This window comes from Orbicella franksi, chromosome 15, assembly GCF_964199315.1.
Source record: "Orbicella franksi chromosome 15, jaOrbFran1.1, whole genome shotgun sequence".
Classification (NCBI taxonomy): Eukaryota; Metazoa; Cnidaria; class Anthozoa; order Scleractinia; family Merulinidae; genus Orbicella; species Orbicella franksi.
Window position 1 is genome coordinate 6,139,696 of NC_138159.1, and position 70,319 is coordinate 6,210,014.

General features: G+C 38.7%; 7 protein-coding genes across 11 annotated transcripts in view; 5 read left to right on the top strand and 2 right to left on the bottom strand.

Annotated features, from left to right (window-relative positions):
• Positions 1-1,039: 1,039 nt before the first annotated feature.
• LOC145469802 (D-aminoacyl-tRNA deacylase-like) lies at positions 1,040-8,895 on the top strand. Its single transcript, XM_081453613.1, has 6 exons — positions 1,040-1,627; positions 3,592-3,682; positions 4,595-4,694; positions 5,836-5,968; positions 6,390-6,490; positions 8,570-8,895. Exons 1-6 carry the CDS (start codon positions 1,585-1,587, stop codon positions 8,723-8,725), a joined length of 624 nt encoding a protein of 207 aa, XP_081309739.1. The 5' UTR covers positions 1,040-1,584; the 3' UTR covers positions 8,726-8,895.
• Positions 8,896-9,946: 1,051 nt separating this feature from the next.
• On the top strand, positions 9,947-24,644 carry LOC145469741 (REST corepressor 1-like). 3 transcript variants are annotated; one of them, XM_081453528.1, is made up of 17 exons: positions 9,947-10,221; positions 11,192-11,230; positions 11,723-11,782; positions 15,007-15,093; positions 15,583-15,635; positions 15,796-15,874; positions 16,756-16,838; positions 17,361-17,482; positions 17,850-17,907; positions 18,010-18,066; positions 18,978-19,090; positions 20,024-20,171; positions 21,248-21,427; positions 21,779-21,836; positions 22,411-22,680; positions 22,982-23,145; positions 24,149-24,644. In XM_081453528.1, exons 1-17 carry the CDS (start codon positions 10,212-10,214, stop codon positions 24,317-24,319), a joined length of 1,752 nt encoding a protein of 583 aa, XP_081309654.1. In that variant the 5' UTR covers positions 9,947-10,211; the 3' UTR covers positions 24,320-24,644. The 3 variants fall into 3 exon arrangements, with proteins under 3 accessions (XP_081309654.1, XP_081309651.1, XP_081309653.1); XM_081453525.1 differs by lacking the exons at positions 9,947-10,221; positions 11,192-11,230 and adding an exon at positions 11,244-11,615; XM_081453527.1 differs by lacking the exons at positions 9,947-10,221; positions 11,192-11,230 and adding an exon at positions 11,245-11,615 and having other exon boundaries at positions 20,084-20,171.
• A 601-nt stretch (positions 24,645-25,245) lies between these two features.
• On the bottom strand, positions 25,246-31,725 carry LOC145469725 (von Willebrand factor A domain-containing protein 7-like). The gene is made up of 5 exons (XM_081453510.1): positions 31,177-31,725; positions 30,193-30,320; positions 28,731-29,037; positions 27,398-28,213; positions 25,246-26,553 (listed from the first exon to the last, which is right to left on the bottom strand). The coding sequence occupies exons 1-5, from the start codon at positions 31,394-31,396 to the stop codon at positions 25,937-25,939; spliced, it is 2,088 nt and encodes a 695-aa protein (XP_081309636.1). The 5' UTR covers positions 31,397-31,725; the 3' UTR covers positions 25,246-25,936.
• Positions 31,726-33,024: 1,299 nt separating this feature from the next.
• LOC145469757 (endoplasmic reticulum lectin 1-like) lies at positions 33,025-48,938 on the top strand. Of its 3 annotated transcripts, none has more exons than XM_081453553.1 (17): positions 33,025-33,490; positions 35,817-35,918; positions 36,936-37,013; positions 38,023-38,100; positions 38,684-38,750; positions 39,854-39,906; positions 40,663-40,803; positions 41,121-41,203; positions 42,211-42,267; positions 42,857-42,923; positions 43,847-43,963; positions 44,572-44,637; positions 44,738-44,785; positions 45,123-45,166; positions 45,994-46,071; positions 46,948-47,023; positions 47,451-48,938. In XM_081453553.1, exons 1-17 carry the CDS (start codon positions 33,353-33,355, stop codon positions 47,523-47,525), a joined length of 1,368 nt encoding a protein of 455 aa, XP_081309679.1. In that variant the 5' UTR covers positions 33,025-33,352; the 3' UTR covers positions 47,526-48,938. The 3 variants fall into 3 exon arrangements, with proteins under 3 accessions (XP_081309679.1, XP_081309680.1, XP_081309681.1); XM_081453554.1 differs by having other exon boundaries at positions 39,857-39,906; XM_081453555.1 differs by having other exon boundaries at positions 33,025-33,481.
• A 96-nt stretch (positions 48,939-49,034) lies between these two features.
• On the top strand, positions 49,035-53,226 carry LOC145469751 (uncharacterized). The gene has a single exon (XM_081453545.1). It carries the CDS (start codon positions 51,455-51,457, stop codon positions 53,075-53,077), a length of 1,623 nt encoding a protein of 540 aa, XP_081309671.1. The 5' UTR covers positions 49,035-51,454; the 3' UTR covers positions 53,078-53,226.
• A 966-nt stretch (positions 53,227-54,192) lies between these two features.
• Positions 54,193-60,255, bottom strand: LOC145469776 (trace amine-associated receptor 365-like). Its single transcript, XM_081453582.1, has 2 exons — positions 60,056-60,255; positions 54,193-57,275 (listed from the first exon to the last, which is right to left on the bottom strand). Exon 2 carries the CDS (start codon positions 57,056-57,058, stop codon positions 56,024-56,026), a length of 1,035 nt encoding a protein of 344 aa, XP_081309708.1. The 5' UTR covers positions 57,059-57,275; positions 60,056-60,255; the 3' UTR covers positions 54,193-56,023.
• Positions 60,256-64,690: 4,435 nt separating this feature from the next.
• LOC145469752 (uncharacterized) overlaps positions 64,691-70,319 on the top strand; it is a 12,115-nt gene continuing 6,486 nt past the window's right edge. Inside the window, exons 1-2 of the mRNA XM_081453546.1 lie at positions 64,691-65,611; positions 65,726-70,319. The exon at positions 65,726-70,319 is cut by the window's right edge and continues 6,486 nt beyond it. Coding sequence (XP_081309672.1) covers positions 67,076-68,698 — 1,623 coding nt within the window. The 5' untranslated portion in view covers positions 64,691-65,611; positions 65,726-67,075 and the 3' untranslated portion in view covers positions 68,699-70,319. The remainder of the gene's footprint in view (positions 65,612-65,725) is intronic.

Consider the following 70,319-nt stretch of genomic DNA (forward strand, 5'->3'; position numbering starts at 1 on the left):
ATTTAAATGGCCGGCAAAAGTGCTGAAGACACACTTCACGATTTTTCTAAAAATCCTTGCGATTAAAACGACCAATAAATAGTCAACTTTGAATTTTTGAAACTAATAACATTTATTTCAGGACTGTGTTTATCAACATTTACAAGTAACACGTCATTTAGCCGTCTTTTTCGCCATCCTTGTTGATTAGAATCCCGCTAATTTTCACGCGGGCACGCACGATAGATGCCAAATGCCCCAGAATCTACCGTGTCTTTGTAAATTGGACAGAAGTAAAAATTACAGTACTATCTTGATTATTACTGGTGTGTACAGAATCAAAATTGTTTGTTTTGCAAGTCTCAAGAATTGACAATCAACGTCGCCAATAAGAAATTTCAGTTAGCGAATAATATTATCCAGGGAGGCGCCACCGTTTGATGGCCGCTTTAGTTATATTTATTGTACTTCATTTTCGATCATTCGTTCGAATTTATTGCGTAGCATATTTAAATGGTTTTTTGTTGTTCTATCATACAAGTCGATGAAGGTGTCCGAATTTCGAAGAAGTGGCAAGTTATTGACGAAACTGACGTACAAAAACTGACGATTTAGTGAAATAGCAAGCTCACGAATTACGAAATAATATTTCAGCGCACCTCTGCTCTTTATTTCAATTCAGTCCGAATTCAGAATCAAGGATCCCAAATTGTCCACACTTTAATCCCTGAGACAAAAGCCGTTTGCTGCGTCGCTAAAGCTCTTCAAGTGTCACCTGTTCACTGCTGCATGGGCGAAGTTTTAATTCGTCCTTTATCAAACGCAAAGTTTTCTTTAGACGTTTCTGTGGTCGATCTTTCTACAACTTGAACCAGGAAAGTCCTCCATTTCAACTTCTTGTGAAACTGTCTATCGATATCTTACGATTGCCTTTAGTTTTCGTCGATGCACGTTTTCTTCCATCGAGACTGGCGACTTGTTTGCATAAGGAGGCCTTTGTGTCGAAGTAATTTGTTTCGGAGAGGCTTTGCTACGGGATAGAGTTTCTAAAGCCAGAAATAATTCAATTTCCCTACGATCGGCCTTCAAAGTAAGCCGTGCTCATAAGAAAAGACTTAGTACATCAAGGAACCAGGCGTCAACAGTTGTTGCAGTTGCGTCAAGATTTATCCACCTGTAAAAATTCACCATAGTTCAACGCTTTGTGTTCGTAAAGCGGCGACTTTTTAATAACCTCGCCTCCCTCCTCGAAGTCCAGCAACCGACTTGACCGTCGAAGTTCACAACTGCGAGACAAAGTAACTCAAAAGGAAACAGAACGCAGAGACATGGTACCAAAGAGCGATAGCCCCAACAAATAACCCAAACGCCATCTTTCGCGAACGACAACAATGTAAGCCTTCTGAGCAAATAAGATTTTTTTTGAGTGAAAATGCCGAGTGGAAGACTGGGAATATATTTCTCTGCGCATGCTTATGAATGCCGCTGAGCTGAAGCGGTAATGTTTTCATCTGATCTGTCGATCTGATATTTTTAGATCTTTCCTACGATCCTTTTATTTTTTTAACTTTCTTACACCATATCAACAGATAGCCATTGGTCCCGATGAGAGCAATTATCCAGCGTGTTACACAGGCAAGTGTTTCCGGTAAGGTTTTCTTTATCAGATAATTTGCAGCCGGCTAGAAGCTGTGACTGAGGTGCATTGTGCATGCATGCAAGCTTATTTGCTTGTAAGATAATTCCCGTTTATTAGGGCATTTTCTTCAATTAAGAATGGTCGTCGTTTGATCAGCAGTTTACCTACCATCCCAGTACTAGTAATGCCGCTTTCCGACTCACAGATGACTTTAAAATTACCATTTATTTCCCTGCTTGATGCACAGCTTTCTCAGACAGCTTGTAAAGTCATTTAGAAAACACGGTTGTAAGGAAGCACCTGCCACAAGCTGTACTTCTATTATGTTGTTCCCGATAAAAATAGTTATACTCCTCAACTCCCACAGAGGATTTTTTTTTAGTTTGAAGCACCTTTCCCGCAAATCCCTCGGGAAATTTCAGTTCCTTGAAAATGTTTGAGACCCCATTGGCCCCTCCCCCCCCCCCCCTTCCTCGACCCCTTGGAATTTACAAGAAATTACCTACTTGGGTGGGTATGAATATTTTCTGGAACCACAAATTTTAACAATTAGATTACCACCTTGAGATTTTCTTTAATGTGATAATGATAAGGCCTTCAGTCTCATCATCCACTAAAACACTTTAGTAGAATATTGTACTAGTATACATGTACTAATGCAGATGCTGCAATCTGATTGGCTGAGCTGCTCATACACCATCAGCCATTAGAGTGTAGTGGTTGAAAGTTGTCTACGAAATGGCGACGTTTTTTTTGTTTTCCTGATGTTTTGGAAGAACATTTATATGCAAAAAGATAATTATTAATTTCCTGAGAAAACTAAAAGAAGGTCATTAACGGTGTTTGACTTTAAAAACTTGAAATTATTTAAAAAACGAGTGCACGTTCATAAACAACGGCAAATCTCCAATGACAATTCAGTTCTTGAAACTTTGTTGATGCATGAAGTTTAATAATATGTAGAAAAATAAGTGGAAACTGTAATTTGCGTTTATTTCAGTTAGAACTATACGAAAACAATTAGATTATTAAGCAAATTTTGCTCTCGATTTCTATGAGGTGATAGCTGATGTCTCAGGCTGAAGGCTGAATCTACTATCACCTCATGGAAATCGTGAGTTCAAAATCTAATTGTTAGTTAGTGGAATTCTACTAGTACATGTATGATAGAAACACAGATCTAGCACAAACTGTCAACTACCGTATATGATCGTACAAGCAAAGACAATTTACATTTTTATTATCAAAATAAACTTTGCCAAGTGACATTTCCTTTCTTTTTCTCAATGTGTTTTCTAAAACAAATTGAAAACATTTTCTCTGTGTTTCTATCAAGTTTTATATAATAAACAAATTGGATACTGTTCAACAAATAGCTGTTAAAAATAAAAACACTAACAATTTGAACAGAAATGGAAAAACTTTATTTAACGGCAGAAACTCAAAAAAGCAGAGGAAACACTCACCTGCAACTTATTTTCCTCAGAACGTCCACTTTTTACTGTGATACAATAAAAACTAAATTGGTTTATTATATAAAACTTGATAGAAACATGGAGTACATGTTTTCAATAAACTCGAGTTTGTAGCTATATAATTTAGTTAGTTAATTATTAGTAGGCGAAGAGCCACCCTGTGGAAGTACTACTTATATGTATAAAATCATCATTATTGTTATTATTAATTATTGTTATTGTTATTATTACTATTATTATTATTATTATTATTATTATTTTATCAATTTAAATTATAAAAACTCAGTCAGAGGTACTAAGGGTTTGTGTTGAACAAAGATATGTAGTGTAATAGTATCATAAGTAAGGGTTCACTGCTTATTCACGTCTTTGTTTACAATATTTGTAATTTATTTAATGGGAAACATTTGTACTGCTGAATCACAAACTGACTTAAGTTAATGATTATTTTTTTATTTCTTTTATTTCTTTTATTTACGTATTTACAATATTTTGTAGTTGATGGTGAAGTAATCAGCAGCATTGGTAAAGGACTTTGTGTTTTACTGGGAATTTCAAAACACGACACTCCTAAGGACATTGAATATATGTGAGTTTAATCCTTCTGTTGCAATATTTGTGCATAATGTACTTTTTTCAATGAAGCATGCATACTACCTCTCTTTGGATAACTGCCCCCTCTTTCTTAAAATAATTAAATTTGAAAAAAGCAGTTCCAGAAGGGCGTGTTGAAAACACAAAATGGTGAAATGGGGAAATGACACCAAGGTTAGCCTAAATAGTGCTCAGGTTAGCCTAAATATCACTGACGTAACAGTGGTAAAGGTAAGGAAAGTCTGCATACGAGCCAAATGGTTCATCAGGCCGAAGCTTATCCAGTTTCAGTAGCATGAACTGACCAGAAGTATTTCCATTCCCCCCTTGGATGGGATGCTAGTCCATCGCAGGGTTACCCCCCACCATTAATTTTGCCAGTACCCATTGATACACCTGGGTGGAGAGAGGCACTGTGAGAGTAAAGTTTCTTGCCCAAGAACACAATACAATGTCCCCTGCCAGGGCACAAACCTGGACTGCTTGCTCCAGAGTCGAACATACCAACAGTGTTTAGCTCTCAGTAATAGTAAGGGCAACTCTTGCAGGCACTGATATCCCACACTGACTCTTACTCATAGTGCCATTTTGCTATTTCATGTTTTAAACATGCCTGTTGCAGAAAATGTTGACACCCATCTCATGCCTTGGTGTAAGAGCCTCCTTCCAATCCTTTTGAAAATTCCAGTTCAACTTCACACTTTCCTTTAAAAACGTCAGCTTAAATTGCATCCCAATGCTTGGAATTTCCAGTGACTTATCCTAGGTCGGAATGGGTATTTTCCATAGCGACACAACAGGACCCACCCTTCTCTCCCTAACAGCCAGCCAGAAAGAATGTAAGAAGTTGGAGATATTCTACAGATATTCTATTCTCTCATAAATGGCACGATTTTGTTTTGTGAAGGGTGCGAAAAATCTTAAACTTAAGAGTGTTTGATGATGATGGACAACGATGGAAGAAGTCTGTTGTGGATAAAAATCTTGAAGTATTGTGTGTGAGCCAGGTAAGAATAAATGAACTCATTAATTTTTATTTTTTTCTATTGCCTTTTGAAATAATGCATGTAAAGCCATGCATTAAGCAGTTTTAGGTTGTTAGTGTCCCAGTAGTCACTGGGTTGTATTGATGGAAGCTTATAACCAGGGTTCTCAGTAGTTTTTGCATTACAATTTAGTGGCAAAGGGAATCTAACAAACAGTCAAAAAACCTACAAAATGGCTACATGACCCTGGTATTTCCAAGTGAGAATACACACCTCAATGTACTTTTGTCATGACGGAATGTAGAAATCAGCTTGTTACTGCTTGTTACCGAGAACCATTTTATAATCCTGGCAAGTTTCAGTCCTTGAGATTGAAAGAGAGCAAACAAACCAAGTGTGGTCACATGAAAGTCAGGAGTCAGGGATGGTGGGGCTTGCCCCACTACCCCCTGCTTCATGGATTGTTTTGGTCTAGCCCCAATTTTTGCATGGCCAGAAAGTGCAAAAAGCTCTGTTCTTATAGGAATGTTAACTTAACTATGCAGATTATTCAAAACACTAATTACATCTTTAATATGGCCACCACTCCTTGTTTAAGACTGTGCTGCTGATTATTTACCAACCAAGCAGAGCTGCTTTTAAAACGTCACATTTCTTCTGTTCAGTTAGTTATTTGACAGTTCAAGCGCACCACGCTTGGTATTTTTATTCATCGATTATTTTTATCTCTTAATCGTATGCACTGAGACCTTCACTCGTACATTCACTAGATAATGAACTCACATAACGTATCTTATTTGAATTTGAGAATGATGGCATGGAGCCGTCGAAACGTCACTCTTCAATATCGCTGCTTTTTATTCTTAATTGTTTATCGAAAACCTTAGTTATTACAGTTAGTTATTGTGTTTAAAACTTCACAATAACACAATTACATCCTGTGATTTAGGGGAGGTGCTAAGCTTAAAATTTACTATGCTGACAGCTTGTCAGTTGTCCAAAAAGACAACAAAGCAAAACAAAACAGAAAACAAGCAAAGAACAAACATAAAACGGAAATTTGATAAAACTGATAAGCAAATCAACCGTGTCTTTGTAAAAATTCAGACCAAGTTATTGTTATAATTAACGCTGTTTTTTCTGTCAATTTGTTTTGGTCTAGTTCACACTACAAGCGGTTCTTAAAGGTAATAAGCCAGACTATCATCTTGCTATGGGAGGTGAACAAAGTGAGGCTTTTTATCAAGACTTTCTGAACCATATGAGGACAGTGTACAGAACTGATGCAATTAAAGGTAATGCCAATTGATGTATGGAACTGTTAGCCAATGAACTTGCAATCTCTTTATAAATTATCCAATCATTTTGAGTCTGTACGTGACGCGTCTCCTAGTGGCGGGAAAGTTTCGGATGCCCGGTGCAAGCAAAAGGAACGTTGTATAGAATATTAACCAATCGAGGAACGACGGCCCGCTTAATCGTCCAATCGCAGTGACCTTTGGCGTCACGGGTCCTGAACTGGCGGGAAAGTTTGGGATGTTTTATGATTGAGAAACATTAATACAAAATGTCACCCAATCAACGTGCAGTGTCGCCTCTAAATTGTCCAATCACAGTAAACTTGACGGGAAAACTCACAGCGTCCCATAAATGTGACGCGACCTCGCCCTTTAAAGCGCTCTCGTCGAGTAAATAAATGTTCTCCTCTCTTTTTAGATGGGAAATTTGGAGCATACATGCAGGTTCACATTCAAAATGATGGTCCTGTGACGATATCACTAGAATCACCACCGCCAAAACCGGCTCAGGAAAAACAGGTAATTGACCTAACCTAACATTTATTCACCACAACGAATTTTTTCTGAAGATGAAGTACGAAAACAAAATCAATAATCGTGAACTCCCTTATGCCATTTTCCCGCGCTGTCTGAAACGTTATACCCGTCGTTATAAATTTTTGTATGCTGGTCAAATAATTGAAAATTATTAAGAAGCGAGGTTGACTAACGATAGAGATGATTGGATTGGATTATAAGATGGGTCACTGATAAACTTTAAAACGCGAGGCTTTGTTTTCAAGTGTGGTTCAAATTTCTTTGAAAATTGGCAAAGTTTTGTTACGAATCGAAATTTCTCAACATCAAACGTTACGTATACTTCTTTTGTGTGGAAACTTTCCTGCTCAAGAGACCACTGAAAAACGTTATCCCTTGTTGAAAGATTTTTTACATGGGAAGGGAAAAAAATTCAGGAGAACCTTAACTCAGGTGTTCCTACTATTTTGTGAGAACTACAACCAGCTTTAAAGGCTAACGGACCATGTGTTGTGAAATTAAGTCCACTAAGTTTTGCGCTTGTATTTAGTTTTCTTAGGCTTGGGTTCGATACTAATCTACTTTCAGAACTTTTTTCTCCGATCTTCCATGCGCACTAAAACGGCATTTTCGACCACCGAAAACGGAACCTTCAAAAACGCCCCTTCGAGTAGATAAATTTGAAAACGCAAACCAGATAATTTTGTTTGGACGGCCAATACTGAACTATTGGAAGCATTGGCGTCACAAAGTCGAAATGAGCGCAGGCTCAACTAATGTGCGCATGCTTTAGTTCAAGTTTATAGCAACAATAAACTGATGTTGATGAGACCCAAGAGGCAATATCTCAAAGACAGACACACACACCGGGCCTTGTAACACTTTATTTCAGAGACACGTAAACACCGCGATCCTTATGTCACGCTCATGGGTAAAATCTCAGCAACTTAGGGAACATGCTACTAAGGCTCGACCTCAAAGTGCAACTCCAGTAGACAACAATCGGACTCTTTAGCTGTTACAACATATCTTCACTTCCTGAGTAAAGGCCATTGTTACCTACATCTGTAAAAGACGGCGTGTCAATGGTTCCAGTCATTTCCTTCACGTGTGCACCTCCTGCCCCATTCCCCCTAGACTGCAAAACAGTCGTTTTCGGACGTTTTCGGAAAGGCGCGAAGCGCCGTAAGCGCGATCCTCGCGTGTGAAGCGCGCGAGCCTCACACGCCCTATGGGCGTCGTTTAGCGTCTCTCCCCATTCTCCCTCGCCGTTTTTACACTCGTTCCAGACCTTTCGTTCGAATATTGACCGTCGCTTGCGATCGCAAAAAATACGACTGTTTTGCAGTCTACATTCCCCCAGTGAAAGCATACTCTCCTCGCGGGACTTCATTCTTCTTGTTTGTACCGATCCTCCGCTACATAAGTATTTCTGAAGCCGTTTTTGTGTTGACGGAGTCTAAATCGGAGTAAAAAAGTCGCCTTTTCAAATTTATCTGGATTGGTGTGTGCAGAAAGAATTGTATTCCCTTTCGGAGGAAAGACGCCGTTTTTCATATTTATGTGAAAGAGTGTGGACTCACGGTGATTGGTTTAGTTTGTTAGTGCATAAATCGAAGGGTTTTCATTTGAATGGAGAAGACAATCTGGAATTGCTTTGGTTGCTTCGCTGTGATTGGTTTAAAAACTTGCGCCTCTTGCTCAACCAATCACTCCCGTTTTCCCGCCCTTGGCACTGGTCACGTGCATTTACTTCGTGTTCTGATTGGCGTATGCACTTGTTTACTTTTGGGATTGGAATAAGTGATTTCCGAGATCGCTTGTGACTCTGTTTCAAACCGAGTCCTCGTGCAAAGCCTGTCACATGAAAAAAAAAAAGAAACAAAAAAAAAAAGAAAGAAAGAAAGAAAGAAAATGAACCTGTAGGCGTAACACTTCCATATGAATGTTTCGCACGCAGACTCGTTTTGGCACAGGGGCAAAAGGCAACTCGGAAGTGGCCTATTGCTTTGGATTTTGTTCAGACACTTAATTGAAAATTTTGAGCGAATTTTTAGCTGCTTTGTTCCCTTTCTGTTTCAGGGGAAAGGAAATTCAGGAGTTAAAGCTGTAAAAGATGACAAAGGTGCTTCAAACAGTTCAGCAGATTATGAAAATCACAGTTCTGCTAACTGTGTTGATCAACAAATTGACTCTTTCGATAAACTGAACTTAGAAGAAAAACAAGGAAGTCATTGAAACTAGTAAAAGATCAATTCCAAGCTGCAGTTCCTACATGTATCTCAGTTATTTAATTTGCAGCTGATAGATAGCTCTTTTATTTGTACCGTGCATTTTTGGACACAGCATCTACGGTAGAATTGTGAATATTTTCTATACTTAAGTATAATAATAAAAACAATTTAATTTTGTTTTTGTTGGTTTTTTCTCTCTCGATGATTCAAACTTCTAAGTTTCTTACTGTTCAATAGCAAAATATTAACTCATTTTCCTGAGTGTTATAATTATTTAGTCCCACGTAGGCCATCTAAGCGCTTCAAAAGTGTGGTCGTGGTAACATCACTACTCACTAGTAACTTTGTCTAAAATATACAAATTGATTGATTGATTGACTGACCGCCTGCCTGCCTGCCTGTTTGATCGATCAATCGATCGGTACGTCGATCGATTGTTGAAGCAGGGCAAAGAATGTGTAACTGAAAGTCCCTTTGTTTCTCCTCTTACTTTGTCTTGTCGCTACCGGAAGCGAATTTGAGTCACTTTTGTTTGTCCGTGAATATCCAAAGTCATCAGTTTTACACAACTCTTTCACATTCGTTTCAACTCCTCTCAGGTAGTATGGGAAAGCAAAATAAAGTGACGTTAACTTCTCAGCTGCCAGCTGCGTCTATTTTTTCTCCTTTCGGCTTGTGATCGTTTCATATCACTGTTTCTAACGCCAACGTCATAAGACCTTTAGACCTTGTCGAACGCGACTTATCGCGTGACAACCTCGCGTGATTCCCCCCTTGTCTCGCGAAGGAAACAAATCACGTGGTAAACTTGAACCTCGCACAAATGAAGGCATAATTAACCTGATAGGTTTTTACTTAACCAAGACCATTTAAATCTACAGTCAACTTCAATATCATTCAGGTGAAAACCCGGGGTCAAAGTCAAGATTGAAGCTATAGGATGAAACACATCGATGAAACAGCGCATAACAATCACTGTGCCTCTGCCGGTTTCTACTCTTTCATCCCATTTCAGTCTCAAATTTCACTTCTCGTTGAGAGAGAAAGATGTGGCCTTTATATAATGGTACCACTTGTCAGTGATATTGACTATACCGATACAATAGTCGGTATCTCCGCAGATGCGCGTAATTAATCGCAAATTACAACTCGTAGAGATCGCTTCCGTCTCGAAAACCTGCCTGTTACATCGCAAAGATCACCAAATTGGCGACATAGTCCGCCAATCAGCGCTTTCACATGCAAATCCCACACGTGATATTGTTCATGCTTGACTGGTTTTGAATACCACGGCAAATTAACATACATACAGACATGTGGAGGAAAATGCATGACTTTATAAATACAATTTGAGAGCGTTGGTTACCTGTTAGGCTAGAGTCTCCGGTGGAGTTTGAAAACTAGAAAATTAGTAATCGGCGACACGGAGGTAGGGATTCTTTATCCCAAGTTACAGGATTGTGAGATAAGCAGAGTTTTGTGCCGGAGATATGAAAGGTGGTAAGTAAATATAACCTTTGTTAAATTGTATGTGCTCCAATCCAATGGCTTTTTACACATCAATTATTCTGCTTGCACTTATAATACAACGCTCAGTTCATATTAAATCCTCTTCCCTTGCCGTTCGCCTTCAAATGCCGTCTTCGCCCGTTAAAACGTTGGTTGGTTAAACTTCATCAGGCAAGTGTTTTAAAATTTTCAAGCGTGACTCGGAAACTTCATATTTGAAGTCTGTCGCGCGGCCCAGCACGAATCAAATTCTTGAATTTCAAATTAAAACAAAGACTTTATACTCTAAGGCCCTAAATTGAACTTCCAAGGTGTACAATTGCTCCCGTACAACAGATAGCGCCAAAGAATAATATTTCACGGTGCTGGTCAATTTTTCCCTCTCATTTCCGGTAAGGTTTCTATTTTCACTGACAAGCTGGGATTATGTTTTTCAGTTATGACAGAACCTGCATTTTATTAGGTTCCTTAAAATTCCACCAATGGACATTTGATTTCTTTTAGCAGTTTAGAATCTTTTTATGGCTTTACTCTTGTGGGAAGACATCCAGAAACATGAATTATTTACGACTGTATATATTTTCGTAAATTTCTCTGTACTTCCAACACCAAGCATTATATTTTGTCATGTCGGGTTGAAATTGCAAATTTGCGCGATCTCTTTCTGCGAGGAGAGAAAAAAATGAATGAAATTAGCCGCAAGATGCCGTGTCTGACAGACGAGCGAATTAAAAACCATGTGGTTCATTAAACTTTACGCGCCTGGCAACTGGTTATTTGACCGGAGAGATTTAGACAAGAGATGATCTCATGTTTATAAGCGGATGGGCTAGTATTAGTCAACATTATATTAAATTACAGGAAAATCATTGAAAACGCGGTTAATTAAACTTTTGTTGTTGTTATCGCGTTTTTTTGTCTCTGCATATCAGATGATTTTACTTTGTTTTCTTTCGAATAGATAAGAAAGAAAATGGGAACGGGCATTATTACTACAAAGGTAACGCATTCCTATATAATTTATTCGTGCTGTAAAACAAATACATTATCATATGTTAGTGTGACTGTTTGGTCACGTGATCTTGTCCTGTTTGCTCTGGCTTCGCGTCGCCGTTCATCTCGGGAAAGTGGGAAATTCGCTTAATTTTTTCTTTTTATTTTCCATGCGCTTCGTCTTTTGAGACGCCAAGTGTCTTAAAAAACTCTCTTTTGCGTATTTACGGGATTACAAAGCGTTTAGGTGATTTAAATGGCGTCAGAAGCGAGAACTTCGATCATGGCTCACACAAGAGTGGATGGGAAGAAAGAGGGGTTGGAAGAAATGGAGAGTGACAACACTCAACACGTGTCCAAGATCGATAGCGATAGCGACGCGGAACACCATGGTTAGAGCTTGAATACCATAATTTTCTCCTTAGGGGAAATCAAATTTAATTCAGGAAGCGGTATAGTGAAAGGTATTGATGTTAAAACGTTCTCAATTCATTCACAGAGCCGGGTATGCGAGTTGGACACGATTTCCAAGCGGCCATCCCAGAGCTTGTTTCAGAGAGTAAGTTCATGTTTATGTTAAGGGTTTTTAATGATTATTCGTATTCTTTCCTCTAAAGCTAAGATAAGTGATTAAATTAAGCCCTTGTCAAGCTGGGACTTGTTAAAGTGTATGTTGGCGTAAGAGTTGACGGTGAGTTCGCGTACGTCATTATGTAAGAACTTTTAGTTCGCCGGCCGGTTTCGCTCGCTCGCGTCAAGTCAAGGTTAACTTCGTTAATCGTTATTACTTTTAAAGTTGTGCCATTGTTTTAAAGGAAACTTTTCCAACACAATCTGCAAAGATTACCTTTTTCAGTTACTCTCTAATTAAACGGCAAGCTAAAACGTTGAGAGCCACAAACTTTTGTTGTCATTTTGAATATTCGTGTCAATCTGGCAGACCAAAAGAAGAAAGTTAAACAACAATAGTTAATTTTTTCATTTATTTGCCCTCATTGAAGATTTTTCAGAAGGCCTAAACCTGCAGTTATCATTTTATTCACATGCTTCCTGAAAATAGTGATTTTAACTGAAAATCTGGGTTGAGCTTGTTTTGGTTTTCTAGAAGCAGAAAGTGAATAGATGGGAATTGCAGTTTTGGGAAGGGCTTGCCAAAGCTAAGACCTGACTTGAAAATTTCTTTTAGTGATTTTGTGTTATAGAAAAACTAACTTTTGATCACTCTTTTCAATGTTACTGTAGTTCAGTTGTTCTGCGACATTGAGATATATATATTTTTTGTAACCTTGGCTCTATTATTCGCATTCAAATGTTTCTTAAGTTAGTAAATTATTTATTCCTGGCTTATGCAAGTCTGCCATTTAAGTGCAGCTGGTTGTAGAATGGTTGTTGCATTGAGCTTTATGTGATGTAAGTCTTTGATTACTTTAAATCCTGGGATTTCTTCGACATCAATGGATTTCTTTTCATGTATTCACCATCAATTAAAATATTTATCTACATGTATGCCAAAATTTAGTTGTGTCTTGGACCATAAGTAGTTTTACCTTACACGGTATGGAAAGGTTGGATTACCGTAAATCTTCGAATTAGTGCCCGGGCGCTAATTTCAAATTTAGGATGAGACGGGGCGCTTATTCGAGGAGGGCGCGTATTTAATTTTTCCCAAATCATGGCCTGACATTGATCATTTTTTTTAATACATCATCTGTGCGTAAACACCAACATAAGCTGTTTATTACTGACATAAAAAGCTGATTCTAAAGTTTAAATCATGGCACTGTTAGTACTTAGCATGTTCAACAAGTTCACAAACTGAAACAATGTACAAATCTAATACTACATGACGAAAACTATACATCCTTTGTTGTCTCATTACTCGTCCACAAAATGGGGGGAGGGGAGGGGGGCGCTTATTTGAGGGGGGGGGCTTGTTTTAAATTTTGTTGGATAGAAGGGGTGCTTATTCGAGGGGGGGGGGCACTAATTTGAGGATTTACGGTACGGGTGAATTCTAAAAGGGCAAAGGTTTAATCTGTCAGTCTACCTAACCTACACAATTTTCAAGAGTTTGCAAAACTTTCAAAAGAAAGACATGTTCATTTAGCCTACTGTACAATGTCGTTTTGTATAGCATTTAAGTTCAGTAGGATCCAATTTTTGTCCAATGTCGGCAAATGAAACTAAAAGAAAAAACACAATGGGAAAAGCTTTTAAACACCGGTAAACTCCGAACGCTTCAGAGTACGAAAAATTTTCAATAAGTCTTCGAATTGTTTTAATGTACACTGATTGCTGCAATTTAAAATTGAAAGCGAAATTACAGGTACAACACAAAAAATACTTTTACTGTAAAGCGGTAAGCCGGTTTAAGGAAACTGGTCTATTCTATTGGAAAAGTTTGATGACAAGAAGTAAGAAGGCGAAAGACTAAACTGTATCGCAGTGCAGTCCAATATGGTAAATGTTTCATTTTCATTATTTCGTGTCTGTCAAGCCTCAGTTCGTCAGTCACTGGCGCCCTTGTTGTTTCTCAAGAAAAGAGAAAACACGAAGGGAAAAGCTTTTGAACACTGGTAAACTCCAAATGCTTCGGAGTACGAAGTATTTTTAATGAATCTTCGAATTGTTTTAAAGTACACTGATTGCTGTAATTTAAAATTGAAAGCGAAATTATGTGTTTATGTTCTGTTATCTCAGTGAATCCTAGCACGCCCGTCAGTCGCTTGCGCCGCTTGTTGAAACTACATGTATAACGCAAAAAGTGCTTTTACTGCAAAGCAGTAAGCCGGTTAAAGGAAACTGGTCTATTCTATTGGAAACGTTTGATGACCAGAAGTAAGAAGGCGAAAGACTAAACCGTATCGCAGTGCAGTGCAGTACGGTAAATGTTACATGGTAAATGTTTAGTTTTTATTACACGCAATTTTAATATTTTGTTCTCATTACATGCACTTAATGAGTTCCAGTTGAACGACTGCGTGTAATTTTACACGCAATATCACGTCTACTGCGTGAAATTACCTGCGTGCAATTACACGCATTTTCATGCATTTGCGTGTAATGTGCGTGTAGTACATGCGCTTTACGTGCGTGTAATGCTGCAGTCCCTTTGACCGGTACCGTATGGGGGTTTCTTTGGCAAATTAAATTATAATGTCAGAAACAAATACTATCAAGTTCTCTTCACTGTTCGAGAGGGATTGTTTCTTGAGCTCTGGGAAATGATCTGCAGAGTGCATGTATTACAAGTAAAAGAGTATATAATGACAAAGTACATGTGTATTATAGACTCGAGTAAAAAGTCTTTTGGAAACAAATATCTCGATGTTATTGCATGGTGCTTTTTAGTCATGTACTTTTTTTGGTCCGTTGATCATGTGACAGTTCTATATTGCACTGTATACCATTTGTATGCCCATTTAATGTGAGACCAAGTTCTTTAATAACTAGAGCTTCCTTAACCTTGTGTTTCAATTGGGAAGACAGGGATTGAGCCCATCACCATTGTACATATATAATTATATAGCTCAATAAAATCATCACACATCCTCATACATGTTGGTGATGTGATTGATAAAGCAATATAATAATAATAATAATGCTCAACTGATGAAGATATTGATGATAATGCTGAAATATTTCATTTCCAACAAATTTTTCCTTGGAGTTTACATGTATATATTTTGTATTATTTTGTCATGTTTCTGGGCTAGAAATTAATCTTTTCAGTAAATAACAACTTAAGTATAATTGTTGATGTTTTTTGTGTTTTCCTTTTAGATAAAGATGAGGCTAAACATGACCCGAATCTTAGACATAATGCACTTCTTGTTTGGGCTCCTGTGGATGAAATCCCTAATGCAAAATGTAAGTAATCATTATTATTATTTATTGTATGACTTATGTTTGTAGCCGATATAATGCGCCCTCTGATTGGCTAATACTACATGTAGGACATTATTCTCCTGTAATGCCCATGGGCAGATTACGGACCAGCAAAAACCAAGCAAAAAGCCATATAATAATAAACCATACTATTAACCTTGAACGTTCGGTCTTTACGGAAAAATCTCAAACCTCTGCCTCTCCGTATTGACCTTGCATGGTCAATATGGCAAGGTCTTGGTCTGAGATTTTCCTGTTAAGACCTCACTCTTGGTTAATAAGTAGATAGTAGTATTAGATTAGTATTAGATAGTATTCCTACACTTAACCCAGTTGGTAGGGGTGGCCAAGCAACAATACCACTTTTTCTGACATGGACAAAACAAGAATTCAACAGGTAAACATTGTTAGTAGGATTGTACAAACACTGTTCACATTTTTTGTTTTTATTATTTTCTGGTATATATTTAGTGGATGATTATGTGCTGGTTGCTAAGGACAAGCATGGATACAATGTGGAACAGGTATGGAGCAACTTGAAAAGTTTAAATTTGAATTTGGAAAATTGTGTTTTTAAACTGGTTTGATTCTATTTGCCTTGTCACAATCAACTTAAATATTAATGTGATTACTAGTCATCCCTTCAAAATATTAATTATTCTTTGTATTTCTTTCTGTTTGGAGGCACTTGGAATGCTGTTCTGGCATAAACATAATCTGGACAAGTCATTAACTGATTTAGCGAACTTTACACCATTCCCAGGTAAATATTATAATTATGTTATATTTCTAAGTAGGATTTTCATATTTCTACATCCCTGGTGATTATTGTAATGTGAAGTGTACATACATGTACATATGCATAATCTGTTTTGCTCTGATCCAGAACTCAACTTTATACATGTACATGTTCTTGATGTACAGTGTGTCTGCAACACTGTGGAATTGTGTCTGTCGATTGGAAGTTATCATGTGTAATTTATCCATGAGGTTATGATCACACTATTTAACAGCTAGATTGGTCCATAAGAACAAATGAGATGTATGGTTTTCTGATCTTAACTACATGTACATGTACAGTATAGATTTTGACAATCTTATTTCTCTTTTTCCTCCTCAGTTTTAGTTTTGATTGAGAAGATACACAAACTGTCTCAAACACTCCAGACAGTTTGACCACATCTCCAAACCCCAAGTACAGAGTTGAAAATACATGTATGATGCAAAGCAGAGTATTTTAAACAAATTTTGAGGTGTTTGGAATTGTGGTCAAATGCTGTCTTGAGTGTTTGATACATCTTGTCAATCCAAATCAAAACTAAGGAGAAAATGGTGATATAAAATCGTAAAACTCTGTGCTAATTAAGATCAGATATCCAAACACGGTCACAGTCATGATTTCTTATGTTGAAACTCTTTAAATTATTAATGAGTTTGAGAAATACATGCACATGTGCTACAAGAAAAGTGAACATGAACTCTTCAGGGTGATTATTGTCTTTTGTTCACGTGTGCCAGATTCCACAATTACATGTAACATGATGAAATTAGTGTAATGTATATTGCAATCCAGTATGGTGAAGGAGGAAAGGTAACCAATTAATAATCACTTGTTGACTTTGTTTTCTAATTACCCTACCCCAGATGAGTGGAGCATGGAGGATAAGATCCTGTTTGAACAAGCATACAGTTCTCACGGGAAAAGCTTCAAGCGGATCCAACAAACAGTGAGTAAAACAATGTTATGTTCAGCTTGAGAAAATTGCAATGAACAAATGTATAACTCAGTTGAAACATTGAGAAGGGTCAAACTGGAAGTGCCTTATAATGCTCTGTTTCACAGTTGGAAAAAATGTCTCAAAAAATGATGATACAGTGTATTTATTTACAAACCTCTCAAAAGACTTCACAATAATTATAATTGTAAAGTTTGAAATCCGCTCTATCATCATTTCTCTGTTTGTTAAAAGTGTTGCAGTAATTTTTTGGCTGCAGTGTTGGATCATGTTCATTAGGAACAAAGTTGCGGAATTTATCCCACCATGGTGAATTTGTGGTGGGATGGATTACATTTTGCTGTGTCCTAAATTGGGTTAATACTTGCGGGTAACAACATGCAGAGTAGCTGGCAAAGTCATTACCATGACTTCTTGGACGGCTTTCTCAATATCTGTAAACAATTATATTTACTGATTGACAAAATTAACTGAAAGTTGTATTGGTTTTTGTTTTTGTTCTATATCTTTTAGTTGCCAGACAAGTCAGTGGCTTCCCTGGTTAAGTATTACTATTCGTGGAAAAAAACAAGAAGCCGAACTAGTTTGATTGATCGGCAAGCAAAGAAAATGGCTGTACAAAAGGAGCCCGTCAAGTAAGTCAATCTGATCAGCTCTTGATATCCCCTTCAAATAGTTATCATGAACTGTGTCTGGTTTTCTGAGCTGTATATCAGACTCTGCTATTCCGTCATACTCTTGAATTCTGTAAGACAACCTTGGAAAGTTTCATTCACTCCGACACCAGATGCATGTTGACTGCAAATGTATGGCAATGTCTAGCACATTGACACTGCACTTTATTACTGTTCAACATGTAAGTGAAAAAAAAAATGCAAATGTGCCCAGCATGCACATGTGTGGTGAAATGTTCTCTATAAATTTGATAAGCAGTTTTATTCAATTATAACAAAGTTATGTAGAATGCAGTAATATTGACTGCCTCTGTTGTTTTTGGCACAGTGATCCTGAGAGTGATAATAGTGATTCAAGTGACAGTGACTTTGAACCAGAAAAAGAGGTATGACTACCATTTAAAAATTGTACAGGTGTATTACTGGGATTCTATTCAACAGTATACCCTTTTAATAAATATGTTCCATATCAATTTTTGTATATTTAGCAATCAAGACAAACAAATGGACAGAGCAAACCAAAGATGATAACCAAGCCACCCTCTGTAAGTACATCACATCATGTGTAAACTAAACATAAACGTAAATGTTCATTCACTTCAAATAATGCTTTTGTACCCTACCAAACAACAGCATTTTCCATGAGTTTTGGGTGTTGAGACTGCAAACCTTGGTTGCGGACACCTCCCAAAAGCAGACTCCTAGTTAAGGTCCCAGCTACTGTTAGTACTACTTTATATATACTGCATATTAAGAAGTCCCCTTTGTCCCTGTTGAGGCAGAAAGCCGTAACTAAACCACACCAACAGTCTTGATCCTTTGCCACCTTCTGAGCCTTTCCCCTTGTACACATGTACAATTGTATGCAGAACCCATCTCCTTCAGTTCCATTTCCATTTTTTCCATCATGTTGTCTTTGGCCTCCCTGGCTTTCTTTGTTCTGGTGGTGTCCTTCTTAAGGTTTTTGTGTGGTAAATATTTGTTCCTGAGACATACTTTAAACATGTGGCTGAACTATCAATCTGAGCTTATGATTCTGTATTTTTATTACAACACTAAGAGAGCTAAACATAGTAGGCCTGGACACATGGTGCAATAATTATTCCATGCAGTATTGCTCACAATGGTTGAACCGAATCATGTGTCCAGCCATGAAATTGCTGCATGTAATACTGCATGTAATATTGCAGGAGTACAATCTCATTCTACTTCTACAATGTTGCGAGCAACAATCTTAGGGGTGGAAACACAAGTGATAAATGTTGTGCCAAATATTGCATGAATTGTCGCACCCTGTCAGTGGGCCTTAAGACTGCATTAATCTTTTCCTTGCCCTCTCTGAAAACCTCCTCAAAGTGAACACTTGTAAGTTGCTATGTGAGTCATTTGTCTGTGAAATATTAATGACTGGCACTATCTTATTGTATTGTGATCACGTACATGTGATCTTACACAGGGAACACCAACAGCTGGCATTACTGGCCCTTGTGTTAACTGTCGCACACAGAGCTCTCAACTTCATGCAACTCAGAAGGGGAACATGTGCAGTGCATGTTATCAGTTCTTAAGGTATAGGATAAAGGATATTGTTATATAAACACCAATGGAATACTAGGTGAGCTTTTGCCCAAAACATGTAATCTTCACGAGTGAAAAGATCATTGTTGCTATGGTTGGATAATAAATTGCACCTTTTGCAGCAAAAGTGAGTTGGTTTAGTATTTTATTGGTGTTTATATAATAAATAGAACATTACATGGCCCATGGCTTGGAGATATGAAATTTCTCTTCTCATGTTGAAAATATTTCTCTTGTTTGCTGGGCTCACCCAGCAAATATTTTTTAACACTTGCAGAGAAATCTTGTTCTTCTCGCAGCCAAGTACAGTAGTATATATTTTATATTTCTACATATTTTTGTTAGCTTAGAACATAGAGAAGGAAACAGTGATTCTTATCTTTAAGCCACTGTGTGATTTTCTTTTCTTATGTAGACTAATGAATAGCTTGACATTTTCACTCACTATTTGCACTTGTAAGCAATCATGAGGATATTAACATCCTTTCCTGGGAGGATATGGATTTAATACGTCACTTCCACAAAGGTTATGGATGTAATTTTGTATTAATTTTACAAGAGGTGTATTTTCCAGTAAAACACTCCTGTCCGAACATGTATATTAAAGGTTGTTAAAATTATTATTATCTCAGAAATCACATTGAAGCATTCTTACAAGTCCCTGGCAATAATTTGTTACAATTTTTAACCATCTTTATGTTGGTTTTTGTCGGATCTGACAGCAAGTTAGTGCAAAGGTCAATTTCCTTTATGCCAATATCTGTATCTAAATTGAAACTTTAGAATGCCCAGGCTGGCTTGGAAAACAAGCAAACAAATTTCCAAAACATTTATCCAATAACAAGTTTGCTTGTATGTGTGTTTAATGTACTAACTTTACTAACCCAAACTGACAGTGTGAAATAATCTTTTGCTCTATATTAGTCAAAAAGCACATCACAATTCAATGGAGGTACCAACTTTGAGTCTGGCCTCATTTTACAGGAGAACTGGAACTCTGCGACCGAGGCACGAAGGACGAGAAACAAGAACTGGACACCGTGGAAATAAAGTCAAAAGAAAAGCACCAAAGGTTTGTCTATTTTCAGACATACATGTATATGAGAGCCAAGTCAGTATCTGAAAGCCCCAACAATCAGTGAAAATCATTTTGAACATATTTTGTTCTCACAATAACAAGTTTGGTTGTATGTGTGTTTAATGTACTAACTTTGCTAACTTTACTGGACTAAAATGAGGCCGAATAAATTTTATTTGTGAGCAAAAAGATGGTAAAATCTGCCTCGAGTTTTACATGACCATACTGTGCTCTGACTGGTTTAGCAATAACAGCAAATGTGTCAAACTGTAGCCATTATATATATGAAGACTGTAATCTTTGTGATAATGTGCTATTTTATGTGTAAGAATGCATGTATAAAAATGTACATGAATGAATCTCAACATGTACTTGTACATGTATAAGTATGTTGTAATTTATGCATCCTCAGTTACTTGTGAGATGTCAGGCTCAACGGTTAGGGTGCGTATGCATTAAAAGCGGTTCTTCTGAGTTTAAATGCTCTTCTTGTGCTGTTAAAGCAATCTTGTCTAAGAGATTTTATGCCTGAATTTCCAGGAAGTTTGGGAAATGCTCACTACTACATGTACCTTAGTACAGTTGTAATTCAAAGAGTACAAATTACTGTAAATGCTGAAATGTACTTGTATAGAACTGTCTTTGAGAGTTACTTGTTTAGTACAGTTTATGCAGCAAAAACACATTGTACAGGCTCAAAACTAGCATCGTAAAACCCATGTTTCTCTCTTCCAAAGTAAATTGGCAAAATGAAGTTCTTTCTTTGGATTAGGGATAATGTAGATCACGTCTTGGGATGTGAGTAGTAGTTACAGTAGAAGGCTAATGTGAGGAAATGACTTGTCCAGCTAAGAGTTCCTGTCTGGTTAATTCATGAATTTTCTACAATGTACAATGTAACCCAAATTTTCCACCTGTAATCATTATCATTCCACTGGCTGGTAATCTAAAATTCACTGTCAAGTTTAAATGTAGCGTGTAATAATATTGTTTTTAGTACATGCATTAATTATAATGTTAGACACATACATGTAACACTGTCTATGCTCTGGTCTTCTTGTCCCTGGTAGGGAATGGTTTTGTCTCAAGAGTATCTTGTCTCTGTGTCTGGTACCCATGGTGATAGCCATGTGCGTCCATTGGAGATGGAAATAGTAAACCTCAAGCGGCAAATCCAGGCTAATAAACAGTCAATAAGTCAACACAAGTACCAGCTGGAGAGTGGAGTTGAAACCTTGAGACCAGGAGATGTAAGTGCAGTTAAGACTTGAGGAAATGTTACAACCTGACTATAGTTTCCATGTAAAAATCTGGGAACAATTTCCTTTCATGCATTGTGATTCAATCACTGTTCAAAACACCATTTTCGTATAAAATTATTGGGACGCCATGTTCCTTTCCATGTTTTCCTTTATAAGCCACTACGTGAAAAGAAAGGAAAATGACTCGATTATTTCGATTCAGTTAAGGTAAATGTATGTGCTTGCGCTATCATTACATCAGCTGCTCGATCCTGGCTGCATTTAGCGCCACGGGCTCCTTACATCGTCTTGGTGTCCTCTAATAGATAAACTAAAGGTTCGTTTGTTGTGCTTTTTCAGCAAAATATCAAGAACAACGCCAGGTGGTCAAATGAAGAGTTGCTATTGGCAGTCCAGTGTAAGTACCTTGAAAATGAAGCCTTTCAGGGTCAAGACGTTGCAAACGGGTCACGCAGACATGTGATTACAATAACAGAACTTATCATCCAATCTCACCCTAACTTGAATTGTAATGTGTTTTAACCTTTGGGAAAATGGACGGTACATGTTAGGTTAAGTCTGCATCAGACCAGTGGCCCATACAGCTAGAGCTTATCCCAGTTTCTGAAGCATGAAGCGGCTAGGAGTGTACATGTATCTACCCCCTGGATTGAATGTAGTCCATCGGAGGGTTACTTACGCCCCTAGAATTTAATTCCCTGGTTCCCTCGTATACCCCTGGGTCAGGGTGTAGAGAGACACTGCAAGAGCAAATTGTCTTGCCCAAGAACACAACGCAGTGACAATGGCCAGGACTCAAACCCGGACTGCTCGATCCGGAGACTAGCGCGCTAACCATTGGGTCATTGAGTCTCCACCATTTTGGGGAAAATGTGTTATATATAAAATGAATACCGCGCATCACCATCAGCAAGTAGAAATTTATTGATTTACTACTAATTCGTCAGAACGAAACCTGATTTCCTTTACAGCTGTAAGACGCTATGGGAAAGACTTCCAAGCCATGGCCGAAGTGTTAGGCAACAAAAGTGTAAGTCAGTGCCGCAACTTCTTTGTGAACTACAGAAGACGTTTCAACCTTCAGCAAGTTCTTGAAGAGTACGAAGCTGAACAGGGCATCACGAGCAGTGATAGAAAAGACGATGATTTACAGGTTCTACACATGTCAGGATCACCGGGGAGTAGTGGCAACTCGTCACCCAGTCAACCAGACAGAGCCTCCCCCTCCATCCCCACCCAGGGTATGTAATGTTTCTCACTTCTAAGTTGTAAGGAAAACGGAACGAGTAGCGAACGCCTTTTTACGCCGAAGACGACATTATGTCAAAAACGTTTGTTTGTTTGTTTGTTTGTTTTTTACTTTTTCAGCCATTTTTAAAATATTTTTAGCCTTGTATTTTGTCGGAGCTAGGTGTTTTGTATCTTTCTCGTATCCGTTTCATATGTCATTCATCGTTACTCACCAAACGGTAAGTTAAAACTAAAAACTTGTAATCTTGAGGTTTAAACACTAACCTACCGTGCTTGTTGTAATTCATTTAGGCATACCCAGCCAGCCACCTCCACTTCTAAAACCATCAGTGTCACAGGCTCAGCGCCATCCACCTCCCTTGCAACCTCAGGCCGGAATCCCACGGTCCAGCCAGGGGGGGCTACAAGGACCGCCTCCACTAATTAAGCCCATGGTTCCACCTATACGTCCACAAGTGAGTGGTACAGTAGAAATGTAGGCCCGTATCACATGCAGAGAGGTTTGGGCAGTTATATTCTCGTTGTATTAGAGTTATCCTACGTAGCAAGTGTATCTTTCATTTACGAACGAGAGCTCTTTTCCCGCATTCTGGTCGTGCTCACCCCAACAACTCCCCTCTTCGTCGATTTTAGCTCTTGGTTTAATTTTCACATGACCAGCAGGAAGAAACTTTCCCCTCGTAGGGGACGCCTACTTCGCAGGCTACATTAGAGAGTAAATACTTTAAAGGGATCACAATTGTCGCACTTTCGTGAAGGCATGTTTAATAGTGACTGTGTTGTGCAAAACCATTGCCAGAGGGTTTGTAGGGCTAAATATTCTGAACGCCCTAGACAAATGTGTTGATTCTGAGTGATAAAGTCCACTCATTACAGAAAGTTGTAAGCATGTGTAAGTGTCAAATGAAAGCCACTCATATGTATTTTTATCACCTTTTATATAATTATTAAATGAATGCGCGCGCTCTGATTGGTCAATCAGCTATGGCTTATTGTGCCAGTGAACTCATGGAAATTTCGCGTGTCTTCTGAATTATTATATAAAAGCAATAGACCACAAGTTTCTATGGTTTAGAGGCATGATGAACCACTTGGGATGTTGGAAGAATACTCGAAGAATTCGTAAATCACGAGCCGCAGGCGAGTGATTTACGAATTCTTCTCGTGTTCTTCCAACATCCCGCGTGGTTTATCAGCCTATAAACCATAAAAACTTGTAGTCTATTGCTTAAATAAAGTTTTGGACACGATCTTTTGGTCTCCTACTCGTCTGATCCAATCAAAGTTCAGGCCCCTTTGACTTCTCCAATGGAAACGTGCCAAGATGTTAAATTATAACAAAACCGGTACCTTGATTGAATGGTATTGGTCTCACAAATTGCACTGAATAGATGAAGCAGCTTAACTACGAGAAAATTTCCATTCGGGATTCTAACTTTGGTCTTGTTTTTATTTCAGCCTCTTCACCCTCAAGCCAACCCTATGATGCGACAGTCCCCACCGGCACCTCCACATTTAATTCAGCAAATAATGGAGCAGAAACCCCTCGGAGGTCCTGTTGGGAGATCTGAGTCGCCACATAGTGCCTCTGGAACCCCTCCCTTAAGGCAGACGCGCTCTGGCATGTGATGACATAGCCTTGCTGTCAGGAAATTGCTTTCAAGCTAACAAAACGTTCATTTAAGAATATATATATTTTTGTTCATTTCAAATGATAATTGCGTTTTTTCAATCGAAATCCCGTCTTCGACAAATGACTGAATCCGTTTTCGTTGAAGAGGATGTTGAGTTACTCTGTGCCTGATGTTTATTTCCAAGGGCTCTGTTTGATTCGATGATGACAGCCAGAAACTTCTAACAATTTGTTTGTCAATACTGTTGTCATGTTCTGACTTTTAGCGGCATCTGACTTATTTAATCCTTTAACTCTTGCATGTAATAAAGCTGGTTAGAAACGAGACAATGTTTCGGAAATTTCCACTTGGGAAAAACGACCCAACGACCGAAAAGTACTGCTCAATAGCTTTCATTTGAATGGTCACACGCTAGGGTTTCATCTACAGACCAAAGAGTTAGAACCACCTCGCACAGCATAATAAACAGTACCACATGAAAATACTGCTCAATAGCTTTCACTTGAATGGTCACACACTAGGGTTTCAACAACAGGCTTGAAAGTTAGAACCACCTTTTACGTAATAATTGCGACGCTCAACAGCTTTCACTTGAATGGTCCAACTTGAGAATTTCATCAAGTGACTAAAAAGTAAGATACCCTTTGTATGATGCCAGCCTTCGAGTCGTACGTCTCCGGAAGAGAAGGCGGAAATTCAGGCTTATACTATTTAAGGTTTGCATCTAGTCAATGTCTTTCTTTTGATGAGTTCTGAGGTAGATAAAAAGATAACAGGTGTTTTTGTTAGGGCTCATTAAAAAAAGAAAGAAATCACAAAGCTCTGTACAGAAACAAATATACTAAAAGCCTATATGAAGCAAGCACACTATTTAAATATTTTGGATCGTTGTCTCAACAGGATTCGTTTCCTCGCGAACGTTTCCTTTCTCGTTCAATCTCTTACAGTTTGTTTTCAGATCGTTACAACGGCTGCGAATTTTAGCTTATTTTGTTATCTTTGTTACACCTTGTAACCTCGTTGTGGTTTGTGTAATGGAATAAATAAAATAAAAAAGGTTTCTAAAAATTGATTTATATTTTCAGTTTTGCTTTAGATAACAGGGTCATACCGAGAGATTTTAGTGTTCTAGACTAGAGGTTCAAGTTGGGAAATTTGGAATGAACATTATCAGAATTTTGCTGTTCGGGGTTTTTTCGGAAATGAAAAGGTCTTATTCCCCCGTCGAGGTTTCAATATAAGGAAGCTTTATTGTCAAAAATATAGGCCTTAAATGACATTCTAAAATAGCGTATTGTGCTTACATAATTTCTTTAGTAAACTACGTTCATTGCCTCATTTTGCTTGCTTTTAGTTTACCAGATCTATATATTCTATTTTTCAAGAGGTTCCCTAATGGATGTCTGAAATATTCATATCAAACCAATCACGAGAAAAGCATTTAACCGGCATAAGAACCAATCAGAATATTACAGAAGACACATGCAACCGGCACCAAGCGCGGGAAAATAAAACATTCATGCTAACGGTCCTAACCCCAGTTCTATAACAGCAAGCTTCCACCAACACAGAGCGTTCTTTAGCAGGCCAGCGGCGTTTTCTTTTCTTTCTTTTAACGTGAGCATGTGACTTTAAAATGCTCGGTGAATGACGTCACGTCGGCATCGCTCCCAACTGGAGTTTTCTTCACAGTCACTTGAACGGTGTCCCACTCATTGAGAATGCCCGTGACATCTCGCGGAGTTTTCAATTCCACAGTAAAGAAAACCTGCCTGTGTTTCTCCCATGTATTTTGTACCGTTTTTCTATACCGAATTTCTATGGCGCGTTTCGTTGAGTTGGTGGCGGTCTTTATAACCAGAGACGAGTTCACAGCGACGTCAAAAATCTCGCCTTGTGCACCGTTGTAGTAGAGGGCAAAAGACATTCGTATGGTACTACCACACTCCAGAGTTTTATAGTCGATTCCTCTTTGCAAGCGAAGCAAGACGTTCTTCGCTTTGATGAAGCTTCGTGATATTCTCTGGAAAGACTGCCCAGCTCTTGTACTGCCCGACAGTTGGAATTTGAAAGGAAGAGGAATAGGAACAAATGTAGCGACGAGACTGCTCGTGTCAAGGGTGGCCTCCTGGAACACACGTCCTGATCCATCCACAAGCGACAGACGGAGGGAGGGAAGCTTCAAACGTTCCTTTAATGGGATAACGAGGCCAACTGTTGCGTTTTGACCTAAAGTTGAAGACAAAACGATACGTTTACTGTTTGCTATGCACCACGCTTGTGAAACGTCTGTTAACTAGGAGCTTTATTCGCCTTAGTTTCTGAGTCACGAACGAAGGCTATCTGCCTGACAAATTTACTGAGAGAGAGAACTGAAGGACTGACTGACTGACTGACTGACTGCCTCACTCGCTCGCTCACTCGCTCACTCACGCACTCAATGATAGACTGATTGAAGAACTGAATGACGTGCGAGATGGGCGGACGAATGGACTAGCGACGAGCTAACAGACATCGACACAGACATACAGACAAACTGAGACAGGCAGACAGGCAGACAGGCAGAAAGAAAGAAAGACAGACAGACAAACAGGCGGAAAGAAAAGACAGACAGACAGACAGACAGACAATGACTGACTGGTTAGCTAGCCGGATATCTTAGTAGCTAGTTGACTGTCAGACGGACTTTCTGACTTCCTTATCGTCTGACTCACTGACTCACTGACTCACTGACCAACCGACCGACTGACTGATGAATGATCGACTGGCTCGCTAGTCTGTGATCTGACGGTATCGGTAACAGCTTGACTCACTCACTGACTTGGCCGAGCTGCTGACTAGAGATGACGGATAGAGTAGACAGACCGAGGGTTGTCATCATGAACGTGTTGGCTTGGTAACTCAGTCCTTGACTATATTTATATTCACTGACTTCAAACGGTAGGTTAACTAACTGACTGATGTTCTGAAGGAATACTTGGAAAGACGAAGGAAGCAACCCAAGTGACCTAACATTTCTTTTCCCCAAATATCTCCTAAGCTATCCCCTGAAAATGTTGAACGGTTACCTTACCTAACAGGGGGTAATCAATCGGATACTCAATCCATTGCCCACCAAGCTTATTCCTGAGTAGGAAGAAGTAATCGAACTCCAAGTTAAAACTACTGCTCGACTTGACCTTGAATGAATGCGTTCCAACTTCAACCGGGATGATTAGCTCCCACAAACCCAGAACGGGTTCTTCTATGATCCACACCCCCCCTTGGGCAAGATCTTCCGTTCGGGGCTCAAGTAATCCATTTGGATTGCGCAGCTGGACAAGATGAGCTTCTTCTGAGGCGAAGAATGAGACTACTAACTTTCCAACGGTGTCATCTACAGGAAGGGTATATGTCTTATCTCTCCCTGGAGCGCGCTTGTGTGGTCGAACTATTCTGCCAGAAGCCCCGCTTGATCTGACCTCCAGAATAGTCGCCGTGCCATCTAGAGCCGTGGATATAACACGTCCCATCCTCTGTATCTCTCCAGATGAGTTGAACTGCAGTCCAAATCCTTGGGTATCATCCAAGAGCTTAACAAAGGTGTCATGATTTTCGAATGTCCCACAAAAGCCAGACTCGGTGCTGTAGAAGAAGTTCACAGGAATCATGTAGTGCTGGGCTAAGCCAAGCGCATTCTCAAAAGTGTATTTTGGTCCATCTCCTTCTTTAGCACCGGCGTCAGTGAACACGAACATGGGGGAGCTGACAAAAGGATCGCCCTTCTCGATGGCGTCTATGATCCCGTTGAAAGTCAGCTCAGGACAGTCACGGCCTCCCTCGGCTACTAGCGTATCCAGAGCTTCAACAAACGATTTCACACTGGGACATCGGTAAACATTTCCCCATTCTGCAAAAAGGTGAAAATTCATGTTTGTTATGCTGTATAAAGTGGTTCTGACCTTGACCTCGTTTGATTAAAACCCTATGAGATGAAAGGTGAATGAAAGCTATTGAGAACTGAATACTTTCATATGGTACTGTTTATTATTACGTACAAGGTGGTTCTAACTTTAAAGTCTGCAGATGAAACCGTAGTGTGGAATAGTGTGTGACCATTCAAATGAAAGCTATTGAGGAGTACTTCCATGTGGTACTGTTTATTATGCTGTACAAGGTGATTCTAACTTTTAAGTCTGTGGGTGAAACCCTGGTGTGTGACCATTCAAATGAAAGCTATTGAGCAGTACTTTCATGTGGTACTGTTTATTATGCTATATAAAGTGGTTATAACTTTTAACTCTCTGGACGAAACATAAATGCTACTGAATAGTACTTTTATGACTTTCTATTTGTTACAATGTAAGGAGATGTTAGTGTTAAAAGACTAAGATAGATTTGCTTTTGAATGAAGCATCATAACTTACTAGGATCGTTGAATGGCGATAAAATAAAATCCACAGCTGAGTCTCTGGGATGAGCAGCAATAGCTTTGGCGATTTCCTTTGCGGCAGCTATCTCGTTTCCCATACTTCCTGTAGTATCAATCACGAATATAAGAGAAACACCGCCACTGATTCCCAACAGATTATCGACGTCTGTTTCATCCAGAATAGCACGAAGCTGTTTAAACACGTTTACGTGCTTGTTTGGTTTCTTTTTCCTGCAGTGACGGGGTAAATCGGATTCTTGGCATCGACCTTGAGTCCTCGGACAGTGACACTCAGGGGGTATCTATTTTGACGAAGAGATAAAAAATATATTTTTGAATTGTCTGTCTAGTCATTGATCATGAATATCGTTATGACATTTTTCAAAGTAGCTGTGTCCGCAGATTACTTCGACAATTTGCGCGAAAAACTGGCTTCAGTTTTTTTTTTACATTACGAGAAAGGCAAAAGTCGCACAAATTATAAATGCATGTGTCTGTCCGCTTATTGACGATGAAAATTAGCAATTGAGCGCATGAGAATTCCTGCAGATATTGTTAAAAAGAAGAAGGAAATTGCAGTAACAAGCCATAAAAGAGGGGGTAAGTTTCTAAAGAAACTGTGGTGCTGCGTCGGTGGGGATTCGCTCCGACGAAGGGCTAACGCTCGAAACGTCAGCTTTCGAATCTCTTTAAGGTGGCCAATTCACATTATCAACCCAGTTGATAAAACCAAATTATCTAAGCCATAAAAGAGTACTGCAGCAATTTCATGAATTCAAAATAAATCAATACTGGCACTGGATTCCAAAACGCAAGCTAAATAAACAGCAAACAGACAAACTCTTCTAAGTTAGCGAAACTCGTACTTGTACGAATATTTGTGACTAGTCGCCTTGCTGCAGCATTTCTAAAAGCTTCGTAACTGAACGTTTTATACAAGCCGCGTTGAGAAGATCGGGAGGAGAATTTAAAAGCAATCCCAGACTGATTACGATATCGATCCCTTTTTTCGCCAGTTAAGTGTACCAACAAACTTTTCCTTTTACATTTTTCCCTCTTAGATTTAACTTCCTGCTTTTCTTCAAAGAAATATCCTTTTTTTTTTCTTAATTCGTCTTGCGAAAAGCAAAACAAAGCGAAACAAAAAAAAAAGCAAAGCTATGACAAAACTGAACAAACTTAACAAAACCAAAATCCAACAACAACAACCTAGAAGTATTTGAAGCTTTTTTTGCGTTATTTATTCGAAAAAAAGAGATTGCTTCATCGTGTAGAATGACCTAAATTTTCCACGTGATCGCGTGAATTTCGAGTGCGAGCGCGTAAGTTCCGCGTGTGATCGCGTGAATTTTCGCGTGTGATCGCACGTGAATTTCGCGTGTTTTCACTCGTTTCGCGGCGTGTATAGTTACAGGCAAGTCAGAAAAAGGCAAGTGTTACTTAATTGAATCTCTCACCAGTTGGCCGATCATCTGTCTCGCTTTAGGCATTTCCCCATTCGTGATGGCCTTTTTGATGTAGCCTGCGAGCTGCCTCTCTCTTCTCGCACTTAATCTTCTTCTCGTCATCTTTGACTCAGCCATTCCTGTCAAAAGAAAACCGGCGTAAACAGAATTGGTAAAGGTTGTCTAAAACTGGCAACTGAGTTTATCATCAGGTTTGTTATATCAGAATATCAATTCTCCTAAGTAACTGTACTATATTTCTCTCAATAGTTATCTTGAGAATTTGGCAGTGCATAAATTAAAGTCCATCAAAACCCTGGCCGGAACAGGCGGAGACATTGAGAGCTAAAGACACGCCGCTATAATCGCTCCCGGAAATGTATAACTGACTTGAAAAGTTTAATTTCAAGTACAATTCAACTGATGCCATTCAAGGCTTCTTTATTTTTTGCTCCCCTCTTGTGCTTAGCTCCAGACTCAGTCCCTTCCCAGGGTATATCTTTGTTTTGTTGGGTTGTTTCTTGTCTCAGGTGTACGTGTCTGCTCTTGTTTAGTATCTCATAACAGGACTGTCCTTGAAATGATCGGCCCTGTTCAAACATGTCTGCATGTGTAAATGGTCTGATCTATTCAGTTTGTGTAAAAATATTAGAAAACTTTGAGATTCCCCAAATTTAACAGCAGAAATTAGTTAGTTTTCCCTTAAAACAAGACCAAAAGGACCGTATATTAAGTATCCTTTCATATTTTAGGCCAAAACAGTAGTAATTTCATAGCCTATTTTGGACAAAAACATCTCCGAAATCATTCCCTACGAGGTGGCACAAGACACGCTCCCTTCTACTTTCTCAGCCGTCCTGAGTTTTCCCTTTCAGCGTCGTGGAGAAGTCAACCGTACTAACTTCAACTGATCATGGAATTGCGTAGCAAATGCGGTTTTGTACCTTCTTCACTGTACAGAAACACAAAAAAGAGAAGAAACGAGCATGGCTTTACCTTTGATAATCTGCATGGAGGCTTCTAAGTATTTGTTATTTCTAGGCCCAGTCATGGCGGCTCCACTGCTACTCCGATGAAGCTTCTCGCTGTCGCCCATCAAGTACTCTGCCGTCGTTTCGTCCAAGATTTGAAAGAAATCCCCAGCGCCCTCAGAAACATCGAGTAAAAGTACTATCGCAGCGAGCGCTGCAATGCCCAGCACTGTAACTTTCTTCATGGCTAGAAGAAAGCTATTGCTTGTGACAGTAAGAGTGTAAATGCTTTCCCACGCTGGCGTTTTCAGTCGCGGCTTTTATATACGTTATCCGTTCCAGTCGGAAGTGGGAGCTTCACAATCGAATCGTGCCGCTGGCGCCATGGGGCGCTCCTGGATGGTTTCGAAATCTTGAAAAGTGATGAAAAGGAATTAAAAGGTCATGACTGCGTTTTCGCCCATGTCCAGTTGTTTTGGAAGATAAAATACTTCAGATTAACTTAAAAGCACTTGGACAAGCCGAGAGAGAATCATCTTGCCTTTGATATATCGACAACAGTTGTGAGCTGAAATAAGTCACAACATTGTTGTCTTGGCTTCAAATTTGTTCAGCTTTTTTTTTAGCTAGGGAGTTCCGATATGTCTTGAAATACAAGGAACAATTATTATCGGAAACCAACAAGGGTATCAGCGTAAACAATTCTACTCTATCCAAAACGGAGGAAGTCTGTCTGAAGCTCCTGTTGTTTTAAAAGTTTCAAATGGATGCCAAAAAGGAAAAAATCTGAAGTTAAAAAAAATAGTAATTCGACTCTGGCACTTTTGCAACGCCTGAAAATGTCATGAAATCAGGTCATCCTGCAGGAGTCAATATCAGTTTTCGACTTCCGTAGATTTTTGAGGAGTTAAGAGTCTTAAGAGGAATTTATGGGTCGGCTCTTAAGAAGCCTCCCCCCCCTCCCCCCCCCCCGCTGCTACTTGTGCAATACGTGGCGAAAGTAGGGGATGGGGTCGTGGGAGCTGGGACGCTCCCTGTATTTTCCCTGTATTTTGGTAAAACAAAGTTGACCAACCGTCTCTGGAGCGAAATTTTTTATACGATTTCGGTGTGTGCGTTGGCGCGTGGGGGGTGAGGGGGGGGGGGGGGACTTGCGCTCTGCCGCAATTATTCGGATCCCTCTACATGAACGTTCCGTTCCGTTCTCGGAAACTATAGGCGCGACCGATAAGATTTCAACCGGAACATTCGAATTAGGGCTTCCTTTAGCGTTAAAGCTACTCAGAAAAAATAGTACTTGCATCAGATTCCTAGTTCCCAGAAATGGCGTAACTTTTACTCTTTCCCAGTGATATCTGTTCCTGTTTGTCCTGTTTGAGTACATCCTGTCTGAGAGCTAGTGGCAAATAATCGAAGCCATGCCAAAGGAACTGGAACCGAGGAACTCAATTGATGATGATGATATTCAAAACAAGAAATTGTCTAGAAAAATAAAGTGCAAGGCAATAAAATGAACTTAAAATCATACTAAAAACCTAAGGGATATCAGCATCCAATTGGTGTTTAACACTGCTAAAGGAGACATGTGTTCAATACTGGTCGTCCAGGATCAGCACTCATTTGGGAATAATATTTTTAAGGGTAGTCCATTTTGGACCATTTTAGGGTAGTCCATTTGGGTAGTAAGTACATCGGGTTCGCGAGAATATACCCTCGACGGACCTCAAGAGAAAAAGTCGACTGTAAGAAGCCTAACTACCTGTTTATCATGCCAGTGAAATATAGAAGTATGAAGCCATGAAATTATTAACGCACTGTTGTAATTTTGTGTACTGGTTCCTAGGGGTAGTTGAAAAGAGACAGAGACGCGAGCTTCAAGACGTGGCGTGAGGAGCGAGAACCTGACGAATAAGGGAAATTATAACGTGTTTTTAGTCTACGGAATACGAGATCAAAACGTGTTTGACCTGAACAGATACCATCATGTAATTACTATTTGTTATTGCTTTAAGAAAACGGCAGGCCAAATAAAAAATAAAATGAAATCAAAGAAAAATTAGCAATGAAAATGGAAAAGGCAATGCAGAGATAACCTGGAACCTGGAAACGAAACAAGAAAATGCATCAGAGGTGACCTGGGTACTAGAGTGTCACTTGGCTGACACGTTGCGCCAAAACATATACTCAAACTCGTAGCAAAAATGTGGCGTTTACATCCAAAGATATTTCATTTTGTCTCTCTGTTTATCTCTGTTAGATGTTTTAATCCTTTCGATGATGGTCAGTATGATATCGATTGGGGAGGACCCGTAACATTACGCGAAGGCCAGGTAACGCCGGTAAGTTAAGTTTGGACATGAAAAATGCTCAACTACACTTTGTTCTGTATAAAGATTACTCAAGGTTTGTAAATCACGCAAACACATTTCTTTTACGTTAAGTGTAAATAGATGCCGAGATATAAAGTTATGTAAAACTGGCAGTTTATGTTGTGACGCGGTGTGTTATTGTAGTTGTGTATATAAGCTTAGTTGTAGCTGGCATTTGCGGTTTGTGTTTTTGTGGCAGTTTGCAGTCAGAGCCATCTTCAGTTGAAATCTGAACATAAGCTTGTACTACGCTTTTAACTTGGCATGAAAAGCCTGTCACACCACTGCAAAGAGTCACGTGAAATTACGGGAATGCCAATAGTATACACAGGTATACAGCCAATTAAACTTATGTCGATCAAATTTTCGTGACGTTTGTTCGCTTACTGCTTACAATTTTCTCGTAAGATTTTAAAATGACTCAGAGCTTTAATAAAGTAGAAACTTGAACCATGCCCTACGCTGTAATTTGCAATTGTGAGCTTCGTAAACAAACTAAATATTTCTCAGTTTAATGTAGGTTGGTTGCAATATAGTGGCAAGCCCATTATTTTGTGCTAAAATTTAGAAGTAATTTGTCACCCATAATATTATGAAAATAATTGCTTGCCTTTCAGGCAAATAAGGGATAACATACAATTTTTAATTTGTATTGACATTATACAATGAATGGATGTGGCATTTTGCGCTTTCAGGTGTTACATGTAAATGCTACGCAGGGCTGTCATTAAATTTTGAGTCACCCATTGCCTTGGTCTTCACACTCAAAGCAGACTTGTTACTTAAGGTCATTCCTCACATTTGCATTGCGCATCCTTACTGCGCATAATTTATGGCGTCATTAGCGCACGCTCGTGCACGCGCACATTGAAAACATGACGGATTCGCCTTGATATTGAGCTCTGTCAGGTGAAAAATGGCTCTAGCTCACCAACGAGCACGGGCACCCCAATTTTTTTTCCACTCATTGTAATCAACTAATCATAAGCTTTGCGTGAGAAAAGACTGATCCAATTTCTATTGCTGAAAATTGAATAAATAAGAAAAATAGCAGATACACAGTGGTCTTTTACATTTGGCAGTCGGTAACCACGTCAAGAAAATTTGGTTCAAATTTTTAACCAAGGATTTAGCTTTCTGTCTGAATAAAACTTAAAACGTTTATTTGTGTCCGACACAATGTACTGACTGTAGTTTAATGCGTGTTCTTATGAGTCCAGGCTCACAGAGATGTTACAATTGCTGGGAATGCGTTCTTATAATAAACATTAAATAATGCCAGAATGGGGCATTTTCAATGCCTCACTGCTCCTTAATGAGCATGGGCACCCCCCTTTTTTATTTCAAAATTGAAGTTATCATATGACAAATATTCAGTGGACAAAGTTTGAGCAAAAATCTATTGTCACTTTTATTTCAGAGGAATTACCTTAAGTTCACCTCATAATATCAAGGACGCATCAAGGATACTCATTCATAACAGGTGTTATAGGTTACAGCCCCTAAAGACAGCCCTGCCAGGCACCTGTGAAAATCTGCACCTTGAATAAAATTTATTTCACTTGCTAAGTCACATATCACTTCACTTAATAACCACAGTGAAGGATGCAACCACATGTTGTAAATCACCTCACAGTTATAAATTGTCAAGGCTCATACAAGCGTTAACAAAAACTATGTTTAAGCCTTCCATGTGTGATTGTTTTGAAATCAACATTAGCAATATTAAAACATGACATTTCGTCAATGACATGTCACCATTTTCTTCATCATTATTACTATCATTATCATTGTATTATAATGATGACGTGTGTTGAAACATCATGTTTTAATATTCCAACCGCTTGTTTTAAAATGTTTTTGTGAAGTCTTTCGTTATTACATGTGATTGCTGGTTTTATTTTGTGGGATCTTGATAAACCAAGGTGTTTGCAGTTCCTTTAAGGATCTGGAAAGACCTTACTAAAGGATCTTTATAAAAATCCTAAAAAGTCTTTGGAATTTTTATTTAAGATATTTGTTTCTTTGTCTCTATATGAACCTTACAAAAGGATCTTTGCAGGATTCTTGAGCATCTTATTTTGGCAGGATTCTATGAACATAGGATCTTAAATAGGATCCTACTTGTAAGATCTCAAATATAGGACATTTTACTCAATGACATTGGTTGTATACTGTGTAACTTGCAAAATATCCATGCATATTATATGTTAAACCAATGAATAAGGTGTTCATGAATACATGTACAGATACCTCTACTTCGTGATCTAAACCTTACATTTTACTTCTTGTTTAGAGTGGAGAAGATTACTTGAGCAGTAGAGAGGCGTTAGTAATGATCACAAAAGATAATGAAAAATACAAGTGTATATTACCCCAAGATGAACTACCTAAACAGGTATGTTTTATAAAACATTTTATATTAAAATAGAAACAGGAAGCCAAAAAACATTATGCCACTTGTAAAGATGTTAGCTGGATCATTAAAAGCAGCTTGAAGAGAGGGGAAAGAAGGAGGGACCTGTAGGTAAATGACTACCAGTATTCTATCCAGAGAGCTATACACCAAATTATTCCGAGTAATTCACTCACATGTTAAGTTAATATCTAATAATCAGTAAGAGTAGTCTTTCTGTGTGCACACCTCTGTGTGTTAGTGCTTGTGTTGTACACGTATGTACATGTATTACGTACCTGTTGACAGGATCTAGTATAAAGTCTATGTTCTCTATATTGTTTCTGCTCTTTTTGTGTAGCTCTTTATGGTTAGTTTGAGCACTCTCTCTGTCACTTACTAATTATTACCAATTATTATTATTATTATTATTATTATTATTATTATTATTATTACTTATCTTCTTTGCTCCAGTAAGTGGATGTCTTCCATCCTTCACAGTCCTTTGCTAGCTTTTTCACCTCATTCCAGCTCTAGTCCAGCAGGCAGGTTTTTGTGTGCGCTCAGCTTCAATCAATGCTTCTCCACGTACATTTTGAGCAACCAGTAATTAGATTAATTAGTTTTTTTGATATCTAGTTTTAAAGACTTACATGTAGTGAATTAATGTTGTTTACAAACACAATTTAGGGCTCTCAAAGTAGCCATTCCCTGGGAAAAAATTAATGATTTACAGAACTCAAAGATTTCAACCTCTATTCTGCTGAGCTATTTGCTTGATTCTTTAAAAAAAAGATGGCAAAGTTTGCCACCTACTCCATCAGTAAAGCTGCTTATAGTGATGTACTACATGTACTTCAAAACATTCTCACTGACAACCCTGAAAGTTGTTTTTGCAATTGTCAGGTTTACTATTATCTGTGTAATTTTATGACATGAGCAATCTCAATTTATGCCAGCTTCATAGTATGTACAATGTTGATTTACATGTAGTTTCTTTTTAAATGTTTTTATTTGTAGAAAAATTACTACTTTGAAGGGCCAGACCCACAGATACTTTTAGAGTCCCTAGTAAGGAAAGGCGAATGTTCTTACAGGGTGAGGCTATCATTGTGTAAAATTTTGTTCATACTTTGTAATATTTTTTGTTTTTGAAAATCTCGAGCATACCAATGAGTGGAGCTCCTTTATAGTTGATTTCCAGTCCGTACTGCACAGTCTCGGTACCCTAATGTTTATTTTAACATTTATAAATTTATAAGTTCTCATTCGATGGAATGCGAATCAATGCTTAACCACATACCTTATCTTTGAGGCTTTTCAAATTCTTTTTCCAACAACTTCATTGATTTTTACAGCTGTGAAGTTGTTTCATCATGTGATAGGAGAAAGAACGAAGCAAAAAGCTTCACATCCATAATGGTGGTTGTTTTGAAACTTTGACTTTGCTTCATGTTGTTTACATTTTGTGATGTCTTACATGAAAAACAAAAACTGCAAACAAACTCTCGAGAGTGCTCAGTACGGACTGGAAATCATCTTTAATACAGAAGACATGAGAGCAGAGATTGCTGCTTGTGTCTTATGTGGGTGTCTGTATTAGGGATGGTCTGTAATATAGGTGTCTGTATTACATGAAAAGTTTGATTGTTTACCAAATGGCAAGGGTACACATTTCACAAATAACCATGCATGCAGTTGGAAATGATAAAGAGTAGCAATGTATCCAGACCATGGAAATGTAATTATTTCAACTACATGTAGGAAAGCCTAAGATATATGACCTGGCAACATGAGACTCATCCATTACTGATAATAATATCACAAATTCAATGGTTACAGGTCACAATTTTAATGGTTAATGTACAAAATAATTAATGCCAAATCTAAAGAGTGATGAAAAAAAACAAAGTTGTAGTTTCAAGCTTTTAGCCCAAAACTGGAAAGCAAAACAGGATTCACGTTTGCGACTTTCATGCAAGACTATCTACATGTACTATACATGTACATTAATCTAGGCGAGAAATTAATTAATATAGACTGTCAGTGTGGTTATGCTTACAGTTATTTACATGTAAATGAGAACATGTGGTTGTTTATCCTGCAGTTAGATGCGTACTGGACATATGAGCTCTGTCATGGGAGACACATTAAACAGTTCCATGAATTAAAAGCTGGTGTTCCGGTTTGTATCCTTGAGATGTTCACTTCTCTTTCAATCAATGACTGTAATGACAGCTTTTAAATACTGTACAGTCATGTAGTTTTCACTCGAGTGTCAAAAGAAGTTCATTCTCATTTGCTTTGGGTTTGCATTACTACACTGAACATTTGGCTAAAATATAGATTAAATTAGGCCAAAACTAATCTTGATTTGCTGCCACATGTTTTCTTGTGCTTCTGATCTTCTCTATGTCATTTCTTTGAGTCTTCACTGGTTCACTGGATTGTCTGTGTCCTCTCACCTCAGTGATTGGCTAGAGAGATAACTTGGTTCTGTTTTTATGACACTCAATTAAGTTTTATGACACTCATTTTACACAATACTGGTACACTATATCTTAATACAAACAGTACATGTAAAGTATGTGTAGTCTGAGCTCAAAATCTAGTGTATATATGCAAATGAGCCTCAAGTGAAACACTTCACCTCCACATCAAGAGTAGGTAGGTGTGTGAAACACTTTAAAAACTCTTCAAAGTATGCAGCAACACTATACTATGAACGTTTAATCACTGATAATTATGTATGTTTGGTTACATTTTAGGATTCCAAAACACAGGAATATTACCTAGGAAGAATGGAACCAAGAGTGCTAGATGAGAAGCCTCCAGGTATGGAATTAATTAAAACTGTTAGTTATGGAAGTGCATTTTTTTATTCCTAATTTAGGCCAATTAGAATTTTCGTAGAATGTGTAGGTCTGTATTCACCTCTAGTTAGGAGGGGGCAGTGGGAGGGGGGGGGGGATAGAGGGTTGAGAAATTACAAATTATAATTATCTTGGCCTGAATGACTCATACTGTAGCTGGCTTTATGCTTAGTGACCAACATTTAGTGGGGTTCACTTAGCAGTAAAGCAGATACAGTTAAAATTACAGACACCTCCTTCATACAGGCACCAAGCTATATAACGAAAAGCTCTGCTGCTCCTAGAGAAACCAGAATTCACATAATTACAGTAGCCTCCATGTGAACCTCTATAATAACACTTCCATAATGAGGGCACTCAAGGCAGTTCCAATATAAATGGCATGCATACCGGTTTGGCACAGATAAATTCTATGGTGTAAATGACTTTTTGTTATCAGTGCGGAGCCAAAATTACAATAACACTAAAGGTTGTCTGGGCACAGGTGAAGTTTTGGCTCTGCACAGATGAGGAAATGTTATTAACTTTGCACAACAAAGTTTATACCATGTTTCTGGCACCCATGCCATTTTTATTAGAGCAGTGCCAAGGATGTTTTTGTCTTGTAAATGGGCCTTCATTTCAGTCCCTTTGGTGTTAGTGTTACTGTAAAGATGTTTGACTGTGTTTGACGGACTGTGTGTGTATACACTATGTGTACAGTCGAACTGGTCATAAGCAGATACCATTAGGAGCTGTAGTGTCTGCTAAGAACAGGGCTTTGTACATGTAGAAGAATTCATTTGTTATTATTTGGCTGGGACCAAGACATAGTGATAGTGTCTTACCACGGGAGGCATGCAGGGGTTTTATTAGTGTTTTCTGCAAGAGAGCAACTGGTTTTCACGGGCCAGCAAAACTTTTTCTCTATTAAATAAGAAAAACTTTCCTCAGATGGTCAAACCAGGTGGGCAAGACCAGGAAGAGCTTTCATCAATACATATTAATTTTTATTCATGTATGTAAATAGTTAAGATTCTAAACTCTAAATGACACAATGATTCTTGACTAATAATATATCTCTAGCAGAACACAAAGTTGATGCACCTCCTACTGAAGGAACAGAGTCCAGCAAGGATGTATGTCTTAGTGTAATCCTGTTTTCTATTTATTCTATATTACTCAATTGTCTGATTTTAATTTGCAAATCATATTGCAACTGGCCTTGAAAGTGTGGTTTGGTAGTGCAGCTTTGCATACTATAATGCAATATGAAGAATTACGATGAAATGTGAAATTGAAAGACCCTGGCCAAGGCTTGAACCTCTAACTCTCAACCCATGGGACTCAGAGACATTTATTGTATACTTACTATAAAGCCACTGGGCCTGCCATTGACTGTCAAATTGTCATTAAATTGTTCCAATTCTGATGCCCTGGTGCAACTGTGGCACATGTTGGTCAGCTTATAATTTAACAAGTAATGCATCAGTAATGTACATTGACCCTTGTCTCGTTTGCATTCATTTGGTTTGATCATAATTACATTCTAAATACAGTTTGGCATTCTCTGTCTTTATTAGATGGCTTGTGTTTTTAGCTGAGATAATGCACGCTCTGCTTGGCCAATTCTAGGGCATCATTCTCCTGTAATGCCTGCGGGCCGATTACAGGCCTGCAAAAACCAAGCAAAAAAACTATATCATGATCAACTCATTAGCCTTTCAAGAATGTTTGGTCTTTACTCTGAAAAATTTCAAGCCTTGGCATTACTCTACAACTGACCTAGCTTGCCTATTGCTTGGTCAATATGGCAAGGTAGACCTCGGTTTGAGATTTACTCGTAGAGACCTCACTCTCGGAACTTACTATTATTTTTTAATGCATCTACACAGGTTCCGACTCGCAAGATCAATGGCCATGTTTTTCCTTACTACAAAGTGACAATGGATGATGGAACTCCATGTGATTTGCTTAACAATAAACCTCGAGTGACAAGTGTTCTGTACATGTGTGCTCCAAGATCAAGTAATGAGGTAAGATAATGACACAAAGACAATAGTAAACTTGCAATGCTGTCAGTATCTTAACAATAACAATGACAATGACAATGACAATGACAAGGACAGTGACAGTCACAATGACAATAACAATTACAATGACAATAACAACGATAATTTTAATAGTAATGATTTAATAACTTCTAGAGCGCTATTTACATTTACTGATCAACAGCGCTTTACAAATTCAATTACTACAAAATTCAAAATTGTAAAACTAATTACATGTATCTTCTCTACAGACGCATTATTTTAATTTTGCTGAGTATTTTCTTTCGACATTTTTGTGATAGATTGTTTCTGTAAAGGAAGTACAAACATGTCAGTATGAAGTGGAAGTGTTCACGCCATTGATTTGCGCTAACCCAGCATACAGGTTAGTTGTTACGTGTATTTAAGAATAATATAATACATGTGTCAGGACTGGAAACTACAATTCATTGGTCAGCAATGCGACCAAAAATTGAGTGTTGGCAACTGGTCAGATATCAAGGGCTGGTCACCAGTGGGCTACTCACCCTTCATCCATCAACCTTTCAACCTCAAAGGAAAATCGACCTTACTTGCGGATGAATTACATGTACCTATATAGCCCGTGTAAGGGAGTACTACCCCCTCCACCCCCCAAGATGAAAGATACGATTTATGTGAATTGATATAACAAAAGAAATCCAAGAAATCCATGACTCTTTGATCGTCGACCGGATAGCCTTGTTTGAATCACGCGGCAGTTTCTTTATTACGAGGTGTCGTGGGTGCACTAAAGAAAGCAAGCACGGAGCCTCGTACTGCTACCAACTACGTGGCAGAGCAGGGGCCTAATTCCAATATGCCTGTCAACTGCACAAAGCCTTGGTATAGCTCCAAAAATTGCATAGAGGTGAAACTAGATGAGGAAGAAGAGGAAACACAAATAACGTAACTGAAGTTGCTTTCACATTGATCAGGATTATTTCGGAATGTTGCTTTTACATGGCACTGTTCTAACTTCCTTTAAAACTTAATTATATAACATACAATGTATATTGTATGCAAACGTAGAATTATGTCGAAGATTGTGTATACCAGAAAAATAAGTTGCAGAAGAAAAAAAAATCAGTGAGAAAAAGGCGACGAAACACTATGATCTGGTGACCAAAAGTTTGGGATTAGTTGCCAGTTGGCTCCTTATTAATGAGAAAGTTAATTTCGACCCTGTGTATTTCTTTGTATCTTTTGCTATTAATCATTTTCCGAATTTTAATAAAGAATATCACAAAGCCCTCGAGTTTCAATTGCCACAGCACTCTTTTGGTGTCGATGATTGTACAATATAGCTGGTGTTTGTTTGTTTTTTTTTCTCGGCTTATGTAATAATTATAAATATTCTTTTCCTTATTTCAGTTATCGCGAGAAGCCTGTTCGTCACATCAGTTGTCACTCTTTAGACGGTTCTCCAGAGTAAGTCAATGGTCCATTGCATTAATATATTTTCAAGTTTCTTGTCTCTTTTAGCATTAAATGATCGAACTACCTTTCAGTGAACAGTACATGTACGGTACCTTACGTTTATTGTTGCTAACTACAAATACAGTTCATGCTATATACCTGTGTTCAAGGTTTCCAAATACGTTTTGTAAAAACCTATCATGGAACTTACAAAATTGACCAGCCATATAGCACAGCCAAACCAAGTTCAGGCTGTGAAGCAGCTATCATATTGTCCAAAACTGATCATGGCACGAGAAGACTGTTTATTAGTAAATAGGAATACTTTCGAAAGCTCTTTTATTTAGCAACATACTTCACTTTACTTAGCAGAGAGATACATGTAGTAAGTGAGCAAAGTATTTTTGATATCAAGTTTATAGTAGTACTTCTTTTTTCTAAAACACCTCGCAAATATCCCCATAATAATTGCTGGCTGTGGCCACTATTTCTTTGTACAATGTAGCGTACTCACTGCTGTAAAAACCTGATAATTCTTGTGTACAATCCACAACTTACTGAAGAACCTTGTTGCTGAATTTTCCTGATTTGTTGGTTTCAGCGAGCCCCGAAGTTATTCTGCACTGATGGAAGAAAAATTTGGGTTAGAAGGATTTGTGTTTAGAGAGGTCAGTTTCTTAGTAAGAACATACATGTAGACCTATCTGGTATTGCAGGTGTTAATCGGGTGACCAACAGGCCACAAAAAGTCTGGTCATAGTACAGGGTGGCGAATGGTAAATGCGAGACTTTGCGAGACGGCGAGGCAAGCGTTTTTCTCTGCGAGCCCGAGACAGTTTGACGTTTTCGATTGCGAGACCGAGACTTCAAAGTGTTTTGTGTGCGAGCGCAAAACTTTCAGACTCTTAAAATTCGAGCCCAGATTTAGTTGAGAGCTAGAATGAGCTTGCACAGCCTTTTAGCCAGCTTCTTCGAACTGACTGGAACTGGAAATTTGATTATAACACGCTACGTTGTGATATCTTAGAACAAAATAACTGTTTTTCTGGCGCCAAAACAGACGTTGCGGTAGGTTTTGTAGCTTTTTGTAGAATTCAGACAATATAGAAGATGGAAGTTAGGATTAACTTTTTCTCGGAAATTTGTAAGTTGCTTCTTTGAAATTCAATATCAAGGGACGAGAAGGCGTCATTTATAAAAACAGGTAAACGAACGAATCGGCCCTTTGAGACCCTTAGCCTTGCGAAAAATCGAGACTCCGAGACTGCGAGACACACATAACCGCTAAAAATACGAGACTGCGAGACCCGTGAAATTTGACTAAAAGTTTGCGAGGCCCAGAGTTTTTGAGGACCATTCGCCACCCCTTAACAAGGTGGCCGTATTTAAGGGGTCCTTTAAATAAGAAAATGACTGACTGAGCTTTTCTTCGGGCCAGAATAAAGTGGCTGTAATAACAAGGTGGCCGTAAGGCGGGATTCCACTGTATCTACTTGTCGTCGTAGCTGTATCTACTTGTAGTGGAAGCGACAGTATTATATTGTTACTCATGCAGTAATGGTTGTCATCCTTTCCTTTTTCGTTATTCCAGGTCCCAGAGGAAGATCACAGCACACCAGCTCCAAACGATGGACACAGAGACATCCCCCCTCAGCCAGATCACGGTCTAACCTCTTCCTTCCTGCGAGGAGATTACTGTCTAGTTGGGGTGAGTGTGCATTTCATCATGAACGAACATTGGGTATTCTTTAACCTCTTTTTCTTTTTCCTTTGACTTCCAAACAAAAAACAAACAACAACAACACGTTGTACGAAAGGTTGACTTCCAGTGGAGCCAGGTAGTTTAATGGGTATAAGGACGAGGCAAAATTAAGAAGAGGGTGTGGGGCTGGGGGTGGGTGGGGTGGGGTGGTGTTGTTACCAGGATGTCAGGAGTTTCATTAATGCTTTCAGCAGGAAGTCAACTGGTTTTCACTGGCGGGCAGAATTTTTTGAGCCAAACTTCCTTACGAGAACACTTTCCTCTAGATGCTCAAACCAGGCAGGCAAAATTAACCTCACAGCCAGTCAATTTGCCAGGTGCCCGGCCCGTAGCGAAACCCCTGGATTTGGCTGAGAAAACACCAAACACACTCATTTGGGAAGCCCAGCTGGCTTTTCTGGCTTAGGCATCTTCAAAATTACCCCATGTCTTTATGTTCTAATGATATTTCAGCTGGGTATGAGCTCTTTTTCAACCAGTGAAATCAGGCGATAGCCAGCGTTTACGTATAACTCTGTCTCTGTAAATTGATGTCGTTTTGTGCTTCGTTACAGGGTGGCTCCGGTTGGTGGAAATATGAATTTTGTTATGGGAAGCATGTTATGCAGTTTCATAAAGAGGTAGGACAACACAGAAAACATTTTTACATGATTAACTTTTTACAAGACACTGAAAAATTGTTGGAAATCCGTTCAAGCTTTTTTTGTTTGTTTTTGTCAGGATCGTGGACCCAGGTTGAACATTCTCCTTGGAAAATGGGTCAAAGAGGTGAGCTTAATTTATAACTTCACAAACGAGAAGTTCAATCTGTAACGCAGAGTGTATAATCATAATTTTTTATTCAGTTAATTATGCGATGTAAAATGGATGTGGCCTGGCTGATGCCAAGTTGTAGGGTAACCGCCAAAACAAAAATAGCGGCTGACAAAAAAACTTTGAATTCCCCGTTTCTTCTACCATATAATATTGAGCTACGAATTTAGGTCTGTAGAGCCGAAAGACGTTTTTTGATGAAACGAATACGCTACGAAAAAATTGTCTAGAAAGTGGCGTCATCTAGCCTCTTAAACATGCCTTGAAGCATGCATTTTCTCTCAAATTCTAGGCTCATATTAACTGGAAAAAGGAGAAATATACAGGTCAAACAGGGTAAGATTTGTTTGTGTGTTTTCAATAGCCTTAGGGCCAAGGAAACAGTACCTAGTGCTTTTCAGTGCCTAGAAAATAGTTGCTCTGGTGTTTTTATTATTTCTGCTAATCTACAGTGCTTCTATCATTTGGATGGTCACACATTAGGGTCTCATCCACAGACTAGGTTAAAACCACCTTGTACAGGATAGCAAACAGTACCACATGAAGGTACTGCTCAATAGCTTTCATTTGAATGGTCACACACTAGGGTTTCATCCACAGACTTAAAAGTTAGAACCATCTTTTACAGCATAATAAACAGTACCACATGAAAGTACTGCTCAATAGCTTTCATTTGAATGGTCACACACTACGGTTTCATCCACAGACTTTAAGTTAAAACCGACTTACTCAGCATAATAAACAGCACCACTTGGAAGTACTGCTCAATAGCCTTGTTTGGATCGTTCCACACTAGGGTTTCATCAACGACCTTACGATAACTCTATTGAAAACGAAGGAACATTTAAAATTTGCTTAACCTCGTTTCAATTATAATTATGCCATCAATATTAAAAAAAATGCAACAAAAAACGGATTTTACGGTGTTCTTGTTTGTTTTGTTTTGGTTTGGTTTGGTTTGGTTTGGTTTGGTTTGGTTTGCGTGGCGTTGCATTGTGTGTGTTTTTGCATTGTAGATGGTCGGTATGGTAACTATATGACCCGAAATCCGTTTTTATTAGCGGATCCGTAAGGGGATCAGTAATCAGAAAGGGAAACTACATATGTGAGCTGTGGTGGTCGAAACTTGTTTTAATCTTTTTCTACCATGTTTATCTTTTCAGCTACACTGATCATTTCTATAGCGCTGGAGATGTTTGCGACTTAACAGGAAAACCTAGACACGTCCAAGTTAGGTTAAAGTACGTGAACAACCTTCTGGTAAAAAAAAAAAAAAAAAAAAAATTACCTGAAGGACTTGACTTTAGTAATACAACTTTTCGGCGCACGTGAACCAAATGGTTACATGCTGTCATGGCAGTGCTCAGCGTTCGCGCTTGGTAATTGGGGAAAAAGAAAAAGTAGACTTGGAGTAGTCCCTCTTTCACTTAGTCTGTCGAGCGTGACCGCTAATAATAAACTTCGAAGGAAAAACGCGCGAAATCCAGGGGACGAGAAGCTCGCGCGCGTTTCTTGCTCCCAGGATTTGGCGCGGCCATTGCCATTTTTTTCTCGCAGTTTTCTTTCTCGTCACACACGGCGGACTAAGCGAATGAGGGACTACTCGTAGTCTAAAGAATAAGAAAAAATCCACTCGCTCAAGAATCAAGCAGCCGCAGACAGCCGTTTTGGTCTTGTTTTGACACCTTTACTTTAAGGCAGCGTGCACACTAATCCGAAGAAATTTGAAAACGCAGTTTTATTTCTACGGTCAGGCTTCTACGGTTAGGCCTACCGTCTACACTAATCCATCACAAAAACCGAGCTTTTCGAAAACGTTCCTCAAACCGGAGAAATTTGAAAATGCCTACTTTTCGTTTTCGTGTGGTCGGAAAACATTTTGAAAACGGGGATTTTTGAAAACGATGACCTCACGATATTTATGACCGAGTTTTTCTCAAACACAAATCCAGAATGACCGGTGATTGTTGCGTGTTTAAATTTCTCCGGCGTATTGTAGACGGAAAACATTAGATGCGTTTTCAAAGAGAAATCTTCGTCCAATTTCTCTAGTGTAGTGTGGCCGGGGGGCCTCCGACGAAGTTCTGTTTGTTTATAACTTGCATATTCTTTTGCAGATGTAAAGAGTCGAATCATTTACAAGAATTCGCCCTTTCATTAACAGAGCCCAGCGCTTGTGAATATGTTCTAAGGGTAAGGTCATGAGTAACAATTTTAAAGGGAACTTCAACAAGACGCGGAAAAATAACTGGACAAAAAGATAATTTGAATGCAGTCATTTGTTTTGTGAGCCTTGTTTCAACCAAGGCAGACTATATAGTTATTTCAGTTGGAACAAATTGTTGTTTGGCTTATTTTGTGTAGAATCATTCCAAGAATTTTTCAATTTGTATACAAATTGAAACAAATTGAAACAACATCAACAACAAAAACAAAATGAGAGCATTTGCCATTGTTCTGAAATTTAACTCGTTAGTATGACGTCATGTTGCTAGGCAACTACTTTGATGAAAACCACAGGCCAACTGTCAGCTGCTCACTCTTGGCATTTCCTAAGATGGAAAAGAAAAACCTTTCTAACAGAGATAGACAAAAAAATCAGTTGTTATTTTCTTTGCAGGTCGAATCTCCAATTATTTGTCCTTTACTGCAAAAATTGGATGAGGATGGCTTATTTCAAGAGGAAGAATCATGAAAAATTTCCTTACAACTTCACGGGTATACAGCCTTAGTATTAAGTGACGTTTTTAGCTATTTAATGGAAGGTTGTCGTGCTGTGTCCCTGTCTGCCTAAGATAGCGTTGGGTGAAGAAATTTTGTAAAACATACCAGTTTAGATAGACAAAACTTTTTTTATCTATTGAAGAGTTAAAGATCACCTGGTTTTCTGTGGGTGAAATGTTTCTAACTAATGTATAGTAATGTGGTGCTCTGTTTTGAAACGAATTGCATCATTGCTAGTCGCCGAAAGCCCGGTGACTGACACTTCTTCGGCTTACCTTCGGTTTACCTTCGGTTTCCGTATTAGTGACGTCATTTCACAACAAAATGAAGTAATCAGTTCCAAAGTCAAAAATGACACGGGCAAACGTCCTTCTATAACCCTCTATTTACGTCGTTTTAACGTGTCCATAGCGTCAGTGTTAAACGGAACTTGGAATGTGTATCACTGAATTTTAAATTCCGCCTTCACAAATCCACCCTCTTGGATTTTATTTTAAAAGTTGATTATGCCGTGAGAGTGTCAATGCTAAAACTGAAGTGAACTCAACAAAATATCTGTGTAAGCAATGTTGAAAATCACTGAAAGGTTTTATCGCATATCAACGATAAGACCCGTGTAAAAAGTTTGGGCATGAATTATATTTTTATTGATAGGCCATACACATACGTATCAATTATTCGACGAAATAAAGCAAAAGCAAGACTAGATTTGACTTTGCTCTGATACAGTCCTTGCTATTTTACAAATCTAAATTATTCGGTTATCATGCTAACGTCTTACTACCATGACATTGTCAGCCCAGACCTCGTTTTCATGACGAGGCTCGGTTCCATTTCAAAGAACTATGAAATGGACTATTGTGTGCTTGTATGCTGGAGGCAGTAAGCAGTTGAGTGAGGTTTGAGACTCTCACTACAGCTATAGTTTGTTATTACTGATTTATAGTTCGTCAAGCAAGCTTGTGTTTCATAGCTTTTAACAGCTAGCAATTTAAATTGAAATGCAAAGCGCTCTTAGCTAGTAATGTACGGGTGTAGAATATCATTCACAGCAATGGCACCGGTTACGGTAATGCGCATGCGCTGGGTATTATGTGTAGTTACTTAATGATTGGTCTGTCGACCAATCAAAAGAATGGGAGAAAATAAATGGTGGTAGTTAAATTTCATTGTTACATCCAATCCTCGCTTTAGTCCGAAACTAGTTAAATGTAGTCTTGGTAAGTCAGTAAACCTTTAGTTTCTCAGGGTATCTCTGTCTGCTCTATAAATGCAACTGCTATCAATGGAGACCCAGCTAAAAATTAAAAGTATATATATATAATAAAAATTTATTGACCTTACAACACGCTTGAAAATAAAACTACTAAAATTAAAGCGAAAATTTTATATATTAAAATAGAAAATTAATCAACATACTTTTAAAACAATTATAAATTTGGCATCCAGAATAATGAAAATACTTTTTTGCTTCCTCAGTCCGTATTGGCAAATGCAAAAGCTTACCTTGCCTTTCTGTCGCAGCGAAACAACTCGATTTAAAATAAAATAGATTTTTTTTTGACAAACTCGGGCACTATGCCACTAATGCATCTACCACCAGATTTGTCACCGATGCATCTGCATCTAATTTCTGTCACTGCACCCATGTTATATTTTTTTCTCAATCTTGAGCGTGCATGACAAACTTGTATCCTTAATGTTGGATTCCATATATGTGGCACTTTAGAACAACACAGATTCCAGTTGGCTCTGTGTACTGTTATAATGCCCGAATGACGAACGATGAAACAAAGTCCAGCGGCTTGACTGCTCATGTCACGCTTTGTCCTGTTCTGTGCGTTATGGTACAGTCCACTGCTATACCACTGTAATTAACTCACAAGCATAAGCTTGAGCATGAGCTTGAACTTAAGCTTGAAAGCCTAATTTAAGTGTCTTTAAAGAGCGATGCCCGGCCAAATTCCTGATGCTTATAATGTCCTTCGAAAGTAACATACATGCATACATACATGCCTTTCAGTCACAATTTAAACTATTACAGAATACTGGTAATTAAGAAAACTTATTTACAGGCTAGTAATGTAATTAAATTTAAAATACATTCAAAATTATTCAAAATCTATCCAAAGTTATTTCGCATGAAACATATTATTAAAAAGTGTCCGCTTGAAACTATCAACTCCTTTAGTGTTCTTAATATTGTGGGCTAGCCAATTTCATTCCCTTGGACCCCGAAAGTAAAATGCCCTGTGTCCCATTGAAAATCTTCATCGGGCGCCACAAAATTGTTCCATTCCCTTGTGTTCCTGTTGTAACCCAATCAAGAAAGCCTTCGGTCTCTTTGTTACAATCGAAATTCCACGGTATGTTATCTCTTGCCATGTGTGCTGCACATCCAACAAGAAAAGGTTATAAACCTTTTTATTAGCATCTCGGGTCGATAGCCTTGCCAAGTGAAAGGAACTACAATTTTCTTTTATAGAGTGATACAACACCCTTTGGGATTGGTAATTTGGTATGACATTATTTTGCTCACCAGTACCAGTTCAATTGTTGCCATTTTATACCAGTTAGTTAGTGCAAGCGTGAAGCATTTTACGATCGCAGGCTTAAAAAGAAACTGAAAATAGCGGGATAGTACCAGGAGCAAAAATAATTCCCATTTTTTGACCACTCTGCTTTCATCAAAATTTATAAAAGTTTTATTTTTGTTTTCATCTGACTTACCCGGATGAATGTATGGGCTCAATTTATTACTGGTCAGAGGTTTACCCCACCGGGACAGATAGTCGCACGTGTCTCAGCCCCATTTCCCCAGGATTGATTTAGTTGCATCTAATGTTGAGGTTACTGTTTCAAGAATTAATATAAAAAAGGGACGTAATGCTATATTTTATTCTGCCATAACAGAAAAAGAATTTTAAAACACCCGATAACCAATTATCAATAGTTACCAGTGAATCTCTAATTCTCAAGATATGGTTCTGTTTTAACCCTTTTTTGGCGCAATGGAAGGTCAAATTTAACACTTAGCTGAAACAAATTATGTTAAACTGTAAGTTCTGACACAAAATCACGATTCTCAAGATATGGTTTTGTTTTAACCCTTTTTTGACACAGGAAGTTAAAATTTAGCATACGGTTGAAACAATACAATAATGTGGAGCTCAAAGTTTGGCACAAAATCACATTTCTCAAAATATGGTTTTGTTTTAACCCTTGTTTTTTGGAACAAAGGAAGTTAAAATTTAACAATCGGTTGAAACAAAATAATGTTAGCTGAAGGTTTTGACACGAAATCACGATTCTCAAGAAATGGTTCTGTTTTAACTATTTTTTACACGAAGGAAATTTTAATTTAACACTCAGTTGAAACGAAAAATAGTGTTTGCTGAAGGGTTTGACACAAAATAAAAAATCTCAAAGATATGGTTCTGTTGTTGACACAGGAATTTAACACTTGCTTGAAGCCAAAAATATTTTGAACTGAAGGTTTTGACACAAAATCAACTTTTCATGATATGGTTCTGTTTTGACCCTTTATTTGGCACAAAGGAAGTTTTCATTTCACACTCGGTTGAAAGAAAGCAATGTAGAGCTGAACGTTTTGACACAAAATCACGATTCTAACGATATGGTTTCATTTTAACCCTTTTTGGGCACAAAGGAAGTTGAAATTAACGCTTAGTTGAAACAAAAAAAATGATGTTGAGCTGAAGGTTTTCACACAAGATCACATATCCAGGTAGTTAAAATTTCGTAGCCAAATGCAATAGAAGTCAAGGTTTATTGGGGGAAATTGACGTTATAGTTGCTTTCTCATGTGTGCAATAGTGGTATATTAACACAGCCCGTATACACTCGCTTGTCAATTCTACAACTGCAGCTCGTAACGACATGATTGGCCACGCTGTTGTTGAGTTCATCGGTCACATAATTTTTAGCTTCACCCGCAGTGTTGCTGAACATTCCGACTTTGATGAAGCCGAGCGCGATTTGGAGTTATTTGGGTACAATCCTCTAGAAGACACGGGCAAAGAATGGTACTGTCAGCCGATAGATGAGCTCATTTACCAAGAATACAGTGACAGAGATGTAACAACGTTGGATTATTTGCCCTCTCCCAAGATTCAGGCAAGGTTGCTGAACGCATGCTCGACAGAAGAAACCGAAGAAACAGAGGACGTAGGAAACGATAGAGCTATGGCTTGGAAGCAGTTTAGACCGTCTTTCGTCCGTACTGTTTGCAAATCAGCTTACATTGGATTTCTGGTGTCTGTTTTAAGTGCCGTCATTGTCGGAATGATTTCAATTTTAGTTTATTATCTCAGCTTTCAAACTCAGCTCAACTGCTTAGTCCACCCAGAAAAATCGATACCGAACAAACTACGATGGATCAGAACTGTCTCCGAAGCCTTTTTTGCCTTCTTTTTCTACTGTTGGCTTTTCGTCAATGGCCTATTTTATTTTCGTCCATTTCAAATGTTAGGACTAAAACTGACACTTTTCTTAACAGTGCTAGCTTTTTATATTTTTGATGTATGTTATCGCCTACTCCAAGCTCTCGTGTTTTCTCACTTCAACTTGACAAAGCTTCAAGTGCTACCAGGAAATGTTCTATTTTTTCTGTGTCTGTGTGTTCAAGTCTGCATCATTACCAAACATTTTTGCAGGGGGCCAAGCAAAAAACAGCTCTCGTTATTTTTATCTTTAACAATTCCATTTTTTTTAACATATGTTACGGGTATTCTTGTAGCTTATTTCATATATCCAGCTTATAACAGACAGAACAACATTGTTAGCAAAGTACTCATTGCCATATTCGCACCGCTCATTACGGTTTTTCTTAAAGGAGTGTCACGCTTTTGTGTCCAGCGATTGTGGAGGATCAGCCATCCGGGACATTCATTTGTGCCGTTGGGTCCGTTGTATCATGGGTCGGCTGTAATGCTGAGATTTTTACAAGTGGATGTTGAAGATGTAGGAGCAATTGCTGTGATTGGAGGGATCCATGGAATTGCAGAAGTGATAGAACGCAGTGCTATGGTTTTCATTGACCACATATACCATCAGATTTGGCAAAGGAGATTGGTTCGCTGTGGGAATTTCCGTACTCCTCGTCGTGAGAGACTAGCAGCTGATATTGTCATAATGAGTATCTTGTACGAATCAAGTGGTGTCATCTCCGTCAATGGCTTCCTGCACTTGTATCGCTATTTTTACAGCAGCGACAATACTGCCCTCCAGATGCTACAATCCTTTGCTCTCACAACATCAGTCGCATTGGCAATTGAGTGGTTTTTCACCAGTCTTTCGCTAGCTATTGAAACTCGATATCAAAATATGCCTGTAATGGCTATCTGGCGAAGAAGATGGAAAAAGCACATTGTAGTAGCGATCGTAAACGCAGTGGTGATGGCCTCATGGCTGAGCTCAAGTTTGATTTTACCGGCGGTAGTTAATAATGAACGCTCTGTCGGCAAACCTAAGGATTTCTGCCAAATGCCGTTTGAGTGGTGAGTCCTGTCCATGGACCTTGCTGATCAAACTGAAGGAAATTGCGACTTCAATTGGAGCAACAGCATTGCAAGGCGTTTACTGTTTACTTTGTGAGACGTAAAAAGAAACTGCAAAAGACATGCAGTTTCGGTGAAGAGGGGGACATTGGGGGGGGGGAGGGGAGGGGGGGTCTGAACGCCGCAATGCGGCAAAAAAATTCGGCAAATGTGAACGTGCGTAGTAATTGCGGGTGCACTCACAACTTTAAATTTAAAAGGAGTGTACGTTGAAAACTCGAGTGTATGTTGAAAACTCGATTTAATGCATGACAACGGTTTTGAACTTTAGCTACAACTAGGTAAACTTGGCTTTTAAAATTATTTTCTCTATAGTAAATGTTTTTTTTTCTTTTCAAAAAAGACACAATCAAAGTGTCATTTGCTTGGAGCACTCGCATGATAACCTCGTAGTTCGTCCACTGTTTATGAGTACAAATTGAGTAGACTCGCAACAAAGCACTGGCGTGGATAGTTAATGTGACAAGAGTTCATGGTAGCTGTACAAATTTACTGTAAGATTAATAATAAAGTTCGCTGGTATTATCGTTTATTGTTAGTACAGTTAATGGTTCTAATAGCGAATAAGCTAGCCTGTTGCCCCATTGTGATACCCCCCCCCCCCTCTTTGGTACCTCGCTTTCTTCTGACAAAATAACGACGCGCTTGTTAGTATTGAGGAAGACACTTCATTCGGAGATATGGGCCACACCAAACTCATTGATGTGTCTGCTGGCTCTCAAAAGTTCACAAGGCACCAGGTTGCGTACTGTCGCTGCAACATGTGTCCTATTCGCACGCACGAATAGGCTATATTCGTATTCTCGGTATTCGACTGGAACTAGCTTGCAACTGAAGCTAACGCGGGGAGTCTTTTCAAATGCAAATGCAGGTCCACTCCAATACCGAGAATACGAAAATGGTCTCTTGGCTTGTTGTCGCCTCACGTCGCCGCAACATGGCCCCTAGCGTGTGCCTACTTTTTAGACTATTGAGCCGCTCAATTTTAAGTTTGTTATACTCAGCAGTAGGTGCGCAAATAGCTCGATCTGCTCCTCCGCGATGACTATAAATTAATTTCTTGCCTTCTCTGCCTTTAATTTGCCTTGTTTTGGACGGCTGTTTCAATATCCCTGTCAAAAACGTTTTCATTTATATTAGAAAACTGCACGACGGTGAAGACCAGTTTTCGTCATGTCAAAAACCAATATTTGGACCAATAATTAAAACTGGTAATAGAGGAACAGGGTGAATGTTTCCGTTGTGAAGACTCAACTCAAGGCATGACGAACCCACGACAACTGACGCGGCCTATCAAAGAAACTCGTGCTATACATGCATGGGTTAATGAGGGCACGTGGGGAACAAAATATAGTGAAATATCTAAGATTATAAATATTAAAAAAATAGTAGGGAGAGACAGGTGTTCGGCTGGTTATTTTTCCTATTCCAGAGATAAAAAAAAAGACACTCATAATTTTTTATTATTGGGGACAAAAATAAAACTCAGAGAATAATAGGAATTTCACGATGATCCTGTTTTAGTTTTATACCTCGTAAGTTTTAGTTAGCGCCAGTCTGTGTAATTATTATTAAATTTCGTTTTCTCCTAACGGAAAGCCGCAGTTATCGAGTCTCCGCGCATAATTTGTACTCTTTGGAATTTCGCACCCCTATTTAACTTGTTTTTAACCGCTTTTCGTGGTAAAGGGCAATTCTCCGGTATAGTATCCAGCACGCAAAGAGCGCCTTATCCATCTACAAATTTTCTTTAATTAAGGAAACTGAACATTTCCTTTTGAATATGTCGCCTTCTGTGCAGTGGTTATTCTCTTAGTTAAAATTTTTTTGTATGTGCAAATAGGAAGCCATGATTAAGCCTTAATGGACCAAAATGATATATATATCTATATATTTTTTCACATAAGGGAACACTGTCAAAGGCAAACCACAAATGCAAATTTGCTCAGCAAACCGCGCCAGTGACGATGAATGCAGATTAATTGTTTTTCGGCGTGCAAGCTCTTGTTAAGTTGCCATGTTTTGAGCAGCTGTTTAATTCTTTACGTGTCGAAAGCTTTCTTTTATATTTTAGAAAAAAATAGTATTTTGATGCATGTAGAATTGGGTTTCAATCGAGAAAATCAGGGAGAGAATTGAAGTATCCCATGTTTTTGACTTAAAAATAGGTTTCTAATTTTGAGATAATTGGTGTTGTTGTAGTTAAATGTTTTCGTGACCAGACCTATATTCAACGCGACAGTTAGACCGCGAGAAATTTCAAACAAAACCTTTAACGCTTGGGTTAATGGGGCGCGCCAGTAGAAAAAAGCATTTGTTACACTTTATAAATTCTCTCTAATCCAAAGGATTTTAATAGTAGCAATATTAATCTATTCATCTACAAAGTGAGTGAACAAGAACATGCTCCGCTAATCTCTCTAATTTCTGTTGTATTTTTGCAATAAGTCGATTCACTTTTGTATTTACTGGCGCAAAGAGTTGTATAAACATCGAGTTTTAATTTCCCATAGCTGGAAAGCTAATTGCTTTGTTTGGGAAGACTGCTGTGTTGGTGCGCTTAAATAATACTATTTTTACAATCTAGCCATTTGAAGGGTACTTGGTCAGAGTGCAATTCTCAATTGTAGCACAGTCGATCTACAAATTAATCGCTCTTAAGAAAATTAGAAACTCTCGTATTTACGTTTAACAACTGAAATTACTTTATTCTAGCCAACCATGCCTTCTTCAGTCATAGTTGTTTACTGTGATTCCTAAGGAACTCTACCAGCGATGTCACTTTGGTTTCTACGATTGAGAACTGAAGTTACTACTGATGGTCCTTCCAGCTGACTTCGTTATTCAGCAACTTAGTTTGCCGTCACCTTCACGCAAAGCGAGATACTCGCTAAGCACACCTCAGAAGCTCGCGAAATGCATTTTTAAATTTCTCGTGTCTCCAGGCGTAGATGAGAGGGTTAAGGCAGGCATTTAGACCCAGAGCCAGGTCGTAAACGATGAACTTGAGCGGCCAACTAAGGCTGCGTACGACATGCCGCGACCCGAAGACTCGACAGCTTGTGACCACTAACAACGGGACGAAACTCGAGAGGCATACTCCCACCACAATGCCGAGAGTGTAAGCACCTTTCAGCTCACTCCTCCAGGTTGAGACTCCATGCGTGCTGTGCTGCTCTCGGATCTGTTTTCTGTGCTTACGAGCCACGACGAAGACATACAAGTAGGACGACAGTATGATCAAAATGGGGATGGCAAGCAGTGAAATCACCATGAAGATTTGATATGAATCTCTAGCTGAGGATGGTACTCTTTGGCCATGGCGCCGACGTGGTCGTTCCTGGTCTCTGACGCATGGGTGGAACGCTCTGTAAAGCTTTTTGTAAGCGTTACCGCTGCTGTTTGCTCTGAGCGCCTGAGGAAAAACGAGCGTAGCTGCAACAGCCCAAAGCCACACTGCGATGGAAGCGATCACCACTCGGCGATTAGTCACAATAGTGTGATATCTCAGGGGATACTTCACGGCAATTACGCGCTCGACGCTGATCAAAGCTAGGTGCAGAATGATGACAGAAGCAAGCACAAGACTTAACCACGCACTTGATTCACACAGCCACTGGATGCTTGTAGATGAACCGCTCTTTACAAGCGTTAAGGCGATGAAGCTCATATGGAGGATGAACGGCAACACCGTCAAGCTGTCTGCTATGGACAAACTCACCAAAATAATGTTGGATGCAGTCCGCAGGCTTGGAAATTTGTAAAACGCTCTGAACACCAGAGTGTTGCCAAAAATGGTAGGGAATATCAGAATCGCTTTAAGACTGAGCGAAATCATTTTCACGTCATCAGGTGGACCTCGTCGAGTGGGAAGCGCTGTAGCGTTCTCCATTTCTGTTCCGTTAAAGGAATTTTCTTCGTTCATCAATGCAACCAACTCTTTTCTAGTTTTTTATCTTGGATAGAATGCCTCTTTGATAAGTCGCAAAAATTAATACTAGTTGTGTGAATTTGGGCGTGAAATCGTGGTTAATGTTCATAGAACAAGTTCAAGAATAACGAAAAATATGGTGCAATATTACCAAGTGTGTAATTCTTGTCACTCTTGTCATCACCTCTTCAGTTTCGCATCCTTGGTCATTCTGTGAATTAAGATATAGCGACAAACTCGTCATCGTCTACCATAGTGATTGACAGCACCGCATCTCCTTTCAAGCAGGTTTTAGAAAGAAGTCTTTCCTCCCGGAGGGGGGAGGGGGGAGGAGTTCCCCCCTTACATGGGCTATATAGGTATTTGCGGCCCCGATGGGTATGATTTTTGAGCTCTTTTGGTCTGTAGAGGGCAAAGATTGGGTCCATGCATGTTGGCCTGAAAGAGGGTATGTTTTTCACTCTGGGTTTGCATTGAGAATTTTTTTACAAGGAACTAATATTTTTTCCGCATCGACGTTGGCAAATTTGTATTCTTTCTCAAATATTAACGCAATTGGAAGCGTGGAAAGACATCTGGAAAACCGCGTCGCTAATGTCCCTGTTTTTTTAGATGTCTTTTAGTCAGTTTGCGTGCGACTTAAGCGACTAATGGAGCAGATACTCTAAACAAATATTTCCCCAATGGATCCGTCAAACTTTGACATAGTGTGAGGAAATCAAGACAAAATTCTCAAATTACGTTGTTTTTCTTCGAACTAAGGTGCTGAATAACAATTGAATTAAATCTCTCGGAAATGGTTGTTAATTATTATGATTTTATAACTAGTTTTGGAATAGCCTGCAATAACCTTTGTTCTGAAAGTTAAACTGTTTTTAAAAATGCTTGATGCATATATATTGTCCGTCTTGGTCGAGCATCCAAAAAGAAGTGCAAACACCTTTTCAAACAGGGTAATAGACGTTCGAAGTTGTCTGGGACTTTATTTTATATCGACTTGAGAGAATGCTAATTAATTTACAGTACAAACCATGCAGGTGACATTCTGGGCACAGGAAGTAGAAATTCAAATTTGAAAAACAAATAACTATATGTTGTCTGTCAAAATTACGTGCGACAAATTTTCTTAAGCCACACTAAGATTGAAGGAGAAACGTCTTCCTAAGTTTTTGTTTTTTCATAAGTTTTTTTTCTTTTCTTTTTTTTTCTCACAAGGAAGAATACAATGCGCGTAGAGGCTACTTGACAGCGCAACCGAAGACTAAGCGTCGATTGAAAAACCGTTAATTTTAATTAATATACTTCACTTAAAGAAACTTAGTAGGTCAACCGCTGTTTGAACTAATTCTGAAAAAGGGTATCTGTTGCACTCTGGTTGTTCATTGGCAATTTTTTTTACAAGGAACTAATGTTTTTTCCGCATCGACGTTGGCAAATTTGTATTCTTTCTCAAATATTAACGCAATTGAAAGCATGGAAAGACATCTGGAAAGCCGCGTCGCTTATGTCCCTGTTTTTTAGATGTCTTTTAGTCAGTTTGCGTGCGACTTATGCGACTAATGGAGCAGATATTCTAAACAAATATTCCCCCAATGGATCTGTCAAACTTTGACATAGTGTGAGGAAATCAAGACAAAATTCTCAAATTACGTTGTTTTTCGTCGAACTAAGGTGCTGAATAACACTTGAATTAAATCTCTCGGAAATGGCTGTTAATTATTATGATTTTATAACTAGTTTTGGAATAGCCTACAATAGCCTTCGTTCTGAAAGTTAAACTGTTTTTAAAAATGCTTAATGCATGTATATTGTCCGTCTTGGTCGAGCATCCAAAAAGAAGTGCAAACACCTTTTCAAACAGGGTAATAGACGTTCGAAGTTGTCTGGGACTTTATTTTATATCGACTTGAGAGAATGCTAATTAATTTACAGTACAAACCATGCAGGTGACATTCTGGGCACAGGAAGTGGGAATTCAAATTTGAAAAACAAATAACTATATGTTGTCTGTCAAAATTACCATCTGCGACAAATTTTCTTAAGCCACACTAAGATGGAAGGAGAAACGTTTTCCTAAGTTTTTGTTTTTTCACAAGTTTTTTTCTTTTTTTTTTTTTTTCTCACAAGGAAGAATACAATGCGCGTAGAGGCTACTTGACAACGCAACCGAAGACTAAGCGTCGATTGAAAAACCGTTAATTTTAATTAATATATTTCACTTAAAGAAGCTTAGTTGGTCAACCGGTGTTTGAACTAATTCAAACTTGAAACAAAAAAAATGCCTGGTTGTGGCTGACGTTCTTCGGACAACAGTTCTGAATTCGGATAGTTGGCGTTAATGTTTTGTAGGGGAACGCTAAGAAATAGACCTTTTTAGCTTTGGCGGTTTGTTTTCTCATTACAGACCACGTGATATTCTCTAGAGAACTGTCTTTTATCCATCTAAAAATTATTCATACACACGAGTGTTTGAAAATTTGAAAGCGAAGTAAAGTAAGGTAAGGTAAGGTAAGGTAACTTTATTTTAAGTCGTAAACGTAGGGAGTGGTTGCGCAATCTCCGGCTCCCGAGCCAGGGGCTCATTACAAAAACGCACTGACTATTTACAATAACATTCTACTTACAATTACTATATTCGCTAAGATAAATTCAGAATTAAAGTATTAAATATTCCTAAGAGCAACTGTTCCTAATATTAAAAATTTGAGTTAAAAAATACAGTTCATAGACTGGCACCCTGCAACTCCACACCGTTGAAACGAGAACGAAATTGTACCAAAGTGGTTGAGGATTTGATGATAGCTGGTAACTGGTTCCACATGTGGGCAATCTTATACAGAGAGGAGTTGTGCATGACAAGGCTGTTATATGATGGTTGCACAACATTTAAGCCACTACCTCGTAAATTATAGTCTCATCACATGGTCTGAAATGGGACAGTAAACCACCAAGCTAGAAAGGTCTAGATACCAAGATCAACAACACACTTACCAAGCTATAGAGCTGCTCATCGGATCTCTTGTTAGCGACATTCTTATTACTGTTTACGTCTCAGTTCGTGTAAGTTTCCTTCTTGTAATACGGCTATTGTAACCGGGGCAACGTCCTCCCAAAGCAATTAACCAATCACAAGGAAAAACGCGAACAATACATTTCAACACGTGGGGTTAAAAATTCTTCATTCTCTTCCAGAGAAGCCCTAAGTGAGAGGTTTGGTCACCTCAGCCCCTCCACCCAGAATGTTTATTGGTAGCCTAATAAAATGATGGACCTGGGAAAGTGGTGCACGAACATCTTTCCTATCACGACAGGCGTGCATTACTAACTACTTATTAACCAATAGTGAGGTCTTTACGGGAAGATTTCAAAGCGAGACCTTGCCGTATTGACCGAGCGAGCTAGCCATATAAGAATCCAAGTTATTGCATGTTACGGAACCTTGGGTTCCGTACGTGGCCCATACATCGTCAATCTGGCCAACGATTTCTTCAGTCTTGCCCTCTTTCAGCTCATGTTTGTCATCGAGTATCTCGTTCTCTGTACATCGTCTTTTTCTACATAGTGAGAAAACTAGTAAGAACATTGGAATGCTGAGACCGGACAAACCTGAGGTTAAACGCAATGTAGAAGTCTTAGATTCATTAAACCTAGAAAAAGTGGCTACCAAGACAAGCAGAACACTCATATCGACCACTTCATCACATATCTACCTAGGCGAGTCACACAGACCGATGTGCTGCCCTCTCCCATTGACAGTGACCACGACGCACCGTATATATTACCGTTAAAACCGAGATATAAATACATCAGGAATGAGAAGCAGTTTGATTAGACTGCATTTAAGGAGGACTTCTCTACTCTCCCATTGAAAGTGGTATATGGACATAAAGACCCAAATGAGCAGATAAGGGCCCTGAACAGTCCTATTACTAAATTCCTAGATAGACATGCGCCATTAAGACGTATCGAGATGACAAGACCACGGGCGCCCTGGCTTAACGACCCGGGCATAAGGAGTGTAGGTGTAACCGCAAGGAGCCCCACAGTGAGCGTGCATGGAAGGCATTTTGGGAGACTAGTAGAAACAAATTGAAGGAAGTAATTTTATGACATGAATGCACTCTCGTCCAAGAGACCCAAGGAAGTCTGAAAAACAATAAACCGCACACCCATGATCCTAGTGAAAACCCCTATGACTCGAATAGGCACTTCGCATCTACGGCTGAACGTGTCACAGCTTCTGTTCCAGCTGACATGGGGGATTTGCAGAGCCGGATCGATGGGTTCGAGCCAGATTATGACATTTCACTTTCGGCAAGTTACACACGACCAAGTTTTAAGAGAAATCAAAGGCTTGCGTTCGGACTGCTCTACTGGACCTGACGATATCCCACCAATTTTATTAAACTTGTCGCAGAGCATTTGACATCTCCTCTTGCACATATTATCAACACTTGTGTTTCAAACAAGAATTATTGTTATGATTATTATTATTATTACAACTGTCTACACACAGTTCCAGAGCCGATTAGAACTCCGTTGAAAGCATAAGTCATCCCATCATGTGAAATGTGTACGAACTGTAGCGAACCAAGAGTTCCAAACCAATATTTCAAATTTGCATTCAGAACACTCAAACTATGTGGTATTCTCAGAATAAAACGATATCCAAGTTGGGTTGTGCAAAAGTTACCCTTCAGCTTGGATTGTTTTGGCTTCACACATGAAATCAAACGAAAAACGAGGTAAAATACCACCTTTTGAGGGTTACACTTGGTTACCTGGATCCACAATGAAGATGCCTCTCACAAAACAATGAACAGCATTTCTAACAATAAAACAAGAGAATATTTACCATAAACTAATAAGACGCTTATTTCGAACTTCAATTCGTCATGACCTGTCTTCCAAAGGCAACTTTGTCTTCTTGACATTTGGACCGTGAAAATTTCTCTCACCAAACGTTTTGGTATTAGACCATCGCATTGTTGAAGTCTGCATTCATCTTCTGCAAAGCGTTAAATTGCTTTCATATGTCTGCCTAAATAGTTGTAAAGTTCAATGTTTCTAGCTCCTACAGAGTTAGACGGATTTATTCAACTTTAAATTATTATATAATATTTATTGTTGTACCCACCAGTGAACTCAAGAATTAGTGTCTTTTTGCACGGGTCTATGGCAAGTTGTTTCTCGCGCAAGGCTATCGATTTTCTGTTTTTCCTGGCAGCGATTCTGGCAAGTGTTACTCGTGGTCTGGTAGAGTGTTTGTTTCTGCCAAAGGGCGTGTGATGCCTGGCAAAGGTTTTTCTCGGTCTGATAGAGTTTTTGTTTTTACTTCGGGTGTCCCTGCTAAGGTGTTTCTCTAGGACAGGTAGAGGTTATGTCGACCAAGCCGGTGGCATGCAGTGAATCTTTAATAGTGTTTCTTTCTACCTCCTTTGCTAGACTACAGTATTTTGCTACAATAAAGCCAAGTTTAGATTAAGACTGTTGTTTCTGTTGTTGTTGTTGTTGTTGTTGTTATTAGTGTTAGTGTTAGTGGATGCAGACATATTTTAGAGTGAGTCAACCGCTGAAAGACTCGAAGCAAATGAAAGAAAACTCTCGAAAACTCGCCACCTTAATACGTAGTCAACTAACGAAACTTCACGCAAACATATACAACGATCAGTCATGATTGGCGGCTGCTGAGTAAACATGAACTTATTTAACGCCTATGAATTTAGTTAGCGCCTTTAAATTTATTTGAAGCCTATAAATACACCTAATATCAAACGTTATTACCTGTTACACAAAAGAATATTAGAATATGTCCTGATTGGTTTATTTTCGTGTGGACTTTCTAGGTGCGTTAAGAAATAGTTGCATTTATATTTGGAAGGGACTTCAGCGTCCAAACAATTTTAGGTGCACGAAAAAAAAAAATACTGCCTGTTAAAATTCTCTCAACATAACGATGCGAGAAGAAACAAGGTCTCGATCACCTGAAGAACATTATAGAGGGGATATTTTAAAAGGATTTGTGCATCTAAACTTTGGAGGATCTCATTAGGCGGGAATTGGCATCGGTATCGAAATATTAAGATAAAAGGTCTTTGAATAACCTCCAGTCCCCCGATTTCCAATTTCAAGTTTTGTTGTTTCTAAAATACATAGGACACTTGATTTGTTATAAATTTATTCATGTATTTTTTACACCAGTACTCAACGACTGGTGTTGAATTATTTCACCAGGAGTAGTTTACCTGGCCTTTATGTAAAATACCCCTTCTTATGGGTCACGCCTCGGTTGCGTAAGTCCACTATGAAGATTCCTCTCACAGAATTTTTAGCTCACAGAACTTCAATGGAAAAGTTGAAATGATATGTTGCTATTAACGGCCTCTGGGCAATGATGTACAAAACGAAATTAAATAAGTAAAAACTAACACAAATACACAAAAACATTTAGCAAACGGTAGGGGAACTTGTTTGCAATAAGAAAAAATGTTATTATTCTTTGAAAGTTGAATCTAAATATAAATCCATTGGCGACCATTGGCTTAAATTGGGGGGCCTCTTTTCCATCTAAACTTTGGAGGGATTATATTTAGCGGAGGAGAGAATTGTATCGACATTTTGCCTAATTTAAAGTTTTGTCATTTTCAAAATACACTGGCCACAAGATCAGGTCTTAATTTATCGATGTAAATTTTACACTATTTTTCAACTGCTTGTGTTGAACTATTTAATTCTCCAATAATAGCTTACCTGGCCTGTGGAATGGTATCCTTTCTTATGTTTCCAGTGGTATTATATCATCTGCGTTGCGTGCTAGCCGTTTCAGTTGCAGTTTAAGCGGTTGCAGACAAGAGTTCCAAAGTTTATCATTATTGAGCTTGAACTGTAGCTTGAAAGCCTAATTTAAGTGTCTTTAAAGAGCGATGCCCGGCCAAATTCCTCATGCTTATAATGTCCCAGGAAAGTAACATACATGCATGTATACATGCTTTTCAGTCACAATGTTAACTATTACAGAATAGTGGTAATTAAGACAACTTATTTACAGTAATTTAATTAAATTTAAAATACACTCAAAATTATTCAAAATCTATCCAAAGTTATTTCGCATGAAACATAGTATTAAAAAGTGTCCGCTTGAAACTATCAACTCCTTTAGTGTTCTTAATATTGTGGGCTAGCCAATTCCATTCCCTTGGATCCCGAAAGTAAAATGCCCTTTGTCCCATTGACAATCTTCATCGGGGGCCACAAAATTGTTCCATTCCCTTGTGTTCTTGTTGTAACCCAATCAAGAAAGCCTTCGGTCTCTTTGTTACAACCGAAATTCTACGGTATGTTATCTCTTGCTATGTGTACTGCACATCCAACAAGAAAAGGTTATAAACTTTTTTATTAGCTTCTCGGGTTGGTAGCCTTGCAAAGTTAAAAGAACGACAATTTTCTTTTATACGAGGGATACAACCCCCTTTGGGATTAATAATTTGGTGCGACATTATTTTGCTCACCAGTACCAGTTTAATTGTTACCATTTTATGTCAGTTAGATAGTGCAAGCGTGAACCATTTTACGATTGCAGGCTCAAAAACAAACTGAAAATAGCGGGATACTGGCGGGGGGGGGGGGGGGGGGCAAAAATAATTCCCATTTTAGGACCACTCAGCTTTCATCAACATTTATAAAAGTTTTATTTTTGTTTTCATCCTACTTACCCGGATGAATGTATGGGCTCAATCTATTACTGGTCAGAGGTTTACCCCACTGGGACAGATGGTCGCACGTGTCATAGCCCCACTCCCCCAGGAGTGATTTAGTTACATTAATATAAAAAAGGGACGGAATGATGCTATATTTTATTTTCCATGGCAGAAAAAGAATTTTAAAACACCCTCTAACCAGTAATCAATATCTACCAGTGAATCTCTAATCCTCAACCCTTTTTTGGCGCAATGGAAGTTAAAATTTAACACTTAGCTGAAACAAATTATGGTGAACTGTAAGTATTGACACAAAATCGCGATTCTCAAGATATGGTTTTGTTTTTACCCTTTTTTGACACAAAGGGAGTTAAAATTTAGCATACGGTTGAAACAAAACAATAGTGTGGAGCTGAAAGTTTGGCACAAAATCACATTTCTCAAAATATGGTTTTGTTTTAACCCTTTTTTGGAACAGAGGAAGTTAAAATTTAACAATCGGTTGAAACAAAAAATGATGTTAGCTGAAGGTTTTGACACGAAATCACGATTCTCAAGATATGGTTCTGTTTTAACTATTTGTGACACGAAGGAAATTTTAATTTAACACTCAGTTGAAACGAAAAATAGTGTTAGCTGAAGGGTTTAACACAAAATAAAAACTCTCAAGATATGGTTTTGTTGTTGACACAGGAATTTAACACTTGGTTGAAGCCAAAAATATTTTGAACTGAAGGTTTTGACACAAAATCACAACTTTTCATGATATGGTTCTGTTTTGACCCTTTATTTGGCACAAAGGAAGTTTTCATTTAACACTCGGTTGAAAGAAAATAATGTAGAGCTGAACGTTTTGACACAAAATCACGATTCTAACGATATGGTTTTATTTTAACCCTTTTTTGGCACAAAGGAAGTTAAAATTAACACTTAGTTGATACAAAAAAATAATGTTGAGCTGAAGGTTTTCACACAAGATCACATATCCAGGTAGTTAAAATTTCGTAGCCAAATGCAATAAATTTGTTACAGCTTTTGGCAGAATTTTGGCCTATGAATTTATTCGAGCATCGGCAAAAGCACCGTCGGCATCTGATGCTGAGTTTAGTAGCATTCCCGCGCGGGCTATTTGCTGCATAAGCAAACTCGAGTATACAGTTGATTAAATAGTTCTTTTATTCCTTCCCTCAAAAAGGTTGCTCTACTCATATCCTATTAACCAACCAGCATGCATTTGACTTGATAGAATGCCATGCTCTCGTTCTGTGATCAACGTCTCATTCTGTCTTAGCAATTTAGGAACCTTAAGCAGTAGCGTCGACGCCGCCGCCAGGGACGACGCCTTACAAAAAGTAGATTTATATTTTACCTTCGAATTTCGTAACTATCTAAATCTGCTCAGCACTCCAATCGGTCTGAAAACTTGCTGAAACTAAATATGTAATACCAGCGATCAATTCCTATAAGAAATAAGAAAAAGCTACCGTTCTCCAAATACGCAGAACTTGGTCATTTCACGTTGTTGTTGTTGTTGTTGTTGTTGTTTTTGCAGACGACGGCGACGAAATGTACAAAGATTTAAAACGCACATGGATAGTGATTATTCTTCTCATTTAATCTTTTGTTTAGTGACGTTTTTTCGTTGCCGTTGCGGTCATTGCGGAGTTTGCTTAAGCTCCTGACGCCTAGTAGAAAATGGTTTTATAGTTTTGCCTTCGAATTTCGCGATTAGCTATGTAGATCTGTTGCGTGTGCCGATCAGTCTCAAAACGTGATCGCGTTAAATATGCGAGTAACAAGGTTCAGTTTAAAAGGAAATACGAAAAATTAGTTGTCAGTAGTCGTTCGTGTTCTCCAAAATGCCCAAAACTTGGTCATTTTACATTGTTGTTTCACATTGTTGATTTGCAGAAGACGGCTAAGAAATGTATAAAGATCTATAACGGACGTGCAGAGCCATTGGTGTGCTCGTTAATTTTTTTTTTTTTTTTGCGTGATTTTCCTGTTGTAGTTGCCATCGTGGGAGTTTGCTTAAATAATCACTTCCGCCTCTACTGAAATAGCCAACAGCACTTCTCTACATGTAATCCATTGCGGAAGAAAAACTACTTTTTTTTTGATGGCCTGAAACACTTACAGCGAAGAATACTGATAAATATATAATATACATTATCTCTCTAAAGCTATATATAGAAGTCAAGGTTTATTGGAGGAAATTGACGTTATAGTTGCTTTCTCGTGTGTGCAATAGTGGTATATTAACACAGCCCGTATACACTCGCTAGTCAATTCTACAACTGCAGCTCGTAACGACATGATTGGCCACGCTGTTGTTGAGTTCATCGGTCACATAATTCTTAGCTTCACCCGCAGTGTTGCTGAACATTCCGACTTTGATGAAGCCGAGCGCGATTTGGAGTTATTTGGGTACAATCCTCTAGAAGACACGGGCAAAGAATGGTACTGTCAGCCGGTAGATGAGCTCATTTACCAAGAATACAGTGACAGAGATGTAACAACGTTGGATTATTTGCCCTCTTCCAAGATTCAGGCAAGGTTGCTGAACGCATGCTCGACAGAAGAAACCGAAGAAACAGGGGACGTAGGAAACGATAGAGCTATGGCTTGGAAGCAGTTTAGACCGTCTTTCGTCCGTACTGTTTGCAAATCAGCTTACGTTGGATTTCTGGTGTCTGTTTTAAGTGCCGTCATTGTCGGAATGATTTCAATTTTAGTTTATTATCTCAGCTTTCAAACTCAGCTCAACTGCTTAGTCCATCCAGAAAAATCGATACCGAACAAACTACGATGGATCAGAACTGTCTCCGAAGCCATTTTTGCCTTCTTTTTCTACTGTTGGCTTTTCGTCAATAGCCTATTTTATTTTCGTCCATTTCAAATATCAGGACTAAAACTGACACTTTCCTTAACAGCTCTAGCTTTTTATATATTTGATGTATGTTATCGCCTACTCCAAGCTCTCGTGTTTTCTCACTTCAACTTGACAAAGCTTCAAGTGCTACCAGGAAATGTTCTATTTTTTCTGTGTCTGTGTGTTCAAGTCTGCATCATTACCAAACATTTTTGCAGGGGGCCAAGAAAAAAACAGCTCTCGTTATTTTTATCTTTAACAATTCCATGTTTTTTAACATATGTTACGGGTATTCTTGAAGCTTATTTCATATATCCAGCTTATAACAGACAGGACAACATTGTTGGCAAAGTACTCATTGCCATATTCGCACCGCTCATCACGGTTTTTCTTAAAGGCGTGTCACGCTTTTGTGTCCAGCGATTGTGGAGGATCAGCCATCCGGGACATTCATTTGTGCTGTTGGTTCCGTTGTATTATGGGTCGGCTGTAATGCTGAGATTTTTACAAGTGGATGTTGAAGATGTAAGAGCAATTGCTGCGATTGGAGTGATCCATGGAATTGCAGAAGTGATAGAACGCAGTGGTATGGTTTTCATCGACCACATATACCATCAGATTTGGCAAAGGAGATTGGTTCGCTGTGGGAATTTCCGTACTCCTCGTCGTGAGAGACTAGCCACTGATATTGTCATAATGAGCATCTTGTACGAATCAAGTGGTGTCATCTCCGTCAATGGCTTCCTGCACTTGTATCGTTATTTTTTCAGCAGCGACAATTCTGCCCTCCAGCTGCTACAATCCTTTGCTCTCACAACATCAGTCGCATTGGCAATTGAGTGGTTTTTCACCAGTCTTTCGCTAGCTATTGAAACTCGATATCAAAATATGCCTGTAATGGCTGTCTGGCGAAGAAGATGGAAAAAGCACATTGTAGTAGCGATCATAAACGTAGTGGTGATGGCTTCATGGTTGAGCTCAAGTTTGATTTTACCGGCGGTAGTTAATAATGAACGCTCTGTCGGCAAACCTAAGGATTTCTGCCAAATGCCGTTTGAGTGGTGAGTCCTGTCCATGGACCTTGCTGATCAAACTGAAGGAATTGCGACTTCAATTGGAGCAACAGCATTGCAAGGCGTTTACTGTTTACTTTGCGAGATGTAAAAAGAACACTCATGTCCAATACTGTCGAGTAGATTCCATCGGAAAAGAGAACTTTCTATTCGTTGTCGATCGGAAAATTACATCTCATTAGCTATTAGGTGGATATAAAGCCTGTCGGATCGATCGATTCGTCGAATGGACACGACCCGAAACCTGGATGTTGTTGATCGGAAAATCGCATCTCATTAGTGACAACAGACCCGGCGATCCAACGTTGTCGATTCGATCGATTCGATCGATTCGTCGAATGGACACGACCCGAAACCTGGATGTTGTTGATCGGAAAATCGCATCTCATTAGTGACAACAGACCCGGCGGTCCAACGTTGTCGATTCGTTCACAGGCCATTATAACGAAAGCACTGTGAAAGAGGACATAAACACGTGAATATTCCTCGTTCTAAAAACACCAAAGGTAGTATAAATGAAACATTGCATAGTCATTTACGTCGCTATAAGAAAAGCACGGTGAAAGAGGACATAAACACATGGATATTCCTCGTTCTAAAAACACCGGTGAAAGAGGACATAAACACGTGAATATTCCTCGTTCTAAAAACACCAAAGGTAGTATAAATGAAACATTGCATAGTCATTTACGCCGCTATAAGAAAAGCACGGTGAAAGAGTACATAAACACATGGATATTCCTCGTTCTAAAAACACCAAAGGTAGTATAAATGAAACTTTGCATAGTCATTTACGTCGCTATAAGAAAAGCACGGTGAAAGAGTACATAAACACATGGATATTCCTCGTTCTAAAAACACCAAAGGTAGTATAAATGAAACATTGCATAGTCATTTACGCCGCTATAAGAAAAGCACGGTGAAAGAGGACATAAACACGTGAATATTCCTCGTTCTAAAAACACCAAAGGTAGTATAAATGAAACTTTGCATAGTCATTTACGTCGCTATAAGAAAAGCACGGTGAAAGAGTACATAAACACATGGATATTCCTCGTTCTAAAAACACCGGTGAAAGAGGGCATAAACACATGAATATTCTTCGTTCTAAAAACACCAAAGGTAGTATAAACGAAACTTTGCATAGTCATTTACGTTGCTATAAGAAAAGTACGGTGAAAGAGTACATAAACCAGGGGGGGCTGGCAGCTACCTTTGATCTCGCCGCTTTTCTGGTTTCTATGATCGCCCCAGTAAAGAAATCTGTCAATCATTTGAGAACCGTAACGAGCATGCGCACAACGCGAAAATAACACGAGGTAACCGAAACATGTTTCGCCGCCATTTTTGTTCAGGGTTTGCCTTCGATTCGATAACTTTTTATTCGCTGTTAGCAATTTTTAACGACAGCTCTGAGGCAATCAGGACTAAGGGAATCCAGGACCAGCTTTGGGCTATTTTCCTGGCGAGCGTGGTTGCATTCTTGGTTGCCTGGAGAGGTTTTTCCGTCTCAGGAAGAAAACGAAGCTGAAGTGTTTATTTTGCTGTGGAAATTTCAAGGTTCATTACTTTCCATCTTCACACCGAGCAATTATTCTTCCCAAATTTCTATG

Coding starts and splice junctions, on each gene's coding strand:
- LOC145469757 (XM_081453553.1), top strand. CDS start 33,353: ATGTGGCGTTTACATCCAAAGATATTTCATTTTGTCTCTCTGTTTATC. Junction 37,014..38,022: donor AAGGCGAATGTTCTTACAGG/GTGAGGCTATCA, acceptor TTTATCCTGCAG/TTAGATGCGTACTGGACATA. Junction 38,751..39,853: donor GCTAGATGAGAAGCCTCCAG/GTATGGAATTAA, acceptor ATATATCTCTAG/CAGAACACAAAGTTGATGCA.
- LOC145469751 (XM_081453545.1), top strand. CDS start 51,455: ATGATTGGCCACGCTGTTGTTGAGTTCATCGGTCACATAATTTTTAGC.
- LOC145469741 (XM_081453525.1), top strand. CDS start 11,480: ATGGCGTCAGAAGCGAGAACTTCGATCATGGCTCACACAAGAGTGGAT. Junction 17,908..18,009: donor ACTTTGAACCAGAAAAAGAG/GTATGACTACCA, acceptor TTGTATATTTAG/CAATCAAGACAAACAAATGG. Junction 23,146..24,148: donor TTCCACCTATACGTCCACAA/GTGAGTGGTACA, acceptor TTTTTATTTCAG/CCTCTTCACCCTCAAGCCAA.
- LOC145469776 (XM_081453582.1), bottom strand. CDS start 57,058: ATGAACGAAGAAAATTCCTTTAACGGAACAGAAATGGAGAACGCTACA.
- LOC145469725 (XM_081453510.1), bottom strand. CDS start 31,396: ATGAAGAAAGTTACAGTGCTGGGCATTGCAGCGCTCGCTGCGATAGTA. Junction 30,321..31,176: donor CTCCATGCAGATTATCAAAG/GTAAAGCCATGC, acceptor TTCTTTTGACAG/GAATGGCTGAGTCAAAGATG. Junction 29,038..30,192: donor GACAGATGATCGGCCAACTG/GTGAGAGATTCA, acceptor TCGTCAAAATAG/ATACCCCCTGAGTGTCACTG.
- LOC145469802 (XM_081453613.1), top strand. CDS start 1,585: ATGAGAGCAATTATCCAGCGTGTTACACAGGCAAGTGTTTCCG. Junction 1,628..3,591: donor TACACAGGCAAGTGTTTCCG/GTAAGGTTTTCT, acceptor AATATTTTGTAG/TTGATGGTGAAGTAATCAGC. Junction 6,491..8,569: donor AACCGGCTCAGGAAAAACAG/GTAATTGACCTA, acceptor TTTCTGTTTCAG/GGGAAAGGAAATTCAGGAGT.